This window comes from Chelon labrosus, assembly GCF_963514085.1.
Source record: "Chelon labrosus genome assembly, contig: SCAFFOLD_31, whole genome shotgun sequence".
Lineage (NCBI taxonomy): Eukaryota > Metazoa > Chordata > Actinopteri > Mugiliformes > Mugilidae > Chelon > Chelon labrosus.
Window position 1 is genome coordinate 1050639 of NW_028181545.1, and position 72089 is coordinate 1122727.

General features: G+C 41.4%; 2 protein-coding genes across 2 annotated transcripts; one reads left to right on the plus strand and one right to left on the minus strand.

The window, feature by feature from the left end:
• Window positions 1-34959: 34959 nt before the first annotated feature.
• On the minus strand, window positions 34960-36739 carry LOC311509902 (GTPase IMAP family member 7-like; the record flags this gene model as incomplete). The annotated part of the gene is made up of 2 exons (XM_084575342.1): window positions 34960-35862; window positions 36652-36739. The coding sequence occupies 2 exons, from the start codon at window positions 36737-36739 to the stop codon at window positions 35183-35185; spliced, it is 768 nt and encodes a 255-aa protein (XP_084431468.1). The 3' UTR covers window positions 34960-35182.
• A 14081-nt stretch (window positions 36740-50820) lies between these two features.
• Window positions 50821-52600, plus strand: LOC311509908 (GTPase IMAP family member 7-like; the record flags this gene model as incomplete). Its single annotated transcript, XM_084575348.1, has 2 exons — window positions 50821-50908; window positions 51698-52600. 2 exons carry the CDS (start codon window positions 50821-50823, stop codon window positions 52375-52377), a joined length of 768 nt encoding a protein of 255 aa, XP_084431474.1. The 3' UTR covers window positions 52378-52600.
• Window positions 52601-72089: the final 19489 nt, after the last annotated feature.

Below are 72089 nucleotides of genomic sequence, written 5' to 3' on the forward strand. Positions count from 1 at the left end.
TCGAAATAAATAAAAAAAACAGGGTTTTTTTTAGTTTTAAGAAAATGGACGATATTAATTAAAATGATAAAAACAAATCCCAAATTATATTCAATATAGGGAATATAGGGTTCTCAGTGTTGGTTAGGGTTAGAGAAAATGGAAACAGGGTAAGGAAGCCAAAATGTGCACAAATTAAAATTAAGAAACATTACATAAAACTTTAATAAATAAAATAAATAAATAAAAATTAACTCAAAATAAATTAAATAATGTGGGTTTGAATCCCCTGTTTCCAAGCTCATAGCCATCTAGCTAAAAATATTGTAACCCACCTCTCACTCTGATCATCCTCAACCTGCTAGTGACTGGTATGGACAATATTAGGCAAAAAAATTATAAAGAATTACATAAATCAAGAACAAAGTAAGACAATACATCAAAACAATTCCTGCAAATTAGGTATTAATAAAGAAGTTAAATTCATATGAAAGGACACACAAGTGCTTTGAAAAGCAATTAAGTGCTGTATCAAATCTGAAAAAAATTGGGTAACACTTTACTTGACAGTGTCGACATAAGAGTGACATGACACTGTCATAACTATAACATGACGCTGCCATAAAAGTGTCATAAACTTTATAAACATGTCATACACGTTTATGACCGCTGTCATTAAGTGTCATTCAGTTTTTGTTATGACAAGTTGACATTGCTCGGGTTGTCTCGATTATGACAATTTGACATTAATCAAAGTGACATTACCAGAAGTTGTCTTGGTCATGACAAGTTGACATTAAATATGTTTGGAGTGTCCTTATTAAGATAACTTGGCATTAAACAGGATGACATTACCAGAGGATGTCTTTGTCATGACAGCTTGACATAAACAGAAAATCCACCTCTTTTTGTATTCATGACATGTTGACATAATGATTATTGTAATTAGATGTGCAAGGTTAGAGACCAATTCTAGCACTTGGTCAGATAGATGTGTGTGACATGACAGGATATTTCACAAAACTGACTGTCATGACACCATTATGACAGTGTAACAAATACATTCTTTGACCTAAAGTGGTACCAATTATACTCTGAAAAAAATTACACTGGGTCAACTTAAAAAAATTGTTGTAACAATTTGCATTGATCTTTTTAAGTAAATCCAACTAAGCCATTATTGAGTATTTCCCATGAGACTTTTATAGCTGGACTAACTCAAATAGTTTAGTACAACCAACATGATTTGTTTTGTCCTCTACAAGCTTAATTATGTTGAACCAATTCAATTTTTATATCAAAGTTTTAGTGTTAGTAAGTGGTCAAATTACTCCATTTAAGTTGATATAACTCCTTTCTTTTACTTTCCTTCTACTCAGAAAAGTCAATGCAAATTGTTACCTCAAATTTATTGAGTATAAGTAACTTATTTCATTTAAGTCAGAATAAATTAGACATGGCAATTCCAGTTTTACTGTCAAAATGTATTTATTAACCAACTTCAATATCAACTAGAAAATTCCCGCGGAAATTTTTGAAGTGCCGAGTGGGCTGTTGCCGGGGTTCTGTATTGAAAAAGCACACCTCAAATAGTATTTTTTAACATGTATATTTACACACATGAGCCACTAATTCTAGCATTAGCCACAAATGTTAGCACGCTAGCTACTCATGGCAGTAAAGCATTAACCACAAACGTTAGCAATTAGCATGATTAGCTAGCCACTAATTTTAGCATTGGCTTAGTGTGGTATAGCTTCACAATACCCTCAAATAGTCATTTTTAACATGTATATTTACACACATGAACCACTAATTCTAGCATAAGCTGCTAATGTTAGCAATTAGCATGATGCGCTAGCCACTAATTTTAGCATTGGCTTAGTGTGGTATAGCTTCACAATACCCTCAAATAGTCATTTTTAACATGTATATTTACACACATGAACCACTAATTCTAGCATAAGCTGCTAATGTTAGCAATTAGCATGATGCGCTAGCCACTAATTTTAGCATTGGCTTAGTGTGGTATAGCTTCACAATACCCTCAAATAGTAATTTTTAACATGTATATTTACACACATGAGCCACTAATTCTAGCATTAGCCATAAATGTTAGCAATTAGCATGTCTTTACTACCACGAGCGGCTCGCACGCTAGCTACTCATGGCAGTAAAGCATTAACCACAAATGTTAGCAATTAGCATGTCTTTACTACCACGAGCGGCTGGCACGCTAGCTACTCATGGCAGTAAAGCATTAACCACAAATGTTAGCAATTAGCATGATTCGCTAGCCACTAATTTTAGCATTGGCTTCGTGTGGTATAGCTTCACAATACCCTCAAATAGTAATTTTTAACATGTATATTTACACACATGAGCCACTAATTCTAGCATTAGCCACAAATGTTAGCAAATAGCATGTCTTTACATGCAGTCAAGCATTAGCCGCAAATGTTAGCAATTAGCATGTCTTTACTACCACGAGCGGCTAGCACGCTAGCTACTCATGGCAGTAAAGCGTTAACCACAAATGTTAGCAATTAGCATGTCTTTACTACCATGAGCAGCTAGCACGCTGGCTGCTCTTGGTAGTAAAGCATTAGCCACTAATGTTAGCAATTAGCATGTCTTTACTAAGTAGCATGTCTTTACTCCCATGAGCAGCAGCTATAAGAAAAAGCACAACTCAAATAGTCATTTAAGGCCTGGTTCCTTCTGTCTGGATCAGCTGGAGGAAAACTATAGGCAGACAAATAGACATGTCAAATAATGTTATGTAATATACTTAATATAACTCTTATGAGTGTTCAACAGCTCATTATTTATTTAATTAAAAACATCATATTATATTAAATTACTCCAATTATATATATACTGTCATTAATGTTGTTGCAAGCCATAAATGTTTCCTACTTTATGTGGTGGAATAATATATTTTTCAGTTTGACACAGTTTAATTTAAAAATATCTTCCCTTTAAATTGTAAAACTTCAACATTATTACTGTGATAAGCACCCACTAGCAAAGCGGCGAATTAGCCGGCGGCTAACCCCACTAACCTCCGCGTTAGCTCAAGGCTAACTGCCGCGGCTAATTCGTGTTTAACTCCCGCGGGTCCGCGGTTAAATCCCGGTTAGCTAGCGGTTAGCTAGCGGTTAGCTCGAGGCTAACTCCGCGGTTGAGTCCGCGGCGTTAAGGTAGCGGCTAGCTAGCTCCGTTAGCTCCGCTAGCTTGCTAACATACATGCGCTATGCTGGAAGGCTAGTCGTCGGCTAAATCACTGGGCGGCTAGTCGTTAGCGTCTGTTAGCAGTTAAGATATTCACTGACCTAATGAGATGAAGGAAACGGGTCAGGGATGTTGTGTCAGGAGTTTCAGCAAAGCAGCCAGATATAATTTGTGTTTAAAATAAAGGAAAAGGTCAAACATGAAGTTGTCATTCAGTCAATGACAAGAGCTATAGCTAAGAGGCCCAGCAGATGTGTGAAAGCACCATGGGAGACAGGTATGGTTTGGGGGGTTTTAATGTTTTGGCAGATCCTGTTTTCCACTGGGAGCTTAAATAGCACTGACGCGCTAGCTGCTCTGCTTTCTCTGTCTGTCATTTTACACACGCATGTTCAAATTAAGTGCTAAGAACTACTAAAATGGCTGCCTAATGTTAGCATTAGGTTAATGCATGTCTTTAATTTTTAGTGGCAAGACATTAGTGGCTAGCTATTCGCTAACATGCTAATGGTGCCACTAATGCTACCACCAATTTCTACCACTAAAAATTAGCATTAGCCGCTAATGGTAGCAATTAACATGACCCGCTAGCCACTAATTTTAACATTGGTTTAGTGTTAGCATGTCTTTTAAGCCACTAAAAATTAAATACATGCTAATTGCTAACATGCTAATTGCTAATATGCTATTCGCTAACATGCTAATGCTGCCACTAATGCTACCACCAATTTCTTGCCACTAAAAAGTAGCATTAGCCGCTAATGTTAGCAATTAACATGACGCGCTAGCCAATGACAGACAGACACCTGTCATTGTTCAACTTAGGTGCCAAAAGCCAAAATGGCTGCCCCACATACCAGTTACTTATGTCAGTTGGAAGTTTCCCGCCTCTTTCTGTGGAGACCCTCCTCTTCTGCTGCGTGTGAGCGTGTGTATGCCCGTTGGGGCCTTGTTGTCACGGTTACCAGTTTGAATTTCAGTTAGAAGATGGCTAGAGGGAGAGAAAATGCTGAAACGAACCTCCTCGAACAGGAAGGCCTTGTGGCCAAACCGTGTTTCCAATCATTGAACCGACTTCACTTTGGGCATCTTGAGTCTTTCCTGAACGTCTAGATATGCAGTTTTTGGGCAAAATGAAGAAATGTGAGCTATAAAGAGCGATTCAAAGAAAGGATTGCTTCTGCTTTGCTCCAGAAATTTAACATGGCAGTCTATGAAGCTGTGGATGGGAGTTGCTGGCGCATCTTTGCGTCTCACGCCAAAACTATAAGACTTTACAGCTTTAGCAGACGAATTTGAGCGAGAAGACAAATTTTCCTACGTTTCTATGTATAAATTATATCTGAGGTGTGAAATTTGTGGCCACGGGAGCAGTTTCTGTTTTATTTTTTGCCTAATTTTCTTCTCTCCTCCTCACTCTAGCTGATGATGTCATCCACTCTGGCACAAACATTCCGCGCAATACACACCCATTATAAACCCTGAAATTTGAGTAAAAACCTACACAACTCTGAGGCTTCATAGTTTAAAAACGGTAAAAGTTGTCGATAAGTGAAGTGAATCTCTGAAGAGAAGGCAAGAGTACCTACGTTTTAAAGTTCAAATGAAGTCTCTCGGTTAAAGTATGCCAGAGCAGTTCATTGTTGAAAATGTCTGTTGATTTATTTTTTTTTTCGGGCTTCTCCATTCATTTCAATGGGAAATTTATCGCGGTTTTTCGCGAATTCGCGAAAAACTCGTCAATCCCTTATAAAAGTAATAGCACGGGATTCGGGATCAAAACACACGTTTTGATATATCATGTGTTGGGGTCCTCTCGCCGGTTCGGGCCGCATTAATCGGCGAAAAAGGGCGGAAAATGAATAATAAGTAAAAACTAGAAAATTCCCGCAGGAAATTTTGAGAGTGACTCGAGGGCTGCTGCCGGGGTTATTAAAAAAAGAAAAGGAAAAAGATGTTAGCATTACCAATACTAATGTTGGCATTAACATTTGCCACGCTAACGCGCGGCGCTGACGCACTAAACTACACAGTAAATTTTGCAGTGTTAAAGTAACACTTAAAGAGTTAAATTTAACACCATTTCCGAGTGTATTTGGTCCCACTCGGAATTAGTGTTAAATTAACTCTTACCATAGTGTTTAGAATTTAGAGTTAAATTAACTCTAAATAGAGTAAAAATTTAACACTCGCTTACACTGAATAGTGTTATTGAAATTTTACACCAAAGGTTAAATAACACTGAAGAGTGTAAATATTATTCTTGGTAGAGTTGATAATTCACTCTTCTATGGTGTCAAATCAATTCTGATTGAGTTCCATTCCAGTACAGATTAACACTCTAATAAGTGTTGATATTACACACTACTGTGTTGATAATTTACTCTCTTGCAGTGAAAAACAAGCTCTTATAGAGTAAAATTCTAACACTGTATAGTGTGAATGAAATTTGACACCATTTCTGAAAATAAATCTTAGCAGTGTTAATTTTACACTTTTGTAGTGTCAACTTACATGCAACACCATTAAGTGAGTAAAAATCACAAGTTTCCACAAAATAATGCATTTAAGAACTTTATTAGCAGCTCTCAACTATGTCAGGCTGAAATATCATCTCATCAAAACATCTCATGTAGAATACAAATCTACATTTAAAACATTGACCTTAAGTCTGCATAAAATGACAATATGGAACAACATAGAAAGAAGAATCTGTCGTTCCATACTTCAATTGTACATCAAATGGTCTGAAGTAACGCAGCTCATTTATGTTCAACACCTTTAGAACCCTGTCAGGATGCAGCCTGACCTCTGTTTCCTGTGGAGATAAGCACTGTAAAGCTGCATCTTTAGCTTGACTATGAATCTCAGAACACACTTCTTCCATAGAGGAAACAAAACTATTTACAGCAGATTGACTTAATCCGGCTGCCTTGAGTTGTGCAACAGCAGAAGCACACATATCTAGAGTGCTCCTATTGGAGTTTCTCAACAGTTCAGATGTTGTGGTTACCTCATCTTTGTTACCCGTCAGCGATGTTGTGGCTGTCTCATCTACATTAGCTGTCACTGTTATATCCTTATGAGTTACTTCGCTTAACTACACGAATAACATTGAGATGGAGCCAACTTCGTCTTGCGGCCGTAGCCCTTTATTTATGTTCTTCACTGAACCCGCGGTCTCAACACACGTCAACACATGTATAATACATACGACCTCTAGAGGGCAGCATCGGACTACAAATCTCCATATGTCAACAAATGTCCTTAAGTCCCTTAATATATAACATATTCCTCCCCACTAAATGAACAAGCGGTAGTAACAACTGAAAGAAATATTCTTAAACATTTTCGTCACTAGTATATTATCCTGTATGACTAGTAGAATAAGTTGCAACAAAGAGCGCAACACTAATAACTTAAATGTATGGCTTACTCAGTGTAACTGGAAATAACACCGTAAGTGCTTCATCACTGTTAAACAGGAAATCACAGTATGCTCTTAGCTAATCAAAAATGTCACCGAACAATAAACATTTAGTGCATACATCAACTCAAATAACTCAGTCTCTTTTCTGTTTTGTTTTTTTTTTTTCTAAGGGAATGAGGTAGACTGCTCATCCCTGACATTACCCTGGGGATTATTCTGCCCCATTCTTCTGGGTATGTCGCTATGCTAATAAGTCAGACGAGAAGGGGCCCGCCGCTCTCTCAGGGGGTAGCGGCGAACAGCACCACTTTCTGGCGACTCCACATTGGCAGGAACAGGAACAGGTAGCTTAGGGTTGGGTGACAGTTCAGTGTTTGATACCTCAGAAGATTGTCCAGAAGAATCAGGTTTCACCGCACACAGTGCATCCTGGACCAATGTGTGCTGAGCTGGCTTGATTTGTGTGAATTGCTCAGCAGTGTTCGCTGGTGGAGATTCCACAGGAACAGCAGATCCAAGAAGCAGCTGGTCAACGTGTCTCTTCCAGACGGTGTCCTCTGTTGTTTTGACTGTGTAAGACACAGGTCCTGTCTGTGCTACTACTGTGGCAGGCACCCATTTTGGTCCGTGGTTGTAGTTACGTGCCAGCACATGATCACCTGGGTGGAAAACACGTTCTTTAGCCATGTGTCTGCGTCTGTCAATCTGTGCTTGTTGTTTCTGCAGGACAGTTTGTTTGGTCTTTGGTGGTTTCAGAAGGTCGAGGTTGGTGCGGAGCTGTCTTTTCATGAGAAGTGTTGCAGGAGCAGCTTTTGTAGTTGAGTGAGATACATTTCTGTAGGACAGCAGGAAGTTGTTAAGCCGCTGGTGGAGAGAGCCTTCTCCCTGCGATGCTTTTAAAGCATTTTTCATGCTCTGAACAAACCTCTCTGCCAACCCATTGGTGGATGGGTGATATGGAGCAGAGCGAATGTGCTGCACTCCATTTGCTTCCAGGAATCTTCCGAACTCCTGTGAGATGAATTGTGGCCCATTGTCACTCACAAGTTGCTCGGGAAAACCAAATCGACTGAACATCTCACCAAGTTTCTCGATGGTTTTCTCTGCAGTAGTGGATCTCATGATACACACCTCTGGCCACTTGCTGTGTGCATCTACTGCTACCAAAAACATCCGATCTTCAAAAGGACCAGCAAAGTCAACATGGATGCGTTGCCACGGCTCCTCTGGCCAATCCCACGGATGAAGAGGGGCTGGTTGTGGCATGCAACGATTTTTCTGGCATGTAGGGCATGTTGTCGCGGTCTCTTCAATTTGCATGTCAAGTCCAGGCCACCAAAAGTAGCTTCTGGCTAGCTCCTTCATGCGCACCATTCCACAATGACCTGCATGCAACTGCTGTAGTAACCTTTTTCTCAAAACTGGTGGAATGATCACTCTGTGTCCCCATAGAAGACATCCTGCCTGAACTGAGAGTTCACTCCATTTTGTGATGTAGGGTTTCAGCTCAGGAGAATCTCCTTGTCCTCCCTTAACAACAGCATCCAGTAGTTTTGACAGCACTGGGTCGTTTCTCGTATGCCGTTTCACCTGAGCAGATGTGATGGGAGCCTCTTCTACTTGTCTGAAGTAGAAAATGTCTGCTTGTTTCCCTTCCTCATGTCCAACAGGTAGGGGTAACCTTGAGAGACCATCTGCGTTTGCATGTAGTTCTGACTTTCTGTACTTGATGTCGTAGGTATGAGCAGATAGCAATAAAGCCCACCTTTGCATCCTGCTGGCTGCTAATGGTGGAATGCCATTATGAGGCCCGAAGATGGTTGTGAGGGGGCGGTGATCAGTTAGAAGAATAAACTTCCTCCCAAAAAGGTATTGGTGGAACTTTCTGACACCAAACACAATTCCCAGAGCCTCTCTTTCGATCTGAGCATAGTTGCTCTCTGCTTTGCTGAGTGTGCGAGAAGCAAATGCGATTGGGCGCTCCTCGCCACTGGGCATTATGTGTGAAACAACTGCTCCTACCCCGTAGGGGGAAGCATCACATGCAAGCTGTAAGGGCAGTTTTGGGTCAAAATGTGTCAGAGCGTCCGATTCTAGCAATGCTGTCTTTGTTTGTGTGAATGCTTGCTCACATTGCTCTGTCCATTTCCAGGCTTTGTCATGGCACAGTAGCTGGTGAAGTGGTTTGAGCATTGAAGACAGGTTCTGTATGAATCTTCCATAATAGTTCAAAAGTCCAAGATAAGAGCGTAGCTGACTCACATTTTGTGGCGCTGGTGCTTCTAGAATCGCCTTGACTTTGGATGGGGCCTTGTGTAGGCCATCAGAGTCGATAACATGCCCCAAATATTCCACTGAGGGCTGGAAAAACTCACACTTGGATTTGCGCACTCTGAGTCCATACTCTTCCAGTCGCTCCAGTGTGGCATCCAGATTTTTCAGATGCTCTTCCTCTGTCTCCCCCGTGACAAGGATGTCATCTAGATAGCACTGGACTCCAGACAATCCACTCAGAATCTGGTCCATTGCACGCTGGAAAAGAGCTGGGGCCGATGTTATTCCAAATGGCAGTCTGCAGTATCTGTAGAGGCCCTTGTGAGTAACTATCGTGAGCAACTCTTTAGACTTCTCATCAACGTGCATCTGGAGGTAGGCTTGGTTAAGATCAATCTTGCTGAATTTCTTTCCTCCAGCCAAGCCAGTAAACAGATCATCAATGTGGGGAAGTGGATATTGCTCAGCCTCCAACACTGGGTTTAAGGTGACTTTGAAATCCCCACATACTCTCACTGAGTCATCCTTCTTCATGACCGGTACAATTGGCGTTGCCCAGTCGCTCTGGCTGACAGGTTCCAGCACACCACTTTTGACCAGGTTTTCCAGCTCTGCCTCCACCTTTGGCCTTATTGCATAAGGAACTGGTCTAGCTTTAAAAAACTTGGGTCGGCTATCAGGCCTTACATGCAGTTTTACTGAGAAGTCTTTCATGCTACCAAGTTCCTCTTTAAACACTGCAGTGTGTTTATTCAGCACAGCTGTAAGACGTGAGTCCTCTTTGCTCAGCCTGCGAACTGCTGGCCAGTCCAGTATGAGCTCCTCCAACCATGAGCGGCCCAGCAGAGATGGGAAGTTTCCTTCAACCACGTACAGTGGTAACTTAGCTGTCTGTCCGTTCACCTGGACAGTGACATCGATGACTCCTTTGGTTGGCACAGGCTCTCCGGTGTAGGTTTTCAGGATGAGCGTGGATGATTTTAGTGGCAGATGTTGCAGAGTTTTTTTATAAACAGCTTCTGATACTAGTGAAACTGCTGCACCTGTGTCGATTTCCATCCGCACTGGTTTCCCATCCAGCAGTGGTGCCACCCAGTAGCCTCCTGCACCTCCAGTGACTGACAGCACATACACTGTTGCCTCATCTGATGAGCTGCTGCATCTAGTTGCTGTGTCGTTTACTTGCACATTATGAACAGAGTGTCTCTCTTTACCTCTGTCTTTTGGGTTTTTGTTGAAGTGTTTTGTTTTCTTGTGAGCTGTTTTACTTCTGCAAGCGCGTTCCAGATGTCCTTTTTTGTTGCATTTCCTGCATTCGACATCCTTGCTCCAACAGTCGGCTGCCAAGTGTCCTGTTTTATCGCATCTGTAGCATTTGTTCTGCCTTCCCTTTTCTTCAGTGTAAACCTTATGAAGTTTCCCAGTTGAGCTGAGCTGATGTGCCTCTTTAGCAGCTAACTCCATGGACACACTGATTTCAATGGCTTTGTCCAGAGTAAGTGCACTTTCAGTTAGCAGGCGTTTCTGCACAGCTTCGCTCCTCAGCCCGCACACGAGTCTGTCTCTAATAGTGTCATTTAGCACCTCATTGAATTCACAGTGCTCAGCTAGCTTCTTCAGAGCAGCAACAAACACTGTTACCGACTCTCCTTCAGCCTGATTTCTCTTATGAAATCGGAAACGTTCAGCAATCACCAGCGGTTTTGGTGAAAAATGCGATGTCAAGATGGTTACTATTCTGTCATAACTCTTGCTCCCGGGCTTCTCCGGCTGTACAAGGCACCGTAGCAGGTTAAATGTACTGGGGCCCATCACACTCAGAAATGTCGGCACAAGCCTGTCCCCCCCAATGCCGTTAGCTTGGACGAAGTAATCAAAACGCTCCGTGTAAGAGCTCCATTGTTCAGCACTTTCATCAAAAGGGCCAATACTGCCAATAATCCCCGTCATATTAGCTTTTAGCAGGTTACTGTCCGTTGTAACAGCTTCGGTAGTTTGGCTGTATTTCTACTCACTGCTCCTTTTGTTAGTGCCGCTGCGTTGCGCCGTCCTCCCGACAGTGAAGCTAATCGCTAATTTGTTAGCGTAGCATCCAGCCGATCGATGTTCCACGGTCACGGTCACGGCGTAGAAAACACAGTTCGCCCGGTATTTTCCTTCCAACCGAGTACCAACACACACGCAGATGCCGATGATCCTCGTCGCCACTTTGTTATATCCTTATGAGTTACTTCGCTTAACTACACGAATAACATTGAGATGGAGCCAACTTCGTCTTGCGGCCGTAGCCCTTTATTTATGTTCTTCACTGAACCCGCGGTCTCAACACACGTCAACACATGTATAATACATACGACCTCTAGAGGGCAGCATCGGACTACAAATCTCCATATGTCAACAAATGTCCTTAAGTCCCTTAATATATAACAGTCACCACCTCTCCTGTGCTCAAATTAACATCAGTGTCAACCTCCTGGTCAATATACTCAGTGTGTTTGGTGTTTAGATGTTTCCTAAAACCAGAAAATGTACCAAACACACATCCACATCCAGTCTGGGCACATTTAAGCCTGAGATTTTTTCCAGGTAAGTAACCATGAACTAATCGTAAATGCCTAACAAGCATATTTGAACTTGTTAACTCAGCCTGACAAACAAAACACTGCATGATAGAGGAGAAACTTCAAGCACTAATGAAGCAACCTCGCCCTAACTTCAGAGACACGAGGACTTTCCTTGACCTTGCCGACATCAATGTTGTACACTGTGGTTTGGATAAAAGTGTACATGTTGTGGAGCATGCTGTTGTATGATGTGCCAAACACAAAATGAGCCTTAAACAGTTCATCAAAGGCACCAAGAGAAGAGGTTGACCTGCAAGGTATGGCATTCTTGTCAAGAATGATGAAGAACTGATGGATTGCATTCTTCTTAACTCCAACAGCCAGGAGATAGGGTTGAGCTCTGGTGGTGATGGCATCGAGATGCTCTTGAATGTTTGTTCCACTCTGCGAAGACAAACACATGAAGATATGATTACAATTGGACAATTGTAATACATAAAACCAAAACAAAAAGAACAGAAAAACTAAATAATAATACTTTAAGTGAGACATATTCACCACCAACTAGTTGCTTAGAATACACGTTAGCATCATATTGGCTGTCAGTACTCATTACAAAGCACTTTATTAATGCCTTATTGTGCATGACCATATTCTACAACTATTAGGCAATTATATAAGATTTGTCCCTCAATAACCTCCAAAAACACAAACCTTCTTGAAGACCACAAGATGCTTCTCTGCTTGGGATGCCGAAACCTTTCCTGGTCTCTTCCGAACCTGAGCAGAGGGTGGAATCAGGTGTAGCAGCAATAAAACCGACGAAAGGTCACTGTCCCAACCTGTAACAACAATCGTGTGTTCAATCTCAACACACTTCAGTTATGCGGGCTGTCAACAAAATTCAGTGGCTCTGCAATGGCAGTAGCATTTAAATAAATAAAAAAAAAAACAATAACGGAAAGATAGCAGTTTTATATCATCACAAGAAGTTATCCAAATCAAACCATGGGACAAACACTTCAGTGCTTTTGAAGTTTTGTTCAATATACTGCGTACACAATGTCCTCTTACATTTATCACACATCCAGATATGTAAATGTTTAGATATGATAATTATATATTCCAAGTATATGAGAGCAGCAGAAGAAGAACACGAACAATTATCTTACCAAAGTCAACATCAACTTCAGTGCCATCCTCAGGAGGATCAGCTGCCAGCAAGAGTTCTTCAAGCTCACTTGTGGATAGAAGCTTTCTGCATTGTTGGATGATCTTTTTCTTGAACATGACCGGCCACCTCTCCAGAAGCTTGCTTGAGGTATCCTCTCCAAACATCAGAATGAAATCCTGTTCAACCTGGGGTGGGGTGGTGATGGGTGACAATTTCAATTTCAGGCAACCAAAGTTAACGGGTGATAGTTATTGGGGTATTACTACAACGCCTGTCTACCGTCTTATAAAAACTATTCAACTGTCATAATGTTTTCAAAATAATGATAGATAATTACCAAGCCTTTGACGTCTTTAAAACGTGGAAAGTCAGACAGTATGTTGCTCGACTGCTGGGGGTCAAGGACCATGTTGCGGCGATACACAAACGTCAGTTTCATTTTCTTGTTGACAGTGTCCTCATCAGCTGAATGTTTCATCAATGAGATTGCTTCGTTGCACTCATCTTCAGTCAGGGCCGTCTCTGGATCGAACTCGGACTCTCGTCTGACAGTTGGTCCTCCAGACATGGCTTCACCAGATGATCCTTTGGCTGATTCTACATAACATGGGAAAATACAGTATTATAAATACTGATATCAAAAACAGTTTTAGAAACCTGGCAAACTTTTAAAGAGGTACTCTTTACTCTTTATACCAAAAGTATAAACTTAATTACTGACTGTACTGTGATGAAACATATCAGTGCTGGTGTTAATATTGACATTTTTTTCTTCACAACTTATGATTATTACTATTATTTTGTGCATTGAAAGTGGCTCAAAATGTCTACTGTTTTGAATCACCCTAAAATTTGCCATGCCAGCCTGTAGACAAAGTCAGAGGAATTGAAGGGTGTAGTTAGACTTCAAGAAAAATATTGTATTATTTTAAACATTATGTGCAACAAATGCAATAACTGATCTTGCGACTGTTTTGTTCCATACATTTTTCCAGTATTACCTCCAAACGACGATCGCCTGTCTTCAGCTGTAGTTAGTAGATAGTTTTAATCCTCCAGGCCAAGTACCCAGTTCCACTCTCACCATCATAATAGTGCTCCTTGGAGGATGAAAGGATAACAAAAAAAAAGACATTCATTAATAACATTTAAAAGTGAAAACAACAGGCTCCGATAGGATTCAAAATTTTTCAATACAGCATTTAACATTACTACAACCATTACTGTGTGCAACTCACATAGCCACTCTTAGAGAATGGGTCACTGAGGTAGGGGAATAAGGTCACTATTCCTCTGGCGTACATTTCTTTCACTTGTCTGGGTGGGGATGTACTGCAAGGAGAAAGGGGTTTGCGGTTATATTCACTGGATTTAATTTCGATTTCAAATTAATCTCTAAGCAGAACACAAGGACTGTTAACAAATTACCCATTCTTTTCTGTCATGTCAGCTGCTAGTATGTTGACCATTTTTCGTCTGGTTTCATCAGTCAAGGATTTGGTTCGCCTGTATTCATTTATTACACGTTCCCCACCAGGTTTGTTGGTAAGAACGGATTCCACCAACTTGAAACACAATACAAAACAATTCAGCACATTAGGACTATATCCACTGCAAATCAGAGTTCACTTAAATGCTGGAAATAAATTCATATCATGGCTAAAGATGTCCCGATTCAATCTCAAAGATATCGGCGGAACAATCAGCAGACGACAGACAGTTTATTAATTCAGGTAAAGGCTGCACCGAAGTAACAAACACTGAAGAGCTCCATCCAGACAGTGACAAGGTTATAAGGATTACAGAGAGGATTTGTTAATTTATATTTTATTGTTAAAGATAATAATAATAAAAACAAGCATATAAATTTAATTGATTTTAATAACTTTGATGTACTTGAAGTGTACACTTTATTATAATAAAATAAAAAACTTTCAGGAGCTAAAAAACAAAAAACTTCAAGACATAATGAGATCAACAATGTCTTCCAACCACGTAAATGTCATAAGAACTTATTTATAAGAACTTACTTGCTTAGCTTCTGCATCCAACCTCTGGCGTTTTCTGGAGGGACTATCGGAAATGATGTCTGAGTCCTCAGAGTCCAAGGAATTGAGGGATGATGGTTGGGATTGCTCAGGAGAGGCTACCGTGGAAACAGATTCTAATCATGAATTGAGAAATCGAAATAAGAACACATTATATAGAGTTTGCTGATAACCCTAACCTGTCACTTCTAATAAACATCATAACATAATAGAAATTTAACAGAAACAAACCTGAGTCATATTTGATGGTTAACACCCCAGTTGAGGGATCCGTTACAGGGTTGTACAGTGCGAGCATTTCACTCGCATATGCGCCTAAAAATAGTTTGTGCGAGTAGAAAAAATAAAAAGGGAGCACCGGTGCGACTACGGATTTCAACCCTTTCATTCGCATTTTGCTCCTAAACTAAATCCATACTATGTGTATCAAAGTAGAGTAGCCCACAATTCTCGCGCATCTCTGTATAAAAAATGGACAAGCACTGTCCTACAACTTCTTTTTCACACCTGCAAAACACAGAACTCATGTGATGAGATGCGGTGACGTCGCCCTGCGGCGAGTTTATGAATGAAAACATCCGCGCCGCCCGGCCAGCACGGGCGATTCACCGCCCGCGGAAGTTAAAATTAGGAGAGATTGATCTGTGTGTGTGTGTGTGTGTGTGTGTGTACGTGTGTACGTGTGTACGAGAGGAGGACTAGTTTCTCCTCGCCACTGCGGAGTCCGACGATGCGGCGCGAGTTGAGCGGAGCGATATCGGTGTGAAAGTCGTAGCCCGGACACTGGAACGTTGAAGGAAAATTAACTGACCGTGTACAATGAAGAAAATTGACTCATATTTCCTAAAAAAGCAAAGCGAAACCGCTGACAGAGCGGACATCGGTGAGAGAAATGTGGGAGAAGTGGAATCTGGGACTGACGATGTTGACTCCGTCGAGCCGGAGGAGATGCCAACAGTTAGCCTAGCTAGCACCGGTAGTGCTAGCAAGGTTTACAAATTTAAAGCCGACTGGATCAAGCTCTTCTCCTGGTTGGAATTTGAGGACAACCTCATGTTTTGTAAATACTGTAAAGGCCAAAAGCAGGCAGGAAATTCGGCATTTGTTTCTGGAAACCCCCATTTTAAAAAAGATAGTGTAACCAAACATAACTACTCCAAGCGGCACATCGCCTGCAGAGACAGTTACATGCTGAGACAAAACAAACCAGCCTTGACAGTGACCGCAGCTCTGGACAGGCAGGTGATGTTGTCCGAGGTGGAGATGAGGAGGCAGCTTAAAATCAAAATGAACATCGCCTACTTCATCGCCAAGGAGGAAGAGCCGTTTGTCAAGTTTGGGCCACTTATCACGCTGCACAAGAAGAACGGCGTTGATATCAACCCAACCTATGACAACCATGTCAGGTAATATTTTCCAATAATATTAATATAGTAGTAATAATAATAATATTTAAAATCATAGCTTTTTACTAAAACAAAGCAATGTTGTCATTCTGGCATGTGTATAGTACCATTATGATAAGTAATGTAACTGCATGTGATGTCAGTCATGTTATGTAACAGTATGTAGCTTATGCCAGGCTATGTATTTATTTCTTGGCCTCAGTTGCAGGGAGATAAGCAGTTGTTCTGCAACACTGTTTGTATCCAATAAAACTTAAAATTACAAACCATAAGTGTTTTACAACAGTGTTCTCATTCATACAGGTGTGCGGAAATGGTTGGACAAGTTGCCGATCTCTTGAAAGAGAACCTAGCTGCTAAGCTGAGAACAGCAAAGCACCTTGCAGTTCTCATTGATGGTGACACTGACATATCAAACACCGAGTGTGAGATTGTCTATGTGCGTCTGGTAGAGGGTGGGAAGCCAGTCACTCTCCTTGTTGGACAACAGACCCTTGAACACTCCCATGCCAATGGTAGGTGGTCACGGTCTAGCAGCAAGAGTAACCTTTATTTTTGTATAGTTTCATAAATGCATAATTGAGTCACTATCTTGTTTGTTTTAAGGCCACAAAAGTTCTTATTGTTTTTATGTTATCCTTCAAGGTGTTCTGGATGCAACCAAGGCTGCATTCAATGCAGTTTGCCCAGACGACAATGGAGGGTCATGGATGAAGAAGATGATCAGCTTTGGGGCAGATGGTGCCTCAGTGAATATGGGCCACCGTGGAGGAGTGATCGCTCTCCTGCAAAGAGAGGCAGGGGAGTATATTATCCCTATCCACTGCATGCCACACAGGTTTGTAACTGGAAAAAATGGTTATGTGGTAGCAGACATACATGCACATTTGTCACATGCGTGTGTGCACACACAACCTAAATTATTTGTCAGTCACACACAAATAGGCACACAGACACACCACTGTAACAGAGTAGGGAAAAAAAGAAGAGGAAGGTGGATAGTTTTTTTTTTTAAACTATATTTTGGCTTTCACAGACTAGAGCTGGCGATCCTAACCCTCCAGAAGAAAGAACCAATGGTGTCCCAGGTCTACGATCTTCTGCATCTTGTGTGGAAGACCTACCACTTCAGTGGAAAGTCCAAGAGAGAGCTCCATCAACTAGGGAAAGAGCTGGGTGTGGATGTCTGCACACCGTCTACTGTCAAAGGGGCACGCTGGATCCCCCATGTCCACAGGGCCCTCAAAGTGTTCCTGCGACATGGAGCAGACAAGAACCTTGCCACAGACAATGGCCAGTACTCCACTGTCCTGCAGCACATGGAGCACCTGGCTGTTGCAGGTACAGTGGAGGTTCAAGGACGGGCAAAGAAGGTCAGTTTTACAACATTAAGTTAAACAAAATAGGTTTTAAGTTAAATGACATTTCAGACTTGAATGGTTGGCAGATGATGAGGTGGCTAGGAATACAACACTTATTTTGTATTGATCTACTGCTACACAGGTAAAGAGAGAAATGGAGAGTGCACCTTTTTGTGTATTCTGCCATTTTCTCTCTGACATGTTCGAGGAGCTGTCTTCACTTAGCCTCACCCTGCAGAGAAATGACCTGATCCTCCCCCAAGCTATGTCAGAGCTGAGGAAGACAGTGACAAGACTAGAAGGACTTAAGTCTAGGGCAAAGTCAGGAGGCATGCTGGAGAAGATCCAGACCATGCTTGCTCAGCGTGGAGATGATGAGTGCAGATTCCAGGTGTGTTAGGATGAGTTTGTTAGGATCTAATGGAAACAAATGTTTAGAGCAGAAGTGTGAGAATCTGTCACTATATGAGAATTAGTGTAGGTCTATTCAATGTAAAGATTTTGAGAAAAGCAGTCTTTAAAACAATTTTGTGTGATTGTCTCTGTCTCTGTCACTGTCTCTCTCTCTCTCTCTCAAAGGGAATACCACTGAAGGGGAATCTGACAGGTCTCACAGACCTCACCCATCCACAGCTGAAGAAACACATGGAGGCAGCTATCACTATTGGTGTGACTGAGCTAAAAGCCAGGTTTGGTGGGCTCCTGAATGATGACGCTGAAGTCAAGACCCCGGTGCAGGCCTTCAGAGTCTTCAATCATGACACATGGCCAGATGATCAGGGCAGCCTTCTGACCTTCGGTGATGGTGATGTGGCAGACCTGGTGAGGCATTTCAGAGAGCCTCTTGAGAGGTAAGAATGTATTTTGCACTGCTGTGATGTAGGCACTGCCTGATGTGATGTGAACAATGATGCCTGGGTATTTGCTAACTTCCTCTGTTAAATCTCTACAGATCAGGGTGTGACCTGGCAGCTGTTGAGGATGAGTGGCAGGGACTGAAGATCTTGGTCAGTCAAACTTTCAAGGACAAGTCCTACAATGGCCTGTGGGAGACCATGCTGACCAAGGAGCCATACAGGGAGGATTACAAGGTAAGCAAACACTGCTGAGTGTTTGCATGCTGCAGTGCCCTTCTCCTATTATTGGTGGTTAAAGATGAGATAAGTAAGGCCTATCTTAATCCCCCTAGAACATACTGGAGTTGGTGCAGCTGATGCTAGTGTTGCCCATTTCGGCTGCCCAATGCGAAAGGGGCTTCTCTGCACAGAACCGCATAAAGAGCTCCAAAAGAAGCAGCCTTGCAGTCTCCACCACCGAAGACCTCATGAGGATCACCCTGGAGGGGCCCAGTCTTGAGGACTATGATCCAAGTCCTGCAGTGGACCGCTGGATGAACTCAGCCAAGCGTGCCAGGCGACTTGACTACAAAAAGATGTGGGACAGGGGTGTTCTCTGTGTTTAATTGAGGGTTACAGTAGGCCTTATGATGGCCCTGTGTTTATATGTATTAGTGCACATGTGTTACTGTGTACGTGATTTGAGTGTAAAATAATAAAATTGTGTTATTTATGAAATTTAGTAGTGCTCCTAAATTTTTTTCTGTGCTCCTAAATTTTTTCATTTAGGAGCACTTGTGCTCCTAGTGAAAAAGCTAAGCGTACAGCCCTGCGTTACTACATCCTGAAAAACATCTTCATCCAACTCAGTCCCTGAACTGTCGACAACTTTCACACCTTCTGTTACAGCTGGGACACCAAACTTTGCAAATGCTAGGACACAGGAACAAAAGCTTGTGTAAACAAGAAAACCATTGCTTATCTAATGATAACATTTCACTACTCACTTAATATTCACTGAATCTGGATTACCTTTTACAGTAGGGCTCAAACAAACACTTAATGTGAATTAAAATTATTTTTTATGTTTTTGTACCAACTATACTTTAAGCAATGCATCCAAAGTTAAGGGTGTGGTTAGAAAGGGTAACACAAAACACATATAGACGTTTGTAAGATATTGATTAATTCCAAAATCCAAGAACTTAAAATTTTCCATCATTTTATATTAATATTCCAGTATATCAATTTTAAACAGCTACTATTACTATTAGCATTTAAAGCTCTTTGTGCAAATCTTAATTCCCTGCAGAGAGTATCAGCACAGTTCATGGTTAAAGTTCATGTGCTCATTATTACAATAAACAAAAACTATATGCACTGTATTCCCTCAAATTTGAGAATATACATAACATACATAAGAATATCATGCATTTCAACTGAACAGTCCAGAAGCGAGGCCACCTTTTGAGGTGAATCACGTTCACTTTGAATATAATAAAGTTTGTTTCAAGCCACCAAACTGCTGGGAAATAATCAGCTATTTTGCAGAAATGACCAGTAAGATTTAATTTAACTTAATCATGTCATCTTCCTGAAGGTGCCCAACTGTCATACGGATTTACTTTACATTGCTGTAGTAACGTTACTTAATCCTACCGTTACAATACAAAAACCACCGGGCGCGTCCGCATTACATGTGCTATTCAATGTTTCAAAACCCACCGGCAGCCGTGGTACGGGAAGCGTCACCAAAGCGGGCCTCCGCTGATCTATTTTTGACGGACACCGCGGGCAGCCCGCTTCAACACAGAGCACCTCGAGCGGGCAGAAGCCGGACACAGAAAAAGCAGAGAGGATCCGGTCGATTTTCAAAATAAAACACACCGCGCAAACTACCGGTAGTAAAAACAGACAAAAGAGAAACTAATTAACTACGTAGCATGTTTACACACGGAGAAGCAGATCTAGAAGCACATAAACGAAAGAAAATGACAAAAATCTGAGCAAGTAAACAAAGTCTGGCGGGCTAATCGCTTCTGAAACGCTCCCGCTAGGGTTTGAAGTCGCGTGCAGGACCGACCAAAACAGCGTCACGTGACAGAGACGTGCGGGTTTCGGAGTTAAATTTAATGTCTCCAACACATTAAAAACGACAATGTCTGTCAGTAACACCTGCGGTAACTTTAAAATACAAAAGACAACGCTTACTCAGTACCCAGAGTTAATGTCTACCCGCTCATGCAAAGGCAACGGATAGTCCAGCTAACATGAACTTTAGCTAGTTTAGCCAACTCCCCACACTAGCAATCTTCGCTATTCCACTATAATATTTGAACGTCACAAAGAACTACACAATCACACATCCACACTGTATTAACAAAGTTAACATAACTCTTGATAATTTGAGTGTTTGCTAGTTAATGTTAATTAGCTAACGTTAGCTACCTTAATGCTGCTCGCACATGGACTTGACATTCACTCGGCCACTACACATTAGCCGTCTGAAATTCGGCATTTGAAGACATAAAACGAGTTAAAGTTCACAGTTAACAGTGATATAAAGTCATTCTAAAATGCTGCTTCTGTTGAAAGGACAAATAATGCGTTTAATAGTCAATTAGGAGACACTTACCGCAGTCCTTCGGCACGAAGAAAATGGCGGCCTGAAATTTCCATTAGACGAGGGGGGTGGGCGGAGCTTTCCAGAGTACGTTTGACACTCCGTAGTTTAACGACGTATATTTTCACCAACACTGGGCGGTATCTTACTCCAGCTGTTGTTGTAATAACTCTGAAGGAGTCAATGTACTTTGACACTGCATATTTAACACTGTAGAATTTACTTTGAGCTAAGGGTAGAGATTAGCACAGTCACGCACACACACAATAGAAAACATTCAGCTCAGATGTACACACAGAGCAAGCAGAGTGACAGTCACCTCAAAAAATGTCTTGCTTTACCTCTCTGTTACTGCCTGTCTGTCTTTTACCCTCTCTCTGTCTCTTTCTTTGTTATTTACTTAAATAAACTGAAATTAACTGCCAAGGACTACAAAAATGGCTGCAGCTGTGGCCCTGGCCTGAGGCTGCCATGGTGACTCTGCTGGTTGCCATGACTACTCACAGACACAGGGGAGGAGAAGGAAGAAATTTTGATTTTTTGCCCTCTGACAGTCCTCGCATTTGGGCTCACTGAGGCAAAACCAAAGCTCACATCAGAAAAAAAAAAACAGACAGTGATTGGCAGGAGAAGTTCCCGAACACACTGATGTAATTTTGGTGTCTCTGGAGTAAATATTGTGGAAACTGTGGCGAGTATAAGAAGAGGGTGGATTCAGCTTTCCTCGAAAATCAGCTTCATATTTTGAATGGGAGTTTATTGGCAGTTGGAGCGGGACACTCCTCACTCTGGGGCACGCCATTCAAATTCAGAAAATGTCTCGTCTTAGGCGAGCACATTGTATGAATCAGGACAAGTTCCTCTACAAAAGTGGAAAAAATCTAATGTCTACGATGTAAGATGTGCCCAGGAGCAGCGTGGAAAGAGAAAAATTTCAGTGAATTTCAGACAGCCTCTACCACTCTAGCCTCTGAGGTCTCCCACTCTACGCCGAACATTCCACGCAATACACACCCATTATAAACTCAGAAATTTCACATGATTGATCACGATGATTGACGAGTGATTGATCGAAAAGTATAAAAGATAGCAAAAATCTGAATAGAACTTTTATAGAGGACAAATTTACCTACATTTTAAAGTTTAAATGAAGTCTCTAGGTGAAATTTTGCGGGAGGAGTTAGCTTTTGAAAATGCCCCTCAAAAGTGTCAGTTTTTTCGTTTTTTCGCAGTTTCCCATTCATTTCAATGGGACGATTTTCGCAGTTTTTCGCGAATAAATTCGCGAAAAATTCGTGGATTCCTTATAAAAGTAATAGCACACCATTCCCGATAAAGGCGCACGTTTTGATGTAATTTTTGTCGGTGTCGCCCCAAAATTGCGGGGCGAGTTAGAGACCGAAAAAAGGTACGGAAGATGAATAATAATATAGAAGAAACACGCAGAAGAACAATAGTGTCTCGTGGCTTTGCCACGAGACACGACTCCCCATATAGCTTAGAGCTATATGGGGAGTCGTGTCTCGTGCGTAGCCTCGAGTCACTAACTAGAAAATTCCCGCAGGAAATTTTGAGAGTGCCGAGTGGGCTGTTGCCGGGGTTCTGTATTGAAAAAGCACACCTCAAATAGTATTTTTTAACATGTATATTTACACACATGAGCCACTAATTCTAGCATTAGCCACAAATGTTAGCACGCTAGCTACTCATGGCAGTAAAGCATTAACCACAAACGTTAGCAATTAGCATGATGAGCTAGCCACTAATTTTAGCATTGGCTTAGTGTGGTATAGCTTCACAATACCCTCAAATAGTAATTTTTAACATGTATATTTACACACATGAGTCACTAATTCTAGCATAAGCTGCTAATGTTAGCAATTAGCATGATGCGCTAGCCACTAATTTTAGCATTGGCTTAGTGTGGTATAGCTTCACAATACCCTCAAATAGTAATTTTTAACATGTATATTTACACACATGAGCCACTAATTCTAGCATTAGCCATAAATGTTAGCAATTAGCATGTCTTTACTACCACGAGCGGCTCGCACGCTAGCTACTCATGGCAGTAAAGCATTAACCACAAATGTTAGCAATTAGCATGTCTTTACTACCACGAGCGGCTGGCACGCTAGCTACTCATGGCAGTAAAGCATTAACCACAAATGTTAGCAATTAGCATGATTCGCTAGCCACTAATTTTAGCATTGGCTTCGTGTGGTATAGCTTCACAATACCCTCAAATAGTAATTTTTAACATGTATATTTACACACATGAGCCACTAATTCTAGCATTAGCCACAAATGTTAGCAAATAGCATGTCTTTACATGCAGTCAAGCATTAGCCGCAAATGTTAGCAATTAGCATGTCTTTACTACCACGAGCGGCTAGCACGCTAGCTACTCATGGCAGTAAAGCGTTAACCACAAATGTTAGCAATTAGCATGTCTTTACTACCATGAGCAGCTAGCACGCTGGCTGCTCTTGGTAGTAAAGCATTAGCCACTAATGTTAGCAATTAGCATGTCTTTACTCCCATGAGCAGCAGCTATAACAAAAAGCACAACTCAAATAGTCATTTAAGGCCTGGTTCCTTCTGACTGGATGGGTGTGAGTTTGATGTCATGCAGGGTACAACAAACCAAACAGGATGAGGAGGATGCAGTAGGCCTGGCTGAGAGAGCGAGACACTGAGAAGGGTCGTCCTTTATGCCCTTCTACAAACTGAAGGGCAGGTACAGGCAGCAGAGCCCTCCCAGCTCCACCTGAAAGCCAGCATCAAATAAGGAAGAGAGTGGGAGGGATCGTCACACCCCCACCTTTAAGAGGGGCATCCTCACTAGGATCCCCAGACAAAGAACGAGCAAATCGTAACAATTGATCGTTAATCATAATAATTTCAACAATAAAACTCATTACTCCTACCTGAGCAATAGTTTAACAGTTTACGGCACAGTCTTACAGTTAGAAAAACATCAATATTAAACTTAACACATCCAGGCTGTAACAAGGAATCAGCGATGAAGTGAAGACCTTCAAATTGTCCTGTTAGTCCAGCTCTTTGTCTCATGTTGGACGTCACTGCAGTCTGTCTGGATCAGCTGGAGGAAAACTATATGCAGACAAATAGACATGTCAAATAATGTTATGTAACATACTGAATATAACTCTTATGAGTGTTCAACAGCTCATTATTTATTTCATTAAAAACATCATATTATATTAAATTACTCCAATTATATATATATACTATCATTAATGTTGTTACAAGCCATAAACGTTTCGTACTTTATGTGATGGAATAATATATTTTTCAGTTTGACACAGTTTTAGTGGCTAACCCCACTAGCCTCCACGTTAGCTCGCGGCAAACTCCCGCGGGTCTGCGGTTAAATCCCGGTTAGCTCGCGGTTAAGTCCCGGTTAGCTCGCGGTTAAATCCCGGTTAGCTTGCCGTTAGCTCGAGGCTAGCTCGCGGTTAGCTCGAGGCTAACTCCGCGGTTTAGTCTCCCCATTGTAACAGTCTGAGAGTCCCTAATGTTTTGTCAGTCTGTGTCTGTAATGCTATAGTGGGAGGGGAGGTGGGGGGGTTGGAGTGGGGGGGTCATAGTGTCAGGTTCTGGCTCCCTACTATAGTCCTGTAATGGGTTTAGGGGGTCATAATGTTTTGGCAGTCTATTACTGTAATGCTTAAATGGAGTGGAGGGGGGTCATAGTGTCAGATTCTGCAGCCCAACTATAGTACTGTAATGGCTTAAGTGGTCATAATGTTTTGGCAGTCTGTGTCTGTAATGCTATAGTGGGAGGGGGGGTGGGGGGGGTTGGAGTGGGGGGGTCATAATGTCAGGTTCTGGCCCCCTACAGTACTGCAGTAATGGTTTGAGGGGGTTTTAATGTTTTGGCAGATCATGTTTTCCAGCAGCTGCGTGTGTGAACGTGTGTAAGCTGGTTGGGGTCTGGTTGTCATGGCTACCAGGGTCAACTGCTCCTGTCAGAATGTCAGTTGGAAGACGGGGAGAGAGAGAGAAAATGCTGAAAAAAACGCCTCGAACAGGAAGGACTTGTGGCCAAACCGTATTTCCAATCATTGAACCGACTTAACTTTGGGCATCTTGAGGCTTTCCTGAACGTCTACATATGCAATTTGTGGGTAAAATGAAGAAATGTGACCTATTTAAAGCGATTCAAAAAAGGTTACTTCTGCTTTCCTCCAGAAATTTCCCTGCCTTTTTAACATGGCAGTCTATGGAGCTGTGGATGGGTGTTGCTGGCACATCTTTGTGTCTGACGCCAAAACTATAAGACTTACAGCTTTAGCAGACGGATATGAGTGAGAAGACAAATTTTCCTACGTTTCTATGTATAAATTATGTCTGTCGTGTGAAATTTGTGGCCATGGGAGCAGTTTCTGTACAGTTTTTTGACTAATTTTCTTCTCTCCTCCTCACTCTAGCTGATGATGTCATCCACTCTAGCACAAACATTCCGCGCAATACACACCCATTATAAACCCTGAAATTTGAGTAAAAACCTACACAACTCTGAGGCTTCATAGTTTAAAAACGGTAAAAGTTGTCGACAAGTGAAGTGAATCTCTGAAGAGAAGGCAAGAGTACCTACGTTTTAAAGTTCAAATGAAGTCTCTCGGTTAAAGTATGCCAGAGCAGTTCATTGTTGAAAATGTCTGTTGATTTATTTATTTTTTCGGGCTTCTCCATTCATTTCAATGGGAAATTTATCGCGGTTTTTCGCGAATAAATTCGCGAAAAACTCACGAATCCCTTATAAAAGTAATAGCACGGGATTCGGGATCAAAACACACGTTTTGATATATCATGTGTTGGGGTCCTCTCGCCGGTTCGGGCCGCATTAATCGGCGAAAAAGGGCGGAAAATGAATAATAAGTAAAAAAAATAAAACTGCAAAGAAACACGCAGAAGATCAATAGTGGCCTCGTGCCTATGGCACGAGGCCACTCCTCCCATAGCTTGCTATGGGAGGAGTGGCCTCGTGTCATAGGCACTCGGCACTAATAACAATTTTTATCACAATCAACCAGCAATATCAGGTGAAGGATGCGGTAAACACTAAAGCCCTGCCTAAATATTCTGTTTCGGTGCGAAATATGTCAGCACTTGAAGAACAGAAACCATCTGATCAACATTCGCTCAGTTCACCTTGTGAAAAATAGCTGAGATTGTGAGAGTAGATCAGCCCCATTATCAAGGCACAGGCTCTGGGTGCGTCTACGTCTTCCAGGACTTCTGTTCCCTCAACCACAGTCCGTGTGGTGGCTGGATCTGATGTGGCACGTCTGGTTACAATGATCTTCAACACTTCAGTGGTGAGATCTCCATCAACCTAGCATAAATAGGCCAGAATCAATGTCAGAATTAAACGCATAACAATTAAAAACAAGACTAACACAAAGTATAGTTTTTCTGTGTTGGATTTACCTACCAAATGCTCTTTAAAGAGATTCTCCTCCTTTTCTCCGAGGTACACCACCAATCCACGGATCGCAGCCTCTGCTCATTTCCACAGCATCATCCTGTGAATAAGACGACAAAAATGTTGAACTACTCCTCCCCAAAACTGAATAAATACCACGCATAGCAATACAAAACTACTTTGCTCATGCACACACAGAAATAGTAATGTTTCTTCAGTCATTTCGATTAAGGCGCTAAGGCCCGTTAACGGCTAACGGTTAGCGCGTCTCTGTTAATTTATCATTATTAGCGTTAGCGGCTAACGGCTAGCACCTTTCCACAACATATTCCTCACCAATGCCAGCTCATACCTGTGTCTGCAAACAGAGAGCTGAAGATTAATTCCCGCAGCACTTCTGGGACCGCAAGTTTAGGCACCTTATAGCCGACTCCAATGCACTTCTAACATTAAAAGTTGAGTTACTTTGAAGATATTAGCTAGCTAGCTAAAAGCTGCGGACAAACAATTTTAGTGTTGTGTAACTCGACTGAGCGCTTATAGTTACTTGCTGTTGCACATAAAATTAAGAAAATAAAAAAAAATATTTACTCACCAAGTAATATTAATCCAACCTTGACCTTCACTCCTTGGTCTCTCCCTGGCTGTTGCTGGTGCAGTCTGGCAGCATAAAATGGCCGCCTGTCACGTTCTCTGCTTTAGTACATGAACATGTGATAGGAAGCTGCACTAACTTAATATTATAATACAATATTAAGTTTCATTAACTTAATACTTTTCCTTGTTAAATGAAGGCAGAAATGCTTATCCAAAATCAATATATTTCTGAGTTAAGACAACTTTCTTTATTTTTAATTTTGATCAACCTCTTGAAATAAGTTATCAACTTAATAAAACAATGGACATGTAACAAATTGTGTTTTTTATGCTGAAAAAGCTCATGTTTTTAAGTCATACTAACTAACCTCCTGAATCATTTTTTAGAATAGTCATTATGTCAACATGTCATGAATACAAAAAGAGGTGGATTTTCTGTTTATGTCAAGCTGTCATGACAAAGACATCCTCTGGTAATGTCATCCTGGTTAATGTCAAGTTGTCATTACAAAGACGTCCCAAACATATTTAATGTCAACTTGTCATGACCAAGACAACTTCTGGTAATGTCACTTTGATTAATGTCAAATTGTCATAATCGAGACAACCCAAGCAATGTCAACTTGTCATAACAAAAACCGAATGACACTTAATGACAGAGGTCATAAACGTTTATGACATGTTTATAAAGTTTATGACACTTTTATGGCAGCGTCATGTTATAGTTATGACAGTGTCATGTCACTCTTATGTCAACACTGTCAAGTAAAGTGCTCAAACACTGCAACTCATGCAAAATTTTATAAAAACAAGTAAAATAATATAAATACAATACAAAACAAAATCCCAAATTCACCTCTCTGTTCATGTTTCCCCTATGCCTGACCATATCCAACAGAATACCCTTCATATACTCTGAACCATAACTGCAACTCTATGGTTTTTCATTCAGGCCATATGGCGAGATAGTAGACAGCTTATCAATCGTCATGCTGGCTCAGGGGTTAGGGTCAGGTGTGTGTCTGCAGGTATTCAGGTTGGTTTCTGTTTTCAGGATACTGATGTGATCAGTCTGTCATTAATCTGAGCCGTTGACTGCAACAGGACAACAGGACGTTAGTTGCAGCAACAAACAGAATGACTGTCATTGTTCACCACCCTGGTATTTAAATGTGAACAGGTTTCACTTCAACACTCAGACGTTGACCTTGGACAGAAGTCAGAACACATTGGTCGCTAACATTCAGGTACAACTGGATTTTTCTTCTTCACCATCTTTATAATCAGGAGCTATTTTTAGTCATTACACAGAAATGTTGGAACAATGGAAGCAGGAACCATCCATCAGAGATTCCAGTTAATCAGACTGCTGATCATTTCCTTAAAATCTAACGCTACACCAGGTTAAACAGGTTCTGTGTCTGTCTGTCAACAAACCCTTTACACCTTGTTAAGATAAGATAAGGTCTTATTTGTCACATGCACAGTTATACATAGTACAATACATAGTGAAATGTGTTTTTGTACCTGCAGCCAGTGGTAAAAATGACAGATAGTAAAAACACTGAGGCACTCTACAAGAAGGGACAGAGTCGACTCTACCTTTTGAGGAGACTGAGGTCCTTCAACATCTGTCGGACAATGTTGAGGATGTTCTATGAGTCTGTGGTGGCCAGTGCGCTCCTGTACGCTGTTGCATGCTGGGGCAGCAGGCTGCGAGCAGCAGACGCTAATAGACTCAACAAAATGATCCGCAAGGCCAGTGATGTTGTCGGGGTGGAGCTGGACTCTTTGAACACAGTGTCAGAGAGGAGGATGCTGGCAAGAGTGGAGACAATCCTGGACAACACATCTCACCCACTCCACAACACACTGGCCAGTCTAAGGAGTACCTTTAGTAACAGACTCATCCTACCAAAATGTACCACAGAACGCCACAGGAGGTCATTCCTGCCTGTGGACATCAAACTTTATAACTCCTCCCACTGAGTGTTGGTCACTCTTTAACACTTAGACGCTGTTAATTTATTGCAAATTCTATCTCTGTATATTGTGAATACTTGTGTAATATTGTTCCTTTACTTTAAATGCATCTTACTTATTTTTATATATTTTTGTATTACCTTTAATCAACTAGCAACTGTCACTTTATGGGAGCAACAGCAACAAAACAATTTCCTTGAAGGATTAATAAAGTATTCTGATTCTGATTCTGATTCTGAGATAGCCCACAAGGTAAACAATATAAGTATAAATGTGCAACTGAGAAAAATAAAATATAATTAAAGTTACAAGCAGCGTTGAACGGGCCCTCGCACCCCACGCCCGTTGGCGTCCGGCAAGGACGGGGTCACTGCAGTTCTCAGGGGATACAGTGGAGTAACAATGCACCATGGCACGATGCACAGTCTGTGCAATTCAATATTTTACAGAGCAAATCATCTGAGACTGCTGTAAGTCTTGGCTGTTTTGAATGTATTCTCTCTGTGGCATCAAAGTATGTTAAAACAGCTTCACCAACTATTACAGGTTAACTGCTCTCCATCATGGACAATCCGTCACATCCACTACACCAGACTATAGAGGGGCAGTGGAGCTCCTTCTCCAACAGACTGATCCAGCTCCACTCCCACACTGAACGCTACAGGACTACTTTCATACCATTCTCTGTCCAGCTCTACAACAACTCACCTTTCTGTAACAGATAACTCCATGTTATTAATGTTAATGGACACTATTGAACCTTACACCTTATCCTGTATATTCATTCATTCATCTTCTATACCCGTTTAGTCCTGTTAAGGGTCATGGGGGTCTGCTGGAGCCTATCCCAGCTGTCATCGGGCGAGAGGCAGGGTTACACCCTGGACAGGTCGCCAGTCCATCGCAGGGTCAACACAGAGACAGACAACCACACGCACACCTACGGCCAATTTAGAATCACCAGTTAACCTAATGAGCATAATGTCTTTGGATGGTGGGAGGAAGCCGGAGTACCCGGAGAGAACCCACGCAGACACAGGGAGAACATGCAAACTCCACACAGAAAGGCCAGCCGGCCCCTGAATTCGAACCGGTGACCTTCTTGCTGTGAGGCATCAGTGCTAACCACCTCGCCACTGTGCCTGTGTAATTTTTAAATTTTTGCTTATACTATTTTTATTTTATTTTACTAGATTTTATTTTACTTATTTTTTATTTCTATTTTATTTTATTTAATCTTTTTTATCTGAGGTTCTTAAGAGTGTTTTTTATGTACAACTAAGCTACTGTGACCAAGCAATTTCCCTTGTGGATGAATAAAATTTATCTAAGTCTAAGTCTAAGTCTAACCAACACACACACACTGGCAGCCAGCCACCAGAGAGCAATGCTATGGCTCTATCTGCTGGACAAAGTAGCACACTACTTGAAATGATGATGGAATCAGTAAGACAGTGAACATTTTCACTTTCATAACCAGAACAGGCCCAAAGTTTAACGAAAACTCACAATTTACGCAGTGAGTGATCACGAAGCCCATAACTATGTCCTGACAAAATCTGAAGAGAATCCAGTCACCCTGACAGTAACAGCAGGTCACATTCCAAACACGCTCCAAAATTTCCTGTTCACAATAGGTGGCGCTACAATACTTGTATAAATATTGACATATGGATGTGTTCAGTTAGGGACCAGTAACAATACTGTAAAGTTTGATGCACTTTGGACTGAATTACAGCACGTTTAATGCAACTTCCTGTTTCATGGCGCGTCATGAAACTTTGAGGGGCCAGAACACCCACGCCCCTTTGACGAAAAGTCAAAAACTTATGTCATGTTCCTTCGCCTGTCTTTCAACAACTTATTTCCAACTTTGAAGTCAATCTGATAAGGTTTAATGCCTGGAAGTAGAAAGTCCAAAACAATAATTAGTTCAATTTTCACTGTTCCATCAGAATAACAGACTTCCTGTTGTCCAATCCTGGGATGTTACATATGTCCGCATATTTTGAGATTTTTAGGCGCAACAGGCTTCAGAGGCCCCTGCTTAAGACCCTCACACATTCAATTTTTGCAAATTGCAAGGCGTTTGCAAATTTTCAGGACTTTTTGTGGATGTTTGGGCATTCTAAATTTTGAGCAAAGAGGCGGAAAGAGAAGAAAAAAATCCTTGATGTTTCCACCCGCACTGCTGTGAAACATGTCCAGCGCACCCTGCAGAGCGGCCTCCGATTGATCTGTCCACCACTCCACTTCTCTCGCTGCAGGGGGTTCCTGCTTCAGCTGACTTTCCAAAGGGGGGGGGGGGGGGGTGTTCACTGTGTATCCTTCTTTGAACAGCAAGTAGCAGTGGTCTAGAGTCCTTACTCCTCTGGTGGGGCAGTCGCTGTGTTGAGTAAACTCCAGCATCATCTTTTTCAAGTAGTCTGAAGGGTGGAAATCGCCTCATGTAGCTTGGACAGTGCAGCATCCGTGGCCGCCTGGGGTGGAATATAGACGGCACTGATGATGACCGAAGTAAACTCGCGGGGCAGGTAGTGGGGACGGCATTTAATGGTTAGGAGCTCCAGGTTAGGCGAGCATGAGCGTTTGAAAGGTACAACGTTCCTACTGTCACACCAGTTGTTATTAACCATAAGGCATACTCCACCTCCCTTTGATTTCTCCGACTCACTCGTTCTGTCCGTTCAGTGAACTGTAAGGAACTCCGCAGGGCGAAGTCCGGTACGAGAGGAGTCAGCCATGTCTCGGTGAGGCAGATGATGTTGCAGTCACGTATGTCCCTCTGGTACTGGATCCTGGCCCTGAGTTCGCCCTGGGGCTCCCGTGTCCTCCTTTGTTTGTGTCGGCTCCCTGGCGCAGGATGTCTAAGGGGCCAAGAAAATGGTCGCATAAAAAAGTTTGAGTACTCTAATTACGAGTGCCTATCTGTCATTAGTGACCCAGAGTAGGTGAGCTAAATAAGTTAAAAGTAAAAGCAAAAAGCACTATATACAAAGAAAGTGTCGGAGCAGGTGCGATGGCTGCTGACCTCACCTGAGCCATATTGAAAGAAGCAATCCTATCAGCCAATCACATGGCAGCAGGTCAGAGACAGGCTCTGGGACCTCACCTGATACTAAACAAGGAAAATGTGATGTCAGTGACTTTCTGCTTGGTCTGATTGTTGGGGAATGTTAATGATTAAAGCTGATTTCTTGTTCTGTCAGAGGATGATTTAAATAAATGATTTCCATAAAATACACTGAGTTTCGGTTGATTAAAGAAAGTTTAACAAACCTTCAAAATAAAATTTCCAATATGCAAAAAGGAGCTGATGAACAGGCTTTTTTGGAGCCAGGATTTTCCATAAATGCCCCACCAGGAACCAAAGGGAGGGTCAGTGGGTATGTTGATGTTCAAAATAAAACTACAAAACTACTCCTTAAAAATAAAAGCATGTAAAACCAACCAAAACCTAATAAAGAGGCTGTATAGAAGCCATTCCTTTCCAGAGAGAATTAAGTTGGAGGGTAGACAACACACACGATTTTAACAGGACTTACGTCAGCAGCAGCAGCAGCATTGGCACGGTCAAAGTTTCAGCAGGAATTTTCTAATTCTTCTTATTATTATTATTAATAATATTATTAGCACTGGGCGATATGGCTGAAAAATGACTTCTCAACTGTGCTGAACTGCACCTGTTATTTCTTTATATCGCTTTGATGTTTTGTTGTATTGCACTGCTGCCGTGTTCCTCAGAGGTCATAAAAATCCCGTCATTTTTTAAAAATGATAACAATGACATATTCAATAGCATTTAATTTTCATTCATTATTAATTAATATTCAGTAGCGGTGGAAAAAAAGAAGATTCGGTTCATATAACCGGTCATCAATGGCCATTTGATATAAACTGCACCACTAGCAAACTAAGACACTCAGACACTCACTCACTTAAGTACAATACGCAGATAAACGAAACTAAACCGACTCTTACTACTAATCAAGAGACAAGAGGTAATTAATATGCTCACTCGCCACCAAGTTAGCAGACAACATCGGCCTGACTCTTGTCAGACTTAAAATAACCAAAATATTGCCAAACTGGTGACGTGACCTTTCCTTTTTTATCTACAATTTCCTCTGGCGCTGTCTCTCTCATATTCTCCTTTCACTCCACGCCGTTCTTTGTTGTTGTTGTTGATGCCACTAACCTGGCTTAGCTGGGCCGTGATAGGTCGAGAGGCTAAAGCCTTTCTTCTGCCTACATCCCCCAGAATGACTTGCAGTTGTGGCTCGGGGTTTTCTATAACGGAGTTCAAGTGAAATTATCAAACATTCTATCATTCTATCTAACGTATTTTCTATTGGTATTGATCACGTGTCTATCGCGATATATATCGTTATCGTTTTATCGCCCAGCCCTAATTATTATTATTATTATTTTTATTATTATTATTATTATTATTATTATAATGTCAAACATCCAGACTTATAAAGAACTATCTTCAGCCACAAGACGTACAGAGTTCTGCAGCAGCTGGACTGAATTCAAGTCATCAGTTGAACATCAAACACACAATCATCCATCTTCTAATAATGATAAAAAAGACATGAGGTTCTAAAGCATCTTTAATTACTTGAGTGTAGATATTAGGTTACATGAAGAACATATGAATACATGAATCACAGTAGATCAAATAAATTACCAACGACCTCCTTATGGCTGCTGATTCTGGACTCCTCACCATCCTCATCCTCCTCGACCTGAGTGCAGCCTTTGATACCATCTCTCATACCACCCTCCTCAACAGACTGTCTTCCATTGGCATCACCCACACTCCTTTAGACTGGTTCACATCTTACCTCTCTGGCCGCACTCAGTTCATTCAACTTAAGTCCCTTAAATCCATCCCCTCCTCCGTCACTTCAGGTGTGCCCCAGGGCTCTGTCCTGGGGCCCCTACTCTTCATCATCTACCTCCTCCCCCTTGGCAATATCTTCCGCAAATTTAATATTCATTTCCACTGCTATGCAGATGACACCCAGCTCTACCTTTCCAGCAAACCTTCGTCCACTCTCCCACACACCTCCCTTACTGATTGCATCTCTGAAATAAAAACCTGGTTCACCCAAAACTTCCTTAAACTAAACAATAACAAAACTAAGGTCCTCCTCATTGGCACCAAATCCACTCTATCCAAAACCGACAGCTTTTCTCTTAGTATTGACAACTCCTCCGTTTCACCCTCCCCCCAGGTTAAGAGTCTGGGTGTCATCCTTGACAGCACACTATCCTTTCAATCCCACATCAATAACATTACTCGGGTCTGCCTACTTCCACCTACGTAACATTAATCGCCTCCGCCCCTCCCTTACCCCCCACACAGCCGCCATCCTTCTTCACAGTCTTGTCACTTCCCGTCTGGATTATTGCAACTCTCTCCTCTTTGGCCTTCCACACAAATCCCTCCATAAACTTCAACTAGTCCAGAATTCAGCTGCCCACATCATAACTCGAACCCCCTCCATTCACCACATCACTCCTGTCCTTCAAGAGCTTCATTGGCTCCCGGTTCAATTTCGCATCCAATTCAAAGTCCTCCTGCTTACTTTCAAGGCCATTCACAACCTCACCCCCCCATATTTGTCTGATCTCCTCCATGTTCCCACTCCCTCCCGCTCTCTACAATCCTCTTCCTCCATACATCTGTCTGTCCCTACTGCCCGTCTTACCACCATGGGAAGCAGAGCATTCAGCCGCTCTGCTCCCCGTCTCTGGAATTCACTACCACCCCAACTCAGAAATATTGATTCATTTCCCCTTTTCAAATCACAACTCAAAACATATCTGTTTAAAACTGCCTATTCCACCTGGTGACAATTGCTCTGCCTTTTTTGTTGTTGTTGTTGTTGTTGTTGTTTTTATTATTCTTCTGCTGTCGTTTCTTATGAATGTATGTACGGTGTCCTTGAGTGCAAAGACAGGCGCCTTTAAATAAAATGCATTATTATTATTATTTATCAACAGTAAAATATGTCACTGCTCCATCATCAGCTTTAACAGAACAAGAAACTTGATTTAAAACATGATTTTCTGTCATTAATGACTCCAGAGATCACATGACATGATGATTGTTGAACCTAAAACCCAAATAATAACAAATAATGATTAGTGAAATCATGATGCTCCTAATCTCTGAAACTACTTTAATGATCTGTGTGGATGATTAGCTAACACATGCCCTTATTCCCACATATACAGCTACCAGTAGTTGCAATATGTCTTAGAATATGGTTGTCTCTCTCTGCTCGTCTTCTTGCCTCTTCAAGCCTCATCGGAACATTTTTTCTCAGAAGTCGTTTGATTTCTTCTAGTATGGCTCTCTCAGTCTCTTTAAACATCTCATTGGTGTAGCATCTTCCTCCACTGATCTGAACCATTGAGTTGATCTTCTTCAGCAGCTCTCTGACCTGAGATGGATCTTTATTTCTGTTGTTAAAAAACATGACGTCTCCACGGGTGAACAAGACCATCGTGTAACAAGCTGCTGCTTCTCCAAAGATCTTCTTAATGAGTTCCACTGTTTCCTGTTCTTCTTCTGTGAATCTGTCTGCTTTGATCACCACTAGGAACACATGAGGACCAGGAGCAGAGAATGAGATGCATCTACTGATCTCTCTCTTCACTTCATCCTCAGATAATGTGGTGTCAAACAGACCTGGAGTATCAACCACAGCCAGTTTCTGACCATCAACGTCTCCTGTCTCCTTCTGACACTCTGAAGTCACTGCAGAAGGACACATTTTAGATTTAAAAACTTTTCTTCCTAAGATGGTGTTTCCTGTTGCACTCTTCCCAGCTCCAGTTCTCCCAACAAGAACAATCCTCAGTTCTCTTTCCTGTTCAGCAGCTGTTGGAGAAATTCACAGAGACATTAGAGATGCTGTAAAGTCTAAATTCAAACTGTTACCATCATCATATCTCAGTCAGCAGCTCACTGAATAATGAACCCTTATGTTTCAGCAAAAACAATAATGAAGGTGTTTTCTATGAGCTCTTGATTGTACCTATGCGTACGAAGGCGTCACTAAGGATGTTTCACAACTATCATATCTATATACACACTGACATTGGTCAGTGAAATGCCCACATCTGCCAGATGTTTTAAAAATTAAAATTTCCAACATCCCAGAGGCCCAAGTTTTGGCCAAAAGTATCAAAAGTAGTAAAATTTACCTGACTTTAGTACTGTAATATAGTGCTGGTACATTTCCAAACTGGTTGAGCCGGTTGAGCTGGTTGATCTGTATAAACATGATTATCAGTTGGAAATTCCCCAGGAAGGAGAGCAAAGAACGGCTGTGGCCAAAACTGAAAAAGAAGAAGTCTAAGTCTCAGTAAATATACTTTTGGCCTAAACTTGGACTTCTGGGATGTTGACTATTTAATGTTTTTTAAAACTGATGGATGTGGACATGTAGTACTGTGTTATATTGTGTTCAGCTACCTTCAGAATGCAGCAGTCAGACTGATAACTGGCACAAAGACACATAACCCCTGTGAAGTACAGAATCAATTTTAAAACCTTACTCTTTGTTTTTAAAGCCCTCAGTGGTTTAGCTCCACATCTCTGACATGCTAACTCCATATTCTGCCCCCAGGTCACTAAGGTCATCCTCACATCCCGTCGGTCCCTGACCTTTTTCAGTTGCTGCTCCAAAGCTCTGGGACAGTCTTCCATCCCACATCAAGTCCTGCTCCACTATCCACTGTTCATCGATTATCATCACTATCGACTCATTTAAAGTGCCACCTCTTTTCTCTTGCATCATTGCTTCTCTAGTTTGGTCTGAACTTTAAATTGATTTTTATTGTTCTACTATCGTATTTTATCCACTCTTACTATACTTTTATTTTATTGTTTTGGCTACTCGTGCGTCATTAGGGGTTGATTTTGTTATGATTTTTATCATTATCTGTGCCAATGCACTGTCAGGCAGGCGCCTGACAGTGCATGTAGCATTACAGTAACAGACTGACAAAACATTAGGGAGTCTCACACCATTACAATACTACAGTAGGGAGGCTGAACCCGACTCCATGACTATGGTGGCCATTTCCACAACACCAAAAAGGAGGATACTTTGCGGCATTTAGTGAGGAAAGAAAAATACATACACATACAAAATAAACATACAACTCTAGTGTACTCCCCACGACTATACAGTTTTGTACATGATAACGATGGTATCATGATACAGTGATTCTGAGATACTCTGTTCATCACAAGACAATTTATCCTGAGAAGGCGAAAAGTATTTGTTCACAGTATCTGTATTTATTCAATACGTCTGTCTTGCAAAGTGCAGTGCCACAAAGCAGAACATTTATGGCCTTAAATGTGCATATTAAATTTACATAAAAATAAATAAATAAATGCAAAAACATATACATTCCAGTTCTTAGTACTTTTTATGTAAACAACAAAAGACAGTAAGAAGAAAAAACACCGGTAACACTTTACTCGACAGTGTCGTCATAAGAGTGACATGACACTGTTGTTGTTTATTCGTCGGTGATGATGTGAAGATGATGAAGGAAAAAATCCTTCTTGTATATAAAAAGGTTTATTACAAAGAAGTTCAGCATCTAAGTACAAGCACCCAGGATTGCTTGGAGAGGATTCAATGCCAATTGAAGTCGCTCTCCCGATCTCCGTCCTAAACCCATCTTATATAGTGGGGTTGTTTTTGTCTACAACTTAATGTATACCATCTGGAAATGAGATCATCACTCCAACATATAGGAAACCTACAGAATTCCTTTCTCAAGGGAAAGATACCTTGAAGATCAACTTGACAATCAATCTTCTAGCACCAGACTTCAAGTCTCATGGTCCTGACACTAATATCAACACTTGGCCCGTACGGGGAACCGGTTAACTCCACAAGAATGTTTTCTTTTAAAATATACCTCACTGTCATAACTAATTAGCAAGGCACAGGCTCTGGGTACGTCTACGTCTTCCAGGACTTCTGTTCCCTCAACCACAGTCCGTGTGGTGGCTGGATCTGATGTGGCACCTCTGGTTACAATGATCTTCAACACTTCAGTGGTGAGATTCTTTCTTTCTTTTCTTTCTTTTACCTTTATTTAAACTCGTTAGTACACTGAGGCGAGCCTCATTTACAGTGCAGACGAGAGTACAGAGCAAAACAAACAAAATACACAACAGATATTCACAATAAAATACCATAAAGAACAGCATGAAAAAAAGGATCAGAGGAAACAATTGCAAACGGTGGACAGGGAATTAGTAATTAATGATTTGAAGTGATTGAATGGGACGAGTGAGTTTAACTTAAGAGTTAGCTGTAGATGATTCCAGATGTGTGGGGCATAAGCTGAGAGGGCAGACCTCCCCAGCTCAGTCCGAATTTTGGGAATATACTTGCAACCAGTTGCTAGAGCGGGTATTGTAAGTGATTGTGGACTCAACAAGTAATGAAGAGATGTAGATGGGAAGTTTGCCGATGAGGGCTTTATAAATGAATAGAAACATGTGGGAGTCACGTCTTTGAGCTAGGGAGGTCCACCCTACTAAGCCATACAGAGTACAGTGATGGGTGGAGTAGGTGGCACCAGTAATGAATCTAAGGGCAGAATGGTAAATGGTATCTAGGGGTTTAAGAGTGGAGGCAGAGGCATGCATGTAAATGATGTCACCATAGTCTAAAACGGACATGAAAACAGCTTCAACTAATTTCTTTCTGCATGCCAATGGAAAATTAGATTTGTTTCGATAAAGGAAACCAATTTTTTGACCTAGTTTTTTTACAAGATGATCGATATGAGAGTTGAATGTAAGTTTATCATCAATCCAAATGCCAAGATATTTATACACAGAGACTCTTTCTATATGGGAACCATGTTGAGTGCGGATGTGAAGATTAGAGCATGTGTTGTTAGAATTTGAAAAGAACATCCATTTAGTTTTTTGTGCATTCAGGGTAAGTTTAAGATTAAAACATGCTGTCTGTAGAATATTGAAGGAAGTTTGCAGATTTTTTATGGCTATTTCAGGTGAGTTTGCGATGCAGTATAAGATTGTATCATCCGCGTATAAATGAGTATAGCAGTTTGATAATGATGAAGATATGTTATTTATGTATAATGTGAAGAGGACTGGGCCCAGAATTGATCCTTGCGGCACACCCTTAGTAATGGGTAAGAGGTGGGAATGAGTAGAGCCAAGTGAAACAAACTGTTGTCGATCTGATAGATAATTTTTGAACCAGGTGCAAGTCACGGGGCCAAAGCCTGTCTTAATTAATATTTCCAGGAGCAGAGTGTGATCGACTGAGTCGAAGGCTTTGGAGAGGTCAACGAAAATGGCGGTGAGGTATATTGAATTCTAAAAGAAACATTCTGTGGACCAAGGAAATGGACCAAGGAAATGGACAAGATAGTCAGTGTTTAGGTTAGTGTCAGGAAACAGATGGTCCAACATATAGGAAATGTAAAGTGTGTATGGGACAGGCGGCCATTTTATGCTGCCAGACTGCACCAGCAACAGCCAGGGAGAGACCAAGGAGTGAAGGTCAAGGTTGGATTAATATTACTTGGTGAGTAAATATTTTTTTTATTTTCTTAATTTTATGTGCAACAGCAAGTAACTACACTCACCGGCCACTTTATTAGGTACACCTTGCTAGTACCGGGTTGGACCCCCTTTTGCCTTCAGAACTGCTTTAATCCTTCGTGGCATAGATTCAACAAGGTACTGGAAACATTCCTCAGAGAGTTTGGTCCATATTGACATGATAGCATCACGCAGTTGCTGCAGATTTGTCGGCTGCAACTCCATGATGCGAATCTCCCGTTCCACCACATCCCAAAGGACATGGTCAGCAACAATACTCAGGTAGGCTGTGGCGTTGACACGATGCTCAATTGGTACTAATGGGCCCAAAGTGTGCCAAGAAAATATCCCCCACACCATTACACCACAACCACCAGCCTGAACCGTTGATACAAGGCAGGTTGGAGCCATGCTTTCATGTTGTTGACCCCAAATTCTGACCCTACCATCCGAATGTCGCAGCAGAAATCGAGACTCATCAGACCAGGCAACGTTTTTCCAATCTTCTATTGTCCAATTTTGGTGAGCCTGTGCGAATTGTAGCCTCAGTTTTCTGTTCTTAGCTGACAGGAGTGGTACCCGGTGTGGTCTTCTGCTGCTGTAGCCCATCCGCCTCAAGGTTCGACGTGTTGTGCGTTCAGAGATGCTCTTCTGCATACCTCGGTTGTAACGAGTGGTTATTTGATTACTGTTGCCTTTCTATCAGCTCGAACCAGTCTGGCCATTCTCCTCTGACCTCTGGCATCAACAAGGAATTTGCGCCCACAGAACTGCCGCTCACTGGATATTTTCTCTTTTTTGGACCATTCTCTGTAAACCCTAGAGATGGTTGTGCGTGAAAATCCCAGTAGATCAGCAGTTTCTGAAATACTCAGACCAGCCCGTCTGGCACCAACAACCATCACTGCATGAAAAGTGTGATTTACGTCAGTATGTGGCACTGTAGATTGTCGTGAAAGTTCAGGTTAATGGCAGTTCACGGCAATTTGCAGGGAATGCCAAAAACTGCCATGAATGGTCGGAAATTGACGTGGGCCTTGCTTGGCAGTCATCCCCCATGACCCCCCTCCTCCTAATTCTAGGGGAGGCCAATTCAAATGCAAATCAGGGTTGCAGGGGGAGTTTTACCCCAGGTGAGAAAATCTCTGGTACAAATAGATCAGGCTCAGTATAGCCTAATTATAGTCTCTTAAATTTTAGCTTAAATTGATTTATTTAATGAAAGTATGCTAGATTACTGTATATGTCATTAGCAATGGCAAATGTTACACAACAGAAAAAAAAAATGATACACAACAGAATTTATTTGAACAATTAGTTTCAATCAGCCTTTGCCACAAAGGTAAAATGTGCATTCCATGCAAACAACATTAGAATCAGAATGAGCTGTCTGCAGAGATCAGTCTCCTAGATCTCAACCACTGTGCATAGTGGCATGACTACAGTGACCTTTTCTTTGGTCTTACTTAGGGGGTGCGCAAGATGAAAAATGCAATGGCGGAGAAGAAGTTATCTTCTTCTACGCACCGTATATGCACAACTAACAGAGCCAGCTGCGCTGCACTTGAAAATCGTCAGATGGATCCTCAGTTTTTATATCTGTTCCTGAGCCTATGCTCTTTGTTATTTATGTTGTGGGTCTTGTGTAACTTTATTACAATTTAGTTAAAATTACTGGCGTTCTAATTTTATTTCCAAAACCGCTGTGTTATGACGTCGTTGTGTTAGCTCCACGGTCATTTACAGTTGCTGCAATTTTTGTTCAATTCGGCTGAAAATATTATCCATATTTCCCCCAACTGATCTGCTTTCTGCCTCCGAGCCTGTCATCATTCTCTTTGCTCTTAAAAGTGGAGCTTGTGCGTAACTTTGTTTCATTATATTGTTATAAGAGTAGAGTGGCTCCTTTAAGGGGGTAGTACAGTGCGCATGTGCGACCGTAACGTGTGTGTGGGTGGTAGAGCGAGAGTAGAGCGAGAGCGCCGGTGAATGGAAGTAACAGCGAGACTGGTTAGCACAGCTATTAGGGAATTTAGCAATAAATGTACAGTTTATGTCATAGTTGTTGTTGGTGAATAAAGGCTGTCGCTTCCTGACCAATGGCTGGACGGCGTCTCGCGTTCAACTCGCGTTCAACTCCTCTTGGACGCGATCAACATCTTCCAGGCAGTCCGCAGACTAATAAATTGGCTGCTCTGGAGTTCGAACAACTGTGCAGGAGAGACTAACTCTAGGAAGAGAAGACGGCTGCACAATCCCAAGACTGCGGTAAGAATATGTTCGATGACTGCTAGCTAAGCTAAAAGTATCCTAGCCTAAAACCAAAGCTAAGAGTAGCCTAGTAGCCTTGCAAAAGAACAAGTGAGCAAAACCAGTGAAAGTGTCTTTATTAAAGTGTATTTTTCTGTCTTGTAATTTACAGGAAGCAGTAGGCTACGCCGTCTTCACAACTCAGAGACCAATCACATGCGCTACGAACCGGAGCAATGGTAAGATTTAAGCTTAAATAATATGCTTATTAACTTATTTACTGTTTCCCCTTCCTTGTTTAATGTTACTGTGGCTTACGTTTGATTTTTATTCATACCACTCTCATTTAATTGTTTTCCAGCCGCCTGTAAGACCTACTACGAGACAGTAGGGTCTCTGCAGGAACTTCAGATATAACCAGCCTGAATCTGCATCGCAGGCGGAGGCTGCGAAGAGTTCAGCTCGGGGTCGGTCGAGAAGAAAGAGGGTAAGACTTTTTTTGGTGACTATTTTTCAGGTGCATTGATAGATGTGTTGTGTTCATATGCAGTGCATCGCACAGTACTGATTGTCTTGATTGATTGTTTTTTACAGCTGCTGGAAGCGAGACAGAGCGTGCTAGCAGAGGACGAGGTTGAACTCTGGAAGTCCGCCACCGTAGACCTGATGTCTGATGAGGAAGACGGCGTTGTTAGCGGGGTGTCTGGATGGATTGTAAGCGCTCCATCCTTTCGCAGCCCGGAGCTCTCTGAACTCTGTGCTACGCTGCAGTCCCGTTTAGAGGCGACTCCGAAATACAGAGTCACGCACCATAGACGTCTGCAAAACGGGCCTCCCTCAGAGAGAACGCCGCCAGCAAACAGCCAGCTAACAGAGCTGTAACTTTTGGGCTGCTCGTGAGCTACTCATATGTTGTGTGGGCACCTCACTTTGTACATAGTTGTGTGTTTGTTTTGATAAAGCTCTTCCTTTAATAAAGCTCTTTTTTTGCTTAAACATGTTCTTGGCAAATGTTCTTTTCCTCAATAAATTCATTCATGTCCTTGATGGTAATAATAGTGTAGTAGCCTAGGATAACAATGACATGAATATACAGCATAATAACATATCATATAAATAAATGAATTAATTAATAAATATATATAATATATAAATTATTTTATTATTGAGGTTTACATTTATTATGAGCCAGGGTGACGAATGTGACAGATCCGCCAACCAATCACGAGTGATTTTACTCGTTTGAAAGTTGTGGTTTCATCCAATACTGTGTAAGGATATTCAAGCCTGGCCTGACCAGGCGCGGTTTCGCTGCCAATCATGAGTGATTTTACTTGTTTGAAAGTAGTGGTTTCATGAAAATAAAATTGAATTGAATTGAATCCAATACTGACTAAGGATACTCAAGCCAGACCTGGCCAGGCGCGATTTTGCTGCATTCATATGCTAATTAGAACCATTAGCGAGATCTCACACGTCATGGTTCGTTAACGACAATTTGTGGTACAGACAAACCCCACATAGCAAAACTGGTGTGGCCCACCTCTGGGCCACACCTCCCACTTGCACTCGGCCCACATGCCTGAAAGAATTCCGGCCCTTATGTGGGCCACATCCGGCATCCAACATGTGTGCCAGATAAGGCCCACATCTCAGCCACACTTCAACCAGAGCTGGCCCTAATGTGGCCCTAAGGTGGGCCAAACCATTTTCAGAAGTGGTTCCTGATGTCAGCCTTAACTCAGCCACTATATTTATGTGCCATATTTATTCATATATATATATATAAAAACATGTACAGTATTATAAGCAAATGTTTATTTTTTTTAGTCATGTCAACACAGTACATTTAACAAATTTAAAAACTGTACATCTATGATTCTAGACATGTCCATAAAGGTTTAAGATTGTATTTGTCACATACACAGTTATATATAGTACAATGCACAGTGAAATGTATTCTTGTACCTGCAGCCAGTAGTAAAAAAAAATGAGTACTACAGTAAAACAGTAGTAATTGTAAATTCCTTAACACACAAGGTAAACAATACAAGTGTAAATGTACACCGATAAAAATAGAATAAAATATAGACTGTAATACAGAATAAAATATAGATGGTAAAACTCAAGTGTAAACTTAGGGGGGGTAGTTTGTATATATACACACATTTACGGTATTGAGCAGAGATGTGAGTAAAGTGCAGTGGTATAAGTCTGGTTACGGTTCAGAGTTGAGCAGGCGGATGGCATTTGGATAGAAACTGTTCTTCAGCCTTTCAGTCTTTGTCCTCAGGCATCGGAAACACAACCTGATGGCAGTAGAGACTCTCAGCACGAGTTTTAGATATGGTGCTGTCCATTTCCTGCTTTCTCTTCATCCTCTTCAGTCTGCCACCATCTCTACCTGGAGAGAGATGTAAACATCTTTTGATGGTCCAGTCTATTTCCTGGTCTGTGGCCCCAGATGTTAGTCAGTTACGCCAACAGCAGCTGAAACATACACACAAAGCACAAATGATTGGAAATTAACATTTATGTATCATTAGGTAATATGGCTACAGTAATTATATTAAAACCGATAGTGATGACAATATTCTGGTGTCAGATAAATGTTCTCCCTACATCTGCTTGGTTTAATTTATGTACAAAACAAGGACTTAGTGTTACACAAACTGTGAGTAGTCAGTATCAATATGTAATCAATAAAAATAACTCTAAGATTCTTGAAAATAGAGTCTGTAGGTTTGTAAACAACATTCAAACTGACCCGTTTTATGGTTGTTTACAAACAATAGTTTCAGTATAAGTTCCTAAACCTTAAACTTCACACCAGTCCCCTAGAACTGAAGAAGCTACTCGGAGGAGTTGTGAAGCGTCTTCTCAAAAAAATAAAATAAAAACACATAACACATACATAAATAAAACTCTACAAGTCCACAGTTGCCTTTTTAAACGCTATTTTTGTATTGAAGCACGATATATCTGCAATTGCCAGCGGAAAAAAAACGCCAACGGTCAGCTAGCAGAAGCTATGGTAGTAGCACTAATGTTTAACTAGCCGGAAAAAACGTGAAAAAAAAAGAAAACGACCCCTTCGGCAAAACATCCGCTGTTTTAAGTTCGTCTATACAATTTATTCAAAACGAATATGATAGTTTAACAGCAAAACAGTGCAGCCCATCCTTTCCTGAGCCGCATTTTAGGCTAACGGTAATCGTTAGCTAACGCTAACCACGCGTTAGCCACATAGCTAAACGTTAGCGCCCCTTGTTAACATTCAGGCTAGACTCTAGACAGTCATTGTCTTTGTATACCAACGGCTAGCGCATTGTCTCAAAAACAAACGTTATCGTAAACATAAAACTGATGCATTTCACTCACCACGTCTTTGTTGTCCGTCTCACCGGAGTGCACGAGCAGCCATCAGCTCCGTCCACAGTGACGTCGGTCGCGTCAGTCACCTGGACGGTTACGTTACTTCCGTTGAGTGGCTGATGAATTTAAAAAGTGGATAGCTGGCTGACCGTTGAAAGGCCGCTTTTGCAAGATTTAACTTTAAATTTTCAGATCAACTGAGACATCTGTCCTGTTTCGACAAGAACGATATTGTGATAGTTGACATTGATTGACATCGACAATATATCATAATAATATTTAATTTACTTATTTATTTTAATTAAATCTGTGATGTTAAACAACAACTCACTCAAAAATATCGAAAAATAACTTTAAGGGTGGCATGAGTCCGGCCTCACATATGTGGCCCAGAGGTCTAAACTGGTATGTGGGCCGAATTCGGCACTCCACAAGTGGCCCACATCTGTCTGCCGGAGTCAAGACAGTGCCGCCTTTGCCGCATCTGGGCCATGTCCAGCTCACATGCCGTATGCCAGTGCCGAGTGAACGCCACCTGTGCCGGCTTCAAGCCAGATCTGGCCCACATGTCTCTGCTATGTGGGACGCGACCTTCGCGGGTTGCAAATCGTCATTAACTGCCGAAAATTAGGGAGATCTCTGGGCGTTTACGGGGACGAAAATCACACTTTTCACCCAGTGCATGTCACGTTCAAAGTCACTTAAATCACCTTCCTTCCCCATTCTGATGCTCGGTTTGAACTGCAGCAGATCGTCTTGACCATGTCTACATGCCTAAATGCATTGAGTTGCTGCCATGTGATTGGCTGATTAGAAATTTAAAAAGGAATACAGTACCGTCCGCGTCCGGCTCGCATATCCAGGCGGGCGCCATCTTGGGGAAACTGAACTCTCTTCGTTCAGTGCTCTCAGTGCTTTCTTCCGGCAACAGAGAGCCAAGATGACGCCCGCCTGGATATGTGAGCCGGACGCAGACGGTACTGTATTCCTTTTTTAATAAACTGCCTGTATACTTGCAAAGTTCTCAATGCTTCGGTTTGCATGTAGAGACCCTAGTTATGCTACCGTGTAAGTGTGGTGATATTGTGAGCCTTATTAGTGGTATTCAATTTTATTTATATAGCGTCAATAACAATACAAATCGTCTCAAGACGCCTGAAACCCCCAGAGCAAGCCTGAAGGCAACGGTGGCAAGGAAAAACTCCCTTTTAACAGGAAGAAACCTCGAGCAGAACCCAGCTCATATGGAGGGACCCATCTGCCTAAGGCCAGCCGGGTACAGACAGAAGACAGAGAGAAGAGAACAGCAAGATAAACATACATCTGTCATAGATACACATATCTGACTAAAGTGTACATGTGGAATCTTATGATACAAACTGATGATGTTACATGACAGTTTGAAAATGTAAGAGGAATCACAGGCAGGTTGGAGAATTGTTCATTCAGGTAGGAGTGGATAACTGCAGGATTCCATGAAGACTGGGCAGGCTGATGAGACCACGACAACAGATGTAGTATAGAGCTCCACAGGAAACACACCACTCCAGGCCAGAGATACTCACAAGAAGAGGGGGGAAGAGGGGGGAAGGGGGGTGGGACACACACAGCAGTAAACATTCTACATAGTAATAGCACAGAATTGTATGACTAGTAGTATATAGGAAATTAGAGGGCAAGAGCTCTGTGCCAGTAGAAATAGTGATTTCTTTTTATGTGTCAGTGTGCCCCGAAGGCTAGCGTTATACGCTAATTAGCGGTTTGCAAGAAAACTGGTCACATTTGACTAACAAAACAAATGCATGAAAACAAATACCAGAGAACGGTCGAACTCGGTACACATGTGTTATTAACCCCAGGTTCATTTTGCGCCGGAGTTCCCCTTTAATGACCTTATTCTTAAAGATCAACCTGATATCTGTGATGCATTTAACAGACATTTTTCTGCTGTTGGCAACCTCTCTGATAGTGAGACTGGGCCTTCTCCAGCTGTACCACCTCAATCTCTGGTTAATGAACCCTTTTTATCCCTACCTTCCTCCGATCGTCCTCAGTTCAATTTAAACCCTGTTGACATAAACTTTGTATTGAGGTCTCTTCGCACATTGGATACAAAGAAAGCTACTGGTGCTGATGAATTAGACCCATTTTGTCTCCGTCCTTCAGCTAATTTGATTGCTAAGCCAATAACTTACATACTCAATCTCTCCATCTCATCAGGTTCCATTCCGAGTGTCTGGAAAATAGCAAGCGTAGTCCCCCTTCACAAGGGTGGTGATTCCTGTAATCCAGATAAGTACAGACCCATCTCTAAATTGTCTTGCTTGGCCAAACTACTAGAGTCCTCAATAAACCTTCAACTCAAAAAAATTCTATCTACTAATCTCATTTTGAATCCACACCAATCTGGCTTTAGGCCACAGCACAGTACTCTCACTGCCACCACTCTGGTCTTGAACGATATTATAACTGCCCTGGATAAAAAAAGTCATTGTGCCTTTGTTGTTTATTTGTCGGTGATGATGTGAAGATGATGAAGGAAAAGATCTCCGCTGACACTGTCTCTCTTGCATATAAGAAGGTTTATTACAAAAGATTACAGCATCTGATACAAGCATTTGCAACTGCTCGGAGAGCCCCTCTGCCAAATCGAGACTCTCCTGTTTTCCTCCGGTTGTCTCCTTTTATACCCAACATGTTTGCCTATATGCATAACATCAGGAAATAGAGGTCATTACTCCACCATATGGGAAACATACAGAAACTCGGCTTGACCATCAACCTTCTAGCTCCAGGCTTCCTGTCCCCACACATAACCTAATCATTTGGTCGTTTCGTATGACCTTTAACCGTCCCATACACACTTTACATTTCCTATATGTTGGACCATCTGTTTCCTGACACTAACCTAAACACTGACTATCTTGTCCATTTCCTTGGTCCATTTCCTTGGTCCACAGAATGTTTCTTTTAGAATTCAATATACCTCACCGCCATTTTCGTTGACCTCTCCAAAGCCTTCGACTCAGTCGATCACACTCTGCTCCTGGAAATATTAATTAAGACAGGCTTTGGCCCCGTGACTTGCACCTGGTTCAAAAATTATCTATCAGATCGACAACAGTTTGTTTCACTTGGCTCTACTCATTCCCACCTCTTACCCATTACTAAGGGTGTGCCGCAAGGATCAATTCTGGGCCCAGTCCTCTTCACATTATACATAAATAACATATCTTCATCATTATCAAACTGCTATACTCATTTATACGCAGATGATACAATCTTATACTGCATCGCAAACTCACCTGAAATAGCCATAAAAAATCTGCAAACTTCCTTCAATATTCTACAGACAGCATGTTTTAATCTTAAACTTACCCTGAATGCACAAAAAACTAAATGGATGTTCTTTTCAAATTCTAACAACACATGCTCTAATCTTCACATCCGCACTCAACATGGTTCCCATATAGAAAGAGTCTCTGTGTATAAATATCTTGGCATTTGGATTGATGATAAACTTACATTCAACTCTCATATCGATCATCTTGTAAAAAAACTAGGTCAAAAAATTGGTTTCCTTTATCGAAACAAATCTAATTTTCCATTGGCATGCAGAAAGAAATTAGTTGAAGCTGTTTTCATGTCCGTTTTAGACTATGGTGACATCATTTACATGCATGCCTCTGCCTCCACTCTTAAACCCCTAGATACCATTTACCATTCTGCCCTTAGATTCATTACTGGTGCCACCTACTCCACCCATCACTGTACTCTGTATGGCTTAGTAGGGTGGACCTCCCTAGCTCAAAGACGTGACTCCCACATGTTTCTATTCATTTATAAAGCCCTCATCGGCAAACTTCCCATCTACATCTCTTCATTACTTGTTGAGTCCACAATCACTTATAATACCCGCTCTAGCAACTGGTTGCAAGTATATTCCCAAAATTCGGACTGAGCTGGGGAGGTCTGCCCTCTCAGCTTATGCCCCACACATCTGGAATCATCTACAGCTAACTCTTAAGTTAAACTCACTCGTCCCATTCAATCACTTCAAATCATTAATTACTAATTCCCTGTCCACCGTTTGCAATTGTTTCCTCTGATACTTTTTTTCATCCTGTTCTTTATGGTATTTTATTGTGAATATCTGTTGTGTATTTTGTTTGTTTTGCTCTGTACTCTCGTCTGCACTGTAAATGAGGCTCGCCTCAGTGTACTAACGAGTTTAAATAAAGGTAAAAGAAAGAAAAGAAAGAAAGAATCTCACCACTGAAGTGTTGAAGATCATTGTAACCAGAGGTGCCACATCAGATCCAGCCACCACACGGACTGTGGTTGAGGGAACAGAAGTCCTGGAAGACGTAGACGTACCCAGAGCCTGTGCCTTGCTAATTAGTTATGACAGTGAGGTATATTTTAAAAGAAAACATTCTTGTGGAGTTAACCGGTTCCCCGTACGGGCCAAGTGTTGATATTAGTGTCAGGACCATGAGACTTGAAGTCTGGTGCTAGAAGATTGATTGTCAAGTTGATCTTCAAGGTATCTTTCCCTTGAGAAAGGAATTCTGTAGGTTTCCTATATGTTGGAGTGATGATCTCATTTCCAGATGGTATACATTAAGTTGTAGACAAAAACAACCCCACTATATAAGATGGGTTTAGGACGGAGATCGGGAGAGCGACTTCGATTGGCATTGAATCCTCTCCAAGCAATCCTGGGTGCTTGTACTTAGATGCTGAACTTCTTTGTAATAAACCTTTTTATATACAAGAAGGATTTTTTCCTTCATCATCTTCACATCATCACCGACGAATAAACAACAACAGTGTCATGTCACTCTTATGACGACACTGTCAAGTAAAGTGTTACCGGTGTTTTTTCTTCTTACTGTCTTTTGTTGTTTACATAAAAAGTACTAAGAACTGGAATGTATATGTTTTTGCATTTATTTATTTATTTTTATGTAAATTTAATATGCACATTTAAGGCCATAAATGTTCTGCTTTGTGGCACTGCACTTTGCAAGACAGACGTATTGAATAAATACAGATACTGTGAACAAATACTTTTCGCCTTCTCAGGATAAATTGTCTTGTGATGAACAGAGTATCTCAGAATCACTGTATCATGATACCATCGTTATCATGTACAAAACTGTATAGTCGTGGGGAGTACACTAGAGTTGTATGTTTATTTTGTATGTGTATGTATTTTTCTTTCCTCACTAAATGCCGCAAAGTATCCTCCTTTTTGGTGTCGTGGAAATGGCCACCATAGTCATGGAGTCGGGTTCAGCCTCCCTACTGTAGTATTGTAATGGTGTGAGACTCCCTAATGTTTTGTCAGTCTGTTACTGTAATGCTACATGCACTGTCAGGCGCCTGCCTGACAGTGCATTGGCACAGATAATGATAAAAATCATAACAAAATCAACCCCTAATGACGCACGAGTAGCCAAAACAATAAAATAAAAGTATAGTAAGAGTGGATAAAATACGATAGTAGAACAATAAAAATCAATTTAAAGTTCAGACCAAACTAGAGAAGCAATGATGCAAGAGAAAAGAGGTGGCACTTTAAATGAGTCGATAGTGATGATAATCGATGAACAGTGGATAGTGGAGCAGGACTTGATGTGGGATGGAAGACTGTCCCAGAGCTTTGGAGCAGCAACTGAAAAAGGTCAGGGACCGACGGGATGTGAGGATGACCTTAGTGACCTGGGGGCAGAATATGGAGTTAGCATGTCAGAGATGTGGAGCTAAACCACTGAGGGCTTTAAAAACAAAGAGTAAGGTTTTAAAATTGATTCTGTACTTCACAGGGGTTATGTGTCTTTGTGCCAGTTATCAGTCTGACTGCTGCATTCTGAAGGTAGCTGAACACAATATAACACAGTACTACATGTCCACATCCATCAGTTTTAAAAAACATTAAATAGTCAACATCCCAGAAGTCCAAGTTTAGGCCAAAAGTATATTTACTGAGACTTAGACTTCTTCTTTTTCAGTTTTGGCCACAGCCGTTCTTTGCTCTCCTTCCTGGGGAATTTCCAACTGATAATCATGTTTATACAGATCAACCAGCTCAACCGGCTCAACCAGTTTGGAAATGTACCAGCACTATATTACAGTACTAAAGTCAGGTAAATTTTACTACTTTTGATACTTTTGGCCAAAACTTGGGCCTCTGGGATGTTGGAAATTTTAATTTTTAAAACATCTGGCAGATGTGGGCATTTCACTGACCAATGTCAGTGTGTATATAGATATGATAGTTGTGAAACATCCTTAGTGACGCCTTCGTACGCATAGGTACAATCAAGAGCTCATAGAAAACACCTTCATTATTGTTTTTGCTGAAACATAAGGGTTCATTATTCAGTGAGCTGCTGACTGAGATATGATGATGGTAACAGTTTGAATTTAGACTTTACAGCATCTCTAATGTCTCTGTGAATTTCTCCAACAGCTGCTGAACAGGAAAGAGAACTGAGGATTGTTCTTGTTGGGAGAACTGGAGCTGGGAAGAGTGCAACAGGAAACACCATCTTAGGAAGAAAAGTTTTTAAATCTAAAATGTGTCCTTCTGCAGTGACTTCAGAGTGTCAGAAGGAGACAGGAGACGTTGATGGTCAGAAACTGGCTGTGGTTGATACTCCAGGTCTGTTTGACACCACATTATCTGAGGATGAAGTGAAGAGAGAGATCAGTAGATGCATCTCATTCTCTGCTCCTGGTCCTCATGTGTTCCTAGTGGTGATCAAAGCAGACAGATTCACAGAAGAAGAACAGGAAACAGTGGAACTCATTAAGAAGATCTTTGGAGAAGCAGCAGCTTGTTACACGATGGTCTTGTTCACCCGTGGAGACGTCATGTTTTTTAACAACAGAAATAAAGATCCATCTCAGGTCAGAGAGCTGCTGAAGAAGATCAACTCAATGGTTCAGATCAGTGGAGGAAGATGCTACACCAATGAGATGTTTAAAGAGACTGAGAGAGCCATACTAGAAGAAATCAAACGACTTCTGAGAAAAAATGTTCCGATGAGGCTTGAAGAGGCAAGAAGACGAGCAGAGAGAGACAACCATATTCTAAGACATATTGCAACTACTGGTAGCTGTATATGTGGGAATAAGGGCATGTGTTAGCTAATCATCCACACAGATCATTAAAGTAGTTTCAGAGATTAGGAGCATCATGATTTCACTAATCATTATTTGTTATTATTTGGGTTTTAGGTTCAACAATCATCATGTCATGTGATCTCTGGAGTCATTAATGACAGAAAATCATGTTTTAAATCAAGTTTCTTGTTCTGTTAAAGCTGATGATGGAGCAGTGACATATTTTACTGTTGATAAATAATAATAATAATGCATTTTATTTAAAGGCGCCTGTCTTTGCACTCAAGGACACCGTACATACATTCATAAGAAACGACAGCAGAAGAATAATAAAAACAACAACAACAACAACAACAACAAAAAAGGCAGAGCAATTGTCACCAGGTGGAATAGGCAGTTTTAAACAGATATGTTTTGAGTTGTGATTTGAAAAGGGGAAATGAATCAATATTTCTGAGTTGGGGTGGTAGTGAATTCCAGAGACGGGGAGCAGAGCGGCTGAATGCTCTGCTTCCCATGGTGGTAAGACGGGCAGTAGGGACAGACAGATGTATGGAGGAAGAGGATTGTAGAGAGTGGGAGGGAGTGGGAACATGGAGGAGATCAGACAAATATGGGGGGGTGAGGTTGTGAATGGCCTTGAAAGTAAGCAGGAGGACTTTGAATTGGATGCGAAATTGAACCGGGAGCCAATGAAGCTCTTGAAGGACAGGAGTGATGTGGTGAATGGAGGGGGTTCGAGTTATGATGTGGGCAGCTGAATTCTGGACTAGTTGAAGTTTATGGAGGGATTTGTGTGGAAGGCCAAAGAGGAGAGAGTTGCAATAATCCAGACGGGAAGTGACAAGACTGTGAAGAAGGATGGCGGCTGTGTGGGGGGTAAGGGAGGGGCGGAGGCGATTAATGTTACGTAGGTGGAAGTAGGCAGACCCGAGTAATGTTATTGATGTGGGATTGAAAGGATAGTGTGCTGTCAAGGATGACACCCAGACTCTTAACCTGGGGGGAGGGTGAAACGGAGGAGTTGTCAATACTAAGAGAAAAGCTGTCGGTTTTGGATAGAGTGGATTTGGTGCCAATGAGGAGGACCTTAGTTTTGTTATTGTTTAGTTTAAGGAAGTTTTGGGTGAACCAGGTTTTTATTTCAGAGATGCAATCAGTAAGGGAGGTGTGTGGGAGAGTGGACGAAGGTTTGCTGGAAAGGTAGAGCTGGGTGTCATCTGCATAGCAGTGGAAATGAATATTAAATTTGCGGAAGATATTGCCAAGGGGGAGGAGGTAGATGATGAAGAGTAGGGGCCCCAGGACAGAGCCCTGGGGCACACCTGAAGTGACGGAGGAGGGGATGGATTTAAGGGACTTAAGTTGAATGAACTGAGTGCGGCCAGAGAGGTAAGATGTGAACCAGTCTAAAGGAGTGTGGGTGATGCCAATGGAAGACAGTCTGTTGAGGAGGGTGGTATGAGAGATGGTATCAAAGGCTGCACTCAGGTCGAGGAGGATGAGGATGGTGAGGAGTCCAGAATCAGCAGCCATAAGGAGGTCGTTGGTAATTTATTTGATCTACTGTGATTCATGTATTCATATGTTCTTCATGTAACCTAATATCTACACTCAAGTAATTAAAGATGCTTTAGAACCTCATGTCTTTTTTATCATTATTAGAAGATGGATGATTGTGTGTTTGATGTTCAACTGATGACTTGAATTCAGTCCAGCTGCTGCAGAACTCTGTACGTCTTGTGGCTGAAGATAGTTCTTTATAAGTCTGGATGTTTGACATTATAATAATAATAATAATAATAATAATAAAAATAATAATAATAATAATTAGGGCTGGGCGATAAAACGATAACGATATATATCGCGATAGACACGTGATCAATACCAATAGAAAATACGTTAGATAGAATGATAGAATGTTTGATAATTTCACTTGAACTCCGTTATAGAAAACCCCGAGCCACAACTGCAAGTCATTCTGGGGGATGTAGGCAGAAGAAAGGCTTTAGCCTCTCGACCTATCACGGCCCAGCTAAGCCAGGTTAGTGGCATCAACAACAACAACAAAGAACGGCGTGGAGTGAAAGGAGAATATGAGAGAGACAGCGCCAGAGGAAATTGTAGATAAAAAAGGAAAGGTCACGTCACCAGTTTGGCAATATTTTGGTTATTTTAAGTCTGACAAGAGTCAGGCCGATGTTGTCTGCTAACTTGGTGGCGAGTGAGCATATTAATTACCTCTTGTCTCTTGATTAGTAGTAAGAGTCGGTTTAGTTTCGTTTATCTGCGTATTGTACTTAAGTGAGTGAGTGTCTGAGTGTCTTAGTTTGCTAGTGGTGCAGTTTATATCAAATGGCCATTGATGACCGGTTATATGAACCGAATCTTCTTTTTTTCCACCGCTACTGAATATTAATTAATAATGAATGAAAATTAAATGCTATTGAATATGTCATTGTTATCATTTTTAAAAAATGACGGGATTTTTATGACCTCTGAGGAACACGGCAGCAGTGCAATACAACAAAACATCAAAGCGATATAAAGAAATAACAGGTGCAGTTCAGCACAGTTGAGAAGTCATTTTTCAGCCATATCGCCCAGTGCTAATAATATTATTAATAATAATAATAAGAAGAATTAGAAAATTCCTGCTGAAACTTTGACCGTGCCAATGCTGCTGCTGCTGCTGACGTAAGTCCTGTTAAAATCGTGTGTGTTGTCTACCCTCCAACTTAATTCTCTCTGGAAAGGAATGGCTTCTATACAGCCTCTTTATTAGGTTTTGGTTGGTTTTACATGCTTTTATTTTTAAGGAGTAGTTTTGTAGTTTTATTTTGAACATCAACATACCCACTGACCCTCCCTTTGGTTCCTGGTGGGGCATTTATGGAAAATCCTGGCTCCAAAAAAGCCTGTTCATCAGCTCCTTTTTGCATATTGGAAATTTTATTTTGAAGGTTTGTTAAACTTTCTTTAATCAACCGAAACTCAGTGTATTTTATGGAAATCATTTATTTAAATCATCCTCTGACAGAACAAGAAATCAGCTTTAATCATTAACATTCCCCAACAATCAGACCAAGCAGAAAGTCACTGACATCACATTTTCCTTGTTTAGTATCAGGTGAGGTCCCAGAGCCTGTCTCTGACCTGCTGCCATGTGATTGGCTGATAGGATTGCTTCTTTCAATATGGCTCAGGTGAGGTCAGCAGCCATCGCACCTGCTCCGACACTTTCTTTGTATATAGTGCTTTTTGCTTTTACTTTTAACTTATTTAGCTCACCTACTCTGGGTCACTAATGACAGATAGGCACTCGTAATTAGAGTACTCAAACTTTTTTATGCGACCATTTTCTTGGCCCCTTAGACATCCTGCGCCAGGGAGCCGACACAAACAAAGGAGGACACGGGAGCCCCAGGGCGAACTCAGGGCCAGGATCCAGTACCAGAGGGACATACGTGACTGCAACATCATCTGCCTCACCGAGACATGGCTGACTCCTCTCGTACCGGACTTCGCCCTGCGGAGTTCCTTACAGTTCACTGAACGGACAGAACGAGTGAGTCGGAGAAATCAAAGGGAGGTGGAGTATGCCTTATGGTTAATAACAACTGGTGTGACAGTAGGAACGTTGTACCTTTCAAACGCTCATGCTCGCCTAACCTGGAGCTCCTAACCATTAAATGCCGTCCCCACTACCTGCCCCGCGAGTTTACTTCGGTCATCATCAGTGCCGTCTATATTCCACCCCAGGCGGCCACGGATGCTGCACTGTCCAAGCTACATGAGGCGATTTCCACCCTTCAGACTACTTGAAAAAGATGATGCTGGAGTTTACTCAACACAGCGACTGCCCCACCAGAGGAGTAAGGACTCTAGACCACTGCTACTTGCTGTTCAAAGAAGGATACACAGTGAACAACCCCCCCCCCCCCCTTTGGAAAGTCAGCTGAAGCAGGAACCCCCTGCAGCGAGAGAAGTGGAGTGGTGGACAGATCAATCGGAGGCCGCTCTGCAGGGTGCGCTGGACATGTTTCACAGCAGTGCGGGTGGAAACATCAAGGATTTTTTTCTTCTCTTTCCGCCTCTTTGCTCAAAATTTAGAATGCCCAAACATCCACAAAAAGTCCTGAAAATTTGCAAACGCCTTGCAATTTGCAAAAATTGAATGTGTGAGGGTCTTAAGCAGGGGCCTCTGAAGCCTGTTGTGCCTAAAAATCTCAAAATATGCGGACATATGTAACATCCCAGGATTGGACAACAGGAAGTCTGTTATTCTGATGGAACAGTGAAAATTGAACTAATTATTGTTTTGGACTTTCTACTTCCAGGCATTAAACCTTATCAGATTGACTTCAAAGTTGGAAATAAGTTGTTGAAAGACAGGCGAAGGAACATGACATAAGTTTTTGACTTTTCGTCAAAGGGGCGTGGGTGTTTTGGCCCCTCAAAGTTTCATGACGCGCCATGAAACAGGAAGTTGCATTAAACGTGCTGTAATTCAGTCCAAAGTGCATCAAACTTTACAGTATTGTTACTGGTCCCTAACTGAACACATCCATATGTCAATATTTATACAAGTATTGTAGCGCCACCTATTGTGAACAGGAAATTTTGGAGCGTGTTTGGAATGTGACCTGCTGTTACTGTCAGGGTGACTGGATTCTCTTCAGATTTTGTCAGGACATAGTTATGGGCTTCGTGATCACTCACTGCGTAAATTGTGAGTTTTCGTTAAACTTTGGGCCTGTTCTGGTTATGAAAGTGAAAATGTTCACTGTCTTACTGATTCCATCATCATTTCAAGTAGTGTGCTACTTTGTCCAGCAGATAGAGCCATAGCATTGCTCTCTGGTGGCTGGCTGCCAGTGTGTGTGTGTTGGTTAGACTTAGACTTAGACTTAGATAAATTTTATTCATCCACAAGGGAAATTGCTTGGTCACAGTAGCTTAGTTGTACATAAAAAACACTCTTAAGAACCTCAGATAAAAAAGATTAAATAAAATAAAATAGAAATAAAAAATAAGTAAAATAAAATCTAGTAAAATAAAATAAAAATAGTATAAGCAAAAATTTAAAAATTACACAGGCACAGTGGCGAGGTGGTTAGCACTGATGCCTCACAGCAAGAAGGTCACCGGTTCGAATTCAGGGGCCGGCTGGCCTTTCTGTGTGGAGTTTGCATGTTCTCCCTGTGTCTGCGTGGGTTCTCTCCGGGTACTCCGGCTTCCTCCCACCATCCAAAGACATTATGCTCATTAGGTTAACTGGTGATTCTAAATTGGCCGTAGGTGTGCGTGTGGTTGTCTGTCTCTGTGTTGACCCTGCGATGGACTGGCGACCTGTCCAGGGTGTAACCCTGCCTCTCGCCCGATGACAGCTGGGATAGGCTCCAGCAGACCCCCATGACCCTTAACAGGACTAAACGGGTATAGAAGATGAATGAATGAATATACAGGATAAGGTGTAAGGTTCAATAGTGTCCATTAACATTAATAACATGGAGTTATCTGTTACAGAAAGGTGAGTTGTTGTAGAGCTGGACAGAGAATGGTATGAAAGTAGTCCTGTAGCGTTCAGTGTGGGAGTGGAGCTGGATCAGTCTGTTGGAGAAGGAGCTCCACTGCCCCTCTATAGTCTGGTGTAGTGGATGTGACGGATTGTCCATGATGGAGAGCAGTTAACCTGTAATAGTTGGTGAAGCTGTTTTAACATACTTTGATGCCACAGAGAGAATACATTCAAAACAGCCAAGACTTACAGCAGTCTCAGATGATTTGCTCTGTAAAATATTGAATTGCACAGACTGTGCATCGTGCCATGGTGCATTGTTACTCCACTGTATCCCCTGAGAACTGCAGTGACCCCGTCCTTGCCGGACGCCAACGGGCGTGGGGTGCGAGGGCCCGTTCAACGCTGCTTGTAACTTTAATTATATTTTATTTTTCTCAGTTGCACATTTATACTTATATTGTTTACCTTGTGGGCTATCTCAGAATCAGAATCAGAATCAGAATACTTTATTAATCCTTCAAGGAAATTGTTTTGTTGCTGTTGCTCCCATAAAGTGACAGTTGCTAGTTGATTAAAGGTAATACAAAAATATATAAAAATAAGTAAGATGCATTTAAAGTAAAGGAACAATATTACACAAGTATTCACAATATACAGAGATAGAATTTGCAATAAATTAACAGCGTCTAAGTGTTAAAGAGTGACCAACACTCAGTGGGAGGAGTTATAAAGTTTGATGTCCACAGGCAGGAATGACCTCCTGTGGCGTTCTGTGGTACATTTTGGTAGGATGAGTCTGTTACTAAAGGTACTCCTTAGACTGGCCAGTGTGTTGTGGAGTGGGTGAGATGTGTTGTCCAGGATTGTCTCCACTCTTGCCAGCATCCTCCTCTCTGACACTGTGTTCAAAGAGTCCAGCTCCACCCCGACAACATCACTGGCCTTGCGGATCATTTTGTTGAGTCTATTAGCGTCTGCTGCTCGCAGCCTGCTGCCCCAGCATGCAACAGCGTACAGGAGCGCACTGGCCACCACAGACTCATAGAACATCCTCAACATTGTCCGACAGATGTTGAAGGACCTCAGTCTCCTCAAAAGGTAGAGTCGACTCTGTCCCTTCTTGTAGAGTGCCTCAGTGTTTTTACTATCTGTCATTTTTACCACTGGCTGCAGGTACAAAAACACATTTCACTATGTATTGTACTATGTATAACTGTGCATGTGACAAATAAGACCTTATCTTATCTTAACAAGGTGTAAAGGGTTTGTTGACAGACAGACACAGAACCTGTTTAACCTGGTGTAGCGTTAGATTTTAAGGAAATGATCAGCAGTCTGATTAACTGGAATCTCTGATGGATGGTTCCTGCTTCCATTGTTCCAACATTTCTGTGTAATGACTAAAAATAGCTCCTGATTATAAAGATGGTGAAGAAGAAAAATCCAGTTGTACCTGAATGTTAGAGACCAATGTGTTCTGACTTCTGTCCAAGGTCAACGTCTGAGTGTTGAAGTGAAACCTGTTCACATTTAAATACCAGGGTGGTGAACAATGACAGTCATTCTGTTTGTTGCTGCAACTAACGTCCTGTTGTCCTGTTGCAGTCAACGGCTCAGATTAATGACAGACTGATCACATCAGTATCCTGAAAACAGAAACCAACCTGAATACCTGCAGACACACACCTGACCCTAACCCCTGAGCCAGCATGACGATTGATAAGCTGTCTACTATCTCGCCATATGGCCTGAATGAAAAACCATAGAGTTGCAGTTATGGTTCAGAGTATATGAAGGGTATTCTGTTGGATATGGTCAGGCATAGGGGAAACATGAACAGAGAGGTGAATTTGGGATTTTGTTTTGTATTGTATTTATATTATTTTACTTGTTTTTATAAAATTTTGCATGAGTTGCAGTGTTTGAGCACTTTACTTGACAGTGTTGACATAAGAGTGACATGACACTGTCATAACTATAACATGACGCTGCCATAAAAGTGTCATAAACTTTATAAACATGTCATAAACGTTTATGACCTCTGTCATTAAGTGTCATTCGGTTTTTGTTATGACAAGTTGACATTGCTTGGGTTGTCTCGATTATGACAATTTGACATTAATCAAAGTGACATTACCAGAAGTTGTCTTGGTCATGACAAGTTGACATTAAATATGTTTGGGACGTCTTTGTAATGTCTTTGTAATGACAACTTGACATTAAGACATCCTCTGACATTACCAGAGGATGTCTTTGTCATGACAGCTTGACATAAACAGAAAATCCACCTCTTTTTGTATGTATGACATGTTGACATAATGACTATTCTAAAAAATGATTCAGGAGGTTAGTTAGTATGACTTAAAAACATGAGCTTTTTCAGCATAAAAAACACAATTTGTTACATGTGCATTGTTTTATTAAGTTGATAACTTATTTCAAGAGGTTGATCAAAATTAAAAATAAAGAAAGTTGTCTTAACTCAGAAATATATTGATTTTGGATAAGCATTTCTGCCTTCATTTAACAAGGAAAAGTATTAAGTTAATGAAACTTAATATTGTATTATAATATTAAGTTAGTGCAGCTTCCTATCACATGTTCATGTACTAAAGCAGAGAACGTGACAGGCAGCCATTTTATGCTGCCAGACTGCACCAGCAACAGCCAGGGAGAGACCAAGGAGTGAAGGTCAAGGTTGGATTAATATTACTTGGTGAGTAAATATTTTTTTTATTTTCTTAATTTTATGTGCAACAGCAAGTAACTATAAGCGCTCAGTCGAGTTACACAACACTAAAATTGTTTGTCCGCAGCTTTTAGCTAGCTAGCTAATATCTTCAAAGTAACTCAACTTTTAATGTTAGAAGTGCATTGGAGTCGGCTATAAGGTGCCTAAACTTGCGGTCCCAGAAGTGCTGCGGGAATTAATCTTCAGCTCTCTGTTTGCAGACACAGGTATGAGCTGGCATTGGTGAGGAATATGTTGTGGAAAGGTGCTAGCCGTTAGCCGCTAACGCTAATAATGATAAACTAGAAAATTCCCGCAGGAAATTTTGAGAGTGCCGAGTGGGCTGTTGCCGGGTTCTGTATTGAAAAAGCACACCTCAAATAGCCACAAATGTTAGCAATTAGCATGTCTTTACATGCAGTCAAGCATTAGCCGCTAATGTTAGCAATTAGCATGTCTTTACTACCACGAGCGGCTAGCACGCTAGCTACTCATGGCAGTAAAGCATTAACCACAAATGTTAGCAATTAGCATGTCTTTACTACCATGAGCAGCTAGCATGCTGGCTGCTCTTGGTAGTAAAGCATTAGCCACTAATGTTAGCAATTAGCATGTCTTTACTAAGTAGCATGTCTTTACTACCATGAGAAGGGTCGTCCTTTATGCCCTTCTACAAACTGAAGGGCAGGTACAGGCAGCAGACCCCTCCCAGCTCCACCTGAAAGCTATGGCACTACTGTAGGCACTACTATAGTCCTGTAATGGGTTTAGGGGGTCATAATGTTTTGGCAGTCTATTACTGTAATGCTTAAATGGAGTGGAGGGGGGTCATAGTGTCAGATTCTGGCTCCCAACTAAAGTCCTGTAATGGGTTAAGTGGTCATAATGTTTTGGCAGTCTCTTACTGTAATGGTTAAATGGAGTGGGGGGGGGGGGGTCATAGTGTCAGATTCTGGCTCCCAACTATAGTCCTGTAATGGGTTAAGTGGTCATAATGTTTTGGCAGTCTCTTACTGTAATGGTTAAATGGAGTGGGGGGGGGGGGTCATAGTGTCAGATTCTGGCTCCCAACTATAGTCCTGTAATGGGTTAAGTGGTCATAATGTTTTGGCAGTCTCTTACTGTAATGGTTAAATGGAGTGTGTGTGTGTGTGTGTGGGTCAGATTCTGCCACCCTACTATAGTCCTGTAACCTGTAACTCTGGGCCAAACCATTTTCAGATGTGGTTCCTGATGTCAGCCTTAACTCAGCCACTATATTTATGTGCCATATTTATTCATATATATATATATATATATATATATATATATATAAAAACAAGTACGGTATTATAAGCAAATGTTTATTTTTTTTTAGTCATGTCAACACAGTACTCACACCTGTACATTTAACAAATTTAAAAACTGTACATTTATGATTCTAGACATGTCCATAAAGGTTTAAGATTGTATTTGTCACATAGTTATATATAGTACAATGCACAGTGAAATGTATTCTTGTACCTGCAGCCAGTAGTAGAAAAAAATGAGTACTACAGTAAAACAGTAGTAATTGCAAATTCCTTAACACACAAGGTAAACAATACAAGTGTAAATGTATGCCGATAAAAATAGAATAAAATATAGACTGTAAAATAAAATACAGATGGTAAAACTCAAGTGTAAACTGGGGGGGGGGGGTAGTTTGTATATATACACACATTTACGGTATTGAGCAGCTATGTGAGTAAAGTGCAGTGGTATAAGTCTGGTTAAGGCTCAGAGTTGAGCAGGCTGATGGCATGTGGATAGAAACTGTTCTTCAGCCTTTCAGTCTTTGTCCTCAGGCATCGGAAACGCTGACCTGATGGCAGTAGAGAGAAAACTGGATTCTCCCCACTCTCAGCACGAGTTTAAGATATAATACCTTTATTTTTATTTATACAGCACCTTTTAAAAACAGCGTTTACAAAGTGCTTTAACATTCAAGCATGAATAAAATACTCAGGCAAGATAGAACAACCAACAATATTTGAGAAGACAATAAAAGCAATTAAAAGTTAAATTACATAAACAACCACATAACAAAATTAATAAATATAAATAAAATAAAACACAGTAAAATAGAATGACTTAATTCAAGTTAAAAGTTAAAAGGACAAACCTCACATAAAAGCAATTCTATAAAAATGAGTTTTAAGAAGTGATTTAAAAGAATTCACTGATTGTGCACGCCTTATGTCCTCAGGCAGGGCGTTCCAAAGTCGAGGGGCCATAATGGCAAACGCTTGGTCACCTTTAGTTTTGAGCCTCGACCTTGGAACAGCCAGAAGGGAACCACCTGAGGACCTAAGGCTGCGGGCTGGCTCGTAAGGAGTCAGTAACTCTGATATGTAACTTGGAGCCAGCCCCTGACGTGCCTTAAAAGTGATCAGTAAAATCTTAAAATCAATTCTAAAACAAACAGGGAGCCGGTGAAGAGAAGCTAAAATCGGTGTAATGTGCTGTTGTCTGTTAAAACCAGTAAGAAGCCTAGCTAAGACATGGTGCTGTCCATTTCCTGCTTTCTGTTCATCCTCTTCAGTCTGCCACCATCTCTACCTGGAGAGATGAACCATCTTGATGGTCCAGTCTATTTCCTGGTCTGTGGCCCCAGATGTTAGTCAGTTACGCCAACAGCAGCTGAAACATACACACAAAGCACAAATGATTGGAAATTAACATTTATGTATCATTAGGTAACATGGCTACAGTAATTATATTAAACTGATAGTGATGACAATATTCTGGTGTCAGATAAGTGTTCTCCTACATCTGCTTGGTTTAATTTATGTACAAAACAAGGACTTACAGTGTTACACAAACTGAGAGTAGTCAGTATCAGTATGTAATCAATTAAAATAACTAAGATTCTTAAAAATAGAGTCTGTAGGTTTGTAAACAACATTCAAACTGACCCGTTTTATGGTTGTTTACAAACAATAGTTTCAGTCTAAGTTCTAAACCTCAAACTTCCCACCAGTCCCCTAGAACTGAAGAAGCTATGAGCTGATGAGTTGTGAAGTGTGTTCTCAAAAAAAATAAAATAAAAAAAAATACATAAATAAAACTCTACGAGTCCACTGTTGACTTTTTAAACGCTATTTTTGGATTGAACCACGATATGCAATTACCAGGCGAGCGGAAAAAAAACGCCAACGGTCAGCTAGCAGAAGCTATGGTAGTAGCACTAATGTTTAACTAGCCGGAAAAAACGTGGAAAAAGAAAACGACCCCTTCGACAAAACATCCGCTGTGTTAAGTTCGTCTATAACATTTATTCAAAACGAATAAGGAAGTTTAACAGCAAAACAGTGCAGTCCATGCTTTCCTGAGCCGCATTTTAGGCTAACGGTAATCGTTAGCTAACGCTAACCACGCGTTAGCCACATAGCTAACCGTTAGCCTCATAGCTAAAGGTTAGCGCCCCTTGTTAACATTCAGGCTAGACTCTAGACAGGAATTGTCTTTGTATACCAACTGCTAGCGCATTGTCTCAAAAACAAATGTTATCGTAAACATAAAACTGATGCATTTCACTCACCACGTCTTTGTTGTCCGTCTCACCGGAGTGCACGAGCAGCCATCAGCTCTGGCCACAGTGACGTCGGTCGCGTCAGTCACCTGGACGGTTACGTTACTTCCGTTGAGTGGCTGATGAATTTAAAAAGTGGATAGCTGGCTGACCGTTGAAAGTCCGCTGTTGCAAGGTTTAACTTTAAAATTTCAGATCAACTGTATCTGTCCGACAAGAATGCTATAGTTAAGGGTGATAGTTGATTTTGATTGACATCGATAATATATCATAATATTTTATTTATTTATTTTTATTAAATCTGTGATGTTAAACAACAACTCACTCAAAAATATCGAAAAATAACTTTAAGGGTGGCATGAGTCCAGCCTCACATATGTGGCCCAGAGGTCTAAGCTGGTATGTGGGCCGAATTCGGCACTCCACAAGTGGCCCACATCTGTCTGCCGGAGTCAGGACAGTGCCGCCTTTGCCGCATCTGGGCCATGTCCGGCTCACATGCCGATGCCAGTGCCGAGTGAACGCCACCTGTGCCGGCTTCAAGCCAGATCTGGCCCACATGTCTCTGCTATGTGGGTAGGCTAAGGCTAGAGATTAGCACAGTCACGCACACACACAATAGAAAACATTCAGCTCAGATGTACACACAGAGCAAGCAGAGTGACAGTCACCTCAAAAAATGTCTTGCTTTACCTCTCTGTTACTGTCTGTCTGTCTTTTACCCTCTCTCTGTCTCTTTCTTTGTTATTTACTTAAATAAACTGAAATTAACTGCCAAGGACTACAAAAATGGCTGCAGCTGTGGCCCTGGCCTGAGGCTGCCATGGTGACTCTGCTGGTTGCTATGACTACTCACAGACACAGGAGAGGAGAAGGAAGAAATTTAGATTTTTTGCCCTCTGACAGTCCTCGCATTTGGGCTCACTGAGGCAAAACCAAAGCTCACATCAGAAAAAAAAACAGACAGTGATTGGCAGGAGAAGTTCCCGAACACGCTGATGTAATTTTGGTGTCTCTGGAGTAAATATTGTGGAAACTGTGGCGAGTATAAGAAGAGGGTGGATTCAGCTTTCCTCGAAAATCAGCTTCATATTTTGAATGGGAGTTTATTGGCAGTTGGAGCGGGACACTCCTCACTCTGGGGCACGCCATTCAAATTCAGAAAATGTCTCGTCTTAGGCGAGCACATTGTACGAATCAGGACAAGTTCCTCTACAAAAGTGGAAAAAATCTAATGTCTACGATGTAAGATGTGCCCAGGAGCAGCGTGGAAAGAGAAAAATTTCAGTGAATTTCAGACAGCCTGTCTCACTCTAGCCTGTGAGGTCTCCCACTCTAGGCCGAACATTCCACGCAATACACACCCATTATAAACTCAGAAATTTCACATGATTGATCACGATGATTGACGAGTGATTGATCGAAAAGTATAAAAGATATCAAAAATCTGTATAGAACTTTTATAGAGGACAAATTTACCTACATTTTAAAGTTTAAATGAAGTCTCTAGGTGAAATTTTGCGGGAGGAGTTAGCTTTTGAAAATGCCCCTCAAAAGTGTCAGTTTTTTCGTTTTTTCGCAGTTTCCCATTCATTTCAATGGGACGATTTTCGCAGTTTTTCGCGAATAAATTCGCGAAAAATTCGTGGATTCCTTATAAAAGTAATAGCACACCGATCCCGATAAAGGCGCACTTTTTGATGTAATTTTTGTCGGTGTCGCCCCAAAATTGCGAGGCGAGTTTGAAATCGGAAAAAAGGTACGGAAGATGAATAATAATATAGAAGAAACACGCAGAAGATTAGTAGTGCCTCGTGTCATAGGCACTCGGCACTAATTAACAGAGACGCGCTAACCGTTAGCCGTTAACGGGCCTTAGCACCTTAATCGAAATGACTGAAGAAACATTACTATTTCTGTGTGTGCATGAGCAAAGTAGTTTTGTATTGCTATGCGTGGTATTTATTCAGTTTTGGGGAGGAGTAGTTCAACATTTTTGTCGTCTTATTCACAGGATGATGCTGTGGAAATGAGCAGAAGCTGGGATCCGTGGATTGGTGGTGTACCTCGGAGAAAAGGAGGATAATCTCTTTAAAGAGCATTTGGTAGGTAAATCCAACACAGAAAAACTATACTTTGTGTTAGTCTTGTTTTTAATTGTTATGCGTTTAATTCTGACATTGATTCTGGCCTATTTATGCTAGGTTGATGGAGATCTCACCACTGAAGTGTTGAAGATCATTGTAACCAGACGTGCCACATCAGATCCAGCCACCACACGGACTGTGGTTGAGGGAACAGAAGTCCTGGAAGACGTAGACGCACCCAGAGCCTGTGCCTTGATAATGGGGCTGATCTACTCTCACAATCTCAGCTATTTTTCACAAGGTGAACTGAGCGAATGTTGATCAGATGGTTTCTGTTCTTCAAGTGCTGACATATTTCGCACCGAAACAGAATATTTAGGCAGGGCTTTAGTGTTTACCGCATCCTTCACCTGATATTGCTGGTTGATTGTGATAAAAATTGTTATTGATATTGAAGTTGGTTAATAAATACATTTTGACAGTAAAACTGGAATTGCCATGTCTAATTTATTCTGACTTAAATGAAATAAGTTACTTATACTCAATAAATTTGAGGTAACAATTTGCATTGACTTTTCTGAGTAGAAGGAAAGTAAAAGAAAGGAGTTATATCAACTTAAATGGAGTAATTTGACCACTTACTAACACTAAAACTTTGATATAAAAATTGAATTGGTTCAACATAATTAAGCTTGTAGAGGACAAAACAAATCATGTTGGTTGTACTAAACTATTTGAGTTAGTCCAGCTATAAAAGTCTCATGGGAAATACTCAATAATGGCTTAGTTGGATTTACTTAAAAAGATCAATGCAAATTGTTACAACAATTTTTTTAAGTTGACCCAGTGTAATTTTTTTCAGAGTATAATTGGTACCACTTTAGGTCAAAGAATGTATTTGTTACACTGTCATAATGGTGTCATGACAGTCAGTTTTGTGAAATATCCTGTCATGTCACACACATCTATCTGACCAAGTGCTAGAAATGGTGTCTAACCTTGCACATCTAATTACAATAATCATTATGTCAACATGTCATGAATACAAAAAGAGGTGGATTTTCTGTTTATGTCAAGCTGTCATGACAAAGACATCCTCTGGTAATGTCATCCTGTTTAATGCCAAGTTATCTTAATAAGGACACTCCAGACATATTTAATGTCAACTTGTCATGACCAAGACAACTTCTGGTAATGTCACTTTGATTAATGTCAAATTGTCATAATCGAGACAACCCGAGCAATGTCAACTTGTCATAACAAAAACTGAATGACACTTAATGACAGCGGTCATAAACGTGTATGACATGTTTATAAAGTTTATGACACTTTTATGGCAGCGTCATGTTATAGTTATGACAGTGTCATGTCACTCTTATGTCGACACTGTCAAGTGTTACCCAATTTTTTTCAGATTTGATACAGCACTTAATTGCTTTTCAAAGCACTTGTGTGTCCTTTCATATGAATTTAACTTCTTTATTAATACCTAATTTGCAGGAATTGTTTTGATGTATTGTCTTACTTTGTTCTTGATTTATGTAATTCTTTATAATTTTTTTGCCTAATATTGTCCATACCAGTCACTAGCAGGTTGAGGATGATCAGAGTGAGAGGTGGGTTACAATATTTTTAGCTAGATGGCTATGAGCTTGGAAACAGGGGATTCAAACCCACATTATTTAATTTATTTTGAGTTAATTTTTATTTATTTATTTTATTTATTAAAGTTTTATGTAATGTTTCTTAATTTTAATTTGTGCACATTTTGGCTTCCTTACCCTGTTTCCATTTTCTCTAACCCTAACCAACACTGAGAACCCTATATTCCCTATATTGAATATAATTTGGGATTTGTTTTTATCATTTTAATTAATATCGTCCATTTTCTTAAAACTAAAAAAAACCCTGTTTTTTTTATTTATTTCGAGAAAAAGGAGCTAATTCAACAACCCTGTCTTAACTTATAGAAGATACAACCTGTGCCTGCGCATAAGTACATTTCTCTTCAGGAGTAAGGTTACTTCTTTGTCCCCAATCCTGACCCCTGATCCTACAGTCCTGACCCTGAGCCTAGGTCATCAGTGAATTACTTCTGTCCACATAACAACAGAGCTATGATGTTAAAATGTCTCTGATTTAAACATGGTGAACTCTTCTTCTCCAGCACAACCAATCAGAGCTGCTGAGGTCTGATTGATTCCATTTACAGGATTGATTTTCACACAGGACAAATGGACCATGAGGAGACCTTCACTGAATCTGACAATAGCTGACATAATTAGAGTGATTCCTCCACCTTTAATTCATTAATAGTCTTTCTTGTTCTTTTCCACATGTACACAAACCAACACAATAGTTCAGTTACAGCTAATCGTATAATTGTAATGATATTTGATAACAATAATAGACTGTATGGACAAAAAGGTGCTAAATGATACAATAGATCAGGTCAGGTTGTTCAGCTTGATGTCCTCTCTGATGAACAGCTCCATGATGTGTTAGGAGATGTCAGGACTCTCCAGAGTTTCCTTTCTGTTCTAGTTCAGTGAATTCTTCTGCTCCTACCAGATCTCATTTCAGTCCTGAAGGAGTCCATGGATGTTGACCAGATTCTCCCACCCAGAACATCACATCTGTCTTCTTATTGTTCAGCATTCAGTAATACACAGGATTAGATGTTAAAATCCCTTATGCCAAGATCCCAGGCAAAACACATTTAGAGGCCCTGTCCAATTGAGAAACCCTAACAAATCTACACTCAATGCATTGTGAAATATGATCTAAATAAATAAATGCTACTGGCTTGTATGGCCCTCTCAGCAACTGACAAGGAAATATTTAAGTATTTCTCATTCCTCAAATAAATTACATGAAGCACCCAGTCAGTGGATGATTACACCTACAGTCTATGCTGCTGGCTTGAATGGCCCACTCAGCAGCTAACCAAACAAAGAAATATTGCTACCAACCAACATGAAGACATCAGGAACCTGGCCTAAACAACAGCGGTATGCAGCATATCATTGGGGTTTACAAGTGGGCACCTCCCTTCACCCATGTTTCGTTAAGTTAGGCCCACGACACCTCGAGAAGGCTTAACAGTGAATTCCAGTGTTGGGCCTGGGTATCAAGGCACTCAATATTGGGGTTTGGCTATCATGAATAATTAATAATTATCAAAAATAATTATTTATTATTAAATAATTGGATCTGAATTACCAGATCACCTCGGGGCACCACCCTTCTAGGAAGGGAAAAGATAGCCAATCAATCAAATCAGTCTCATAAATTATACTAAATTGTCAGTTTGGATTTCTGATTAATAATTAACTTAATAACTATAACCAAAAATTACCACGTTAACAACTAGTTAAGGTTGAAGGAATTTGGAGTTCTTGGCAGTGAAGAGGTTGGCAATATTCACTCTTGTGCAACATTAAACAGACAGGTATGTTTAAAAGACATTTATTAACAAGAATAAAATTAAACATACAAGCTAACTACAGTGTACTCAATACAGGTGTGTGTGTGTGTGTGTGTGAGCCAAAATGGCCGCTGCTTGTGGGTGTGCCAAGGTGGCCGCCGGTTGTGGGCGTGTCAAGATGGTCCGCTGGTTGTGGGCGTGTCAAGATGGCCGCTGGGCCTTGAGGTCTTGAACACAAAGGAAACAATGGCTGCTGAGTGGGGACACTCAGACCATGTGCTCGCCAGTAGATGTGTGGAATGTGATAAGGGTTTTATGAGGTGCCAGTTTAGAGGAAGAGTGGTTAGTTAAGCATGCAAGACCCTGAGTCTATGTGTTGCATAATCTAAACTAACATCAAATCACAATACTCAAACAACTCAATAAAAACAAATATCACATCAAATGAAAGTTCTATGCGTAGCTTAGCTTAGCTTGACTAGGCCCAGGTCATACTACCAGATTTGGTGGAAAGTCGTTTTCTGGTGTGTTGCTCTATTAGCTGGCTGATGGAAGGGCCGAGCTGGGAAAAGTTGAAGTCCTTGCTGTGTGTCCCAGATGGCAGACGTTGGAGGGAAACCGGCCGCTCCTTGAAGTCCTTTGAAGTGGCTGGTTAGCAGCTCGGTGCTAACTAGCCGTGTGGCTCCTGTTGTTTGAGAGTTTAGCCTGCAAAACTTTTGTTTGTTGGCTAAAGAGCTGGTGTAGATTCCTCAGCAGGAACTCGCTTCGCTGCTGTATGGAGAACAGGCCTGCAAGTAGTTGCTCTTTGTTAGCAGACTACCTGGCGGCCAGCTGCAGCTGAGCAGCTGGGGGTCTCCACCGGGGAGGTGTGGAGTGGAGGAGAAGAGGGTAAGAGGATAAGAGAGAGAACAAAGGCAAAACAGCGCATTTTATATGACCTGATGACCTCAGAGGTCACATGCCACTGTCAGCCAGTGAACTGCTTGGTCAGTTTTCACACCTGGAGGATTGTGGGACTTGGGGTTTCCAGGACTTCCCTTTGTTTCCAAGACAAAGGTCGACTTGGTTAGGCATGGTGAGCTTCCATAGCTCACCACCAGGTTCAGATCCCAACACCAGCGTGCTGGAGTCACCCCCCTCCACACTGCCACTGCACAACCCCGTTTTCCTCTTTTGTCTTTGGACGGTGGGAGGAAGCTGGAGAACCTGGAGATAACCCACGCAGACACAGGGAGAACATGCAGACTACACACAGAAAGGAACCAGTCGATGGATTAGAACCCAGAACCTTCTGGCTGTGAGGCATCAGTGCTAACCACCACACCACTATGCTGCCCTCAGAGACTATCAACAACTAATATTTCAATAATTAGCCTAGTCCTTTTATGTAGTAGTCAACTGAACCACGACCCAAACAAACAAATCTCCTGTGGTTTGCCCAGTCGACCACATCTATCATGATTCGCAAACATTAAAATTACGCAGCCACCCAAACCTTTAGCTAGCTCCCAGCTAGCAAGCTTCCTACGTATCCATAGCCACTCGCTTGCTCTCTCTGCTGCCCGGGACATATTGCTAACCGCAGTCCTCTGGCTTTTTCCCCGTATGCCCAGCTCCCTCAGAAGAGCAATCATCAATTTACTACAAATCCACGGCAGCCCACTTCTACCGGGCGGAGATAAACCTTCCATCCATTCTGCTCTGCGTCTGCTGCTAACTCTGCATACTTAGCTCTCTTACGCTTGTTAGCCTCCTCAACTCTATCTTCCTGCGGGACAGTCAGCTCTATGAAATAAACTACTTTCTCTGGCACAGACCACAACAGCAGATCTGGCCTTAGTCGGGTGCTAGCTATCTCAGCTGGAATAACCAGCTGTTCATTGAAATCCACCCTCATCTCCCAGGCTCCTCCTTCACTGTGGGAACCACCTCATCATTTATAACAAACTTCTTATCTACCACCTTTCCTTTAACAATTGAAATACTCCTAGATGTAATAGGCTTCACTTCCATCCTAGCCCACTGCAGATTGCTGTTTAACTTATCCAGCAATCTTCTGGTACAACAATGTCAACCGCTCCGGTTGACATTGTTGTCGTCATGTCGTCCATGTAGGCCCTAATTGGGGGGAGGCGAAGCCCTCCCTGCAGCCTTTCTCCACCTACCACCCATTTGGAAGCCCTAATAATGACCTCCATTGCCATTGTAAAAGCTAGTGGAGAGATTGTACACCCTGCCACGATGGCAACCTCCAGCTGCTGCCATGCTGTAGTGTACTCTGCTGTGGTAAAGCAGAGTTGTATGTCTAAAAAGTAGGCTTTGACGGGGATCCCAGCCTTTTGCACCGACGTATCAATTAGTCAGTTTTTTGACCAAGTAACTGGACAACCTCTGTGCCACAACACTGAAGAAAA